This window comes from Gossypium raimondii, chromosome 11, assembly GCF_025698545.1.
Source record: "Gossypium raimondii isolate GPD5lz chromosome 11, ASM2569854v1, whole genome shotgun sequence".
Taxonomy (NCBI): Eukaryota; Viridiplantae; Streptophyta; class Magnoliopsida; order Malvales; family Malvaceae; genus Gossypium; species Gossypium raimondii.
Genome location: NC_068575.1, coordinates 48,887,213 through 48,943,130, shown reverse-complemented (window position 1 = coordinate 48,943,130; position 55,918 = coordinate 48,887,213). Strand labels below are relative to the sequence as shown.

Here is a 55,918-nt window from a genome sequence, read left to right as displayed (position 1 = left end):
TAAAATAAGTAATTGAATTGTCAAAATTCATTAAAAAGACTCTTTGACTATTAACTTAAACAGTTGACCGCTCCTAATTGTTTTAGTTAAAGTCACCACGTGTCACAACTATGACATGACATGTGGCAAAAAAAAGATAAAAAATAAAAATAAATAAAAATTATAAAAGTTATTAAATTTTAATAAAAATATAAATATTAAAAATTAGAAAAAAATTTATAAAATTTTATAAAGTCATAAAAAATTATAAAAAATATAAAGAAATATAAAATTCGTAAAAAAAATTATAAAAATATTGTACCAAAAGAAGTTTTTTATATTTTTTTATATTTTTATCATTTTTCATCACATGTCATGTTGTGTTACGATACGTGATGGCTTTAACTGAAAAAATACCAAGGAGTCATTAACTTTGACGGTCAACGGTTAAAGTTAATGGTTAAAGGATTTTTTTTCTGGATTTCATAATTTTTTTATGATTTTTATAAAATTTTATAAATTTTTAAAGATTTTTATATTTTTTCTAACTTTTAATAAAATTTAAATATTTTTATATTTTTATTAAAATTTAATAATTTTTATAAAAAATTATTTTTATAATTTTTTGTCACATGTTACGCCGTGGTTGTAACACGATGTGGCTTTAATTGGAAAAAAAAATTAGAGATAGATGATTTTAAAAGTCAACTGTTAAAGTTAACAGTCAAGTCTTTTTAATACATTTTGATAATTTAAATATCAAATTGAGTGTGAGAAAAAAAAACAAAGACTTAATTATTTTTTAAGTTTTCAGTATATAATAAATATGAAGTGCGCAGGCGATTTTCAACTGTTACACAGGTAGCGATCATATGACTCAAGCCCATGATGAAAATTACCAAAATAAGTTCATATTACAACAAATATAGAAAAGAAAAAGTTATTTAATTATGAAAAGAACATAAGCATCCTTATATATTATACATTTTCTTTTAAGAGTTATACACATTTATATGAAAAAGAATGTGTTAAACAATAATTGCTTTTATCGGAAATAAACATACCGTCCGTTTAAAGTCGCATTACAATCATGTAGTTGTAAATATTTTAATAAAATTTTTGTTTATTAAATTTGAAAGAAAAAGTTAAATTACAAATATAATTCTCTGTTTTTATAAAAATAGAGTTGGAAGAAAGAGTCAAATCAAAGAGAGTAAATAGGAGTTGGGTGGAAAGAAAATGAGGGAGATGCAAACAAGTGTATGGAGCGAGGGGGATGCATATCATGTTTAAAAGCTCAAGGCGAGGGTGAAACAATTCAATCATACTTGCACCGGCATTTGGTTTTTCTCCTTCTCAGCCTTCAAATAAAGGATGGAGAGGAACATATCCCTGGTTTCCCTGTTATGCTTCATTATTTTCAATGGGTGTTTGGTGTTTGAGGCGGATGCTGTGAAAAGCCAACGCAGCGAAAAGCTCAAGCTGATTCACAGGCATTCACCTGAGCTAGGACACAATCCTGGAACGACCCTTGGACCCCCAAAAAATTCAGAGGAACGATTAAAACAGCTGGTGCAGAGCGACAAGGCTAGACTTCATGCCATTAAACGGAGGCTAGGCGTAGTGGGGAAGGCGAACGATTGGGTGGAGTTCCCATTCCGATCGGCGGCAGATATGGGGATCGGGCAATACTTTGTTTCCTTGAGGATGGGGACCCCTGCCAAGACCTTTACTCTGCTGGTGGATACGGGTAGCTGTCTTACGTGGTTTAAATGCAAATATATGTGCGTTGATTGTTCCTCAGTCGAGGAAGGCCAAAGGTATTTTTACCCTAATCAATCAAGAAGCTTTAAGAGCATTCCATGTTCATCACAAGAGTGCAAGACCATCGACAAAGCAAGTACTCTCGTAACTTGCCCTCATCCAAACGCACCATGCTATTATGATTACAGGTAATTATATATTCATAATCACTTTTTTTTTTTTTTACGAGTCCAATATCATAACAATTGTATTATTTGTTGTTTATTTAAATAAATTAAAAAGCTTAATGATAAATTTAGTCAATTTTGCATGTTTTGTCAAAATGGTTTATTTTTGTTTATTAATCACATTTTATCCCTTTTTGGCTGGCTGGCTGTTTGATATACTAGAGTTAACCTAACCTTGTTACGCTTGTTGTTCATAGTTATTTGGATGGATTAAATGTGGGGGGATCCTACTTCAATGAAACAGTTAAATTCCGATTCAGCAACGGCCAAAAGAAGGGACTAGAAATGACGATGGGGTGCACCGATGGTTTAAACCAAAAGAATAGGTTTAAGACAGTCGATGGGATACTAGCATTAGGACTCAATCCGTTGTCTTTTGCTGTGAAAGCAGCACATGAGTTCGGGGGAAAGTTTTCCTTCTGCTTGGAGAATCATTGGATCATAAAATCGGAGAGCAGCTACCTCGTCTTTGGTGCAGAAGATCAAGTGCCAAACATGCAATTCACAGATCTGTTAACCGAAGAATCAAAAATGACCTCACTTTATCCTATAAAGGTCACCGGTATCTCAGTTAATGGCACGATGCTGGATATTCCATCATATGTATGGGATATGACTGACAGAGGAGCCGGTGGGATGATTGTGGACTCAGGTACTACCGTAACGCATCTGGTGGAACAGGCGTTCGAAAAAGTCATTGCTGCTTTCGAACCTTCTTTAAGCATGTATAACAAGACGAAAGGGAATTTGGATTATTGCTTCAATGCTCCACCAGATGGAGAGTTTGATGAGACGCGCGTTCCCCGAGTGGCCCTCCATTTCGAGGGGGGAGCTAAGCTCGAGCCGGCGGTCAACGGTTATATCTTCGACGATTCTAAAGGAGTGAAATGCCTAGGGTTTACTAGGTTAGCTTGGCCTCAAATGAACATAATGGGCAACCTCTTAATGCAAAATCATTTGTGGGAATTCGATCTCGCAAACAAAAAGGTGGGTTTCGCTCGTAGCAAGTGCATGTTGGATTAATCCACCATTAAATTAAACCTCTACTATAGGCATGGAGTACTGTAATTGAATTTCCAAGTTTTCATGTCAACAGCTTTTCAATAATATAACATATTACATAATGTGTGATGCATTATAGCTAGTTTTATATTTTCTAGCCAAATAACACAATAATACATTCATTATTTTCTTTACATTCCTTTTTCCTCATTATATACTATAGTTATTACTCTATATACTAATGCCTTTCATTCAACCCAGAAACATTTCATATTACCTACGCAACAGGAAATAACATTATTTACAATACTCACCATCAGGGACTTCATTCTTAGTTTTGGAGCCTCAAATTAGATTTTCAAATTTCTTAAAGGGATTACATAGAAATTCAGAATTTATACTTATGCATATTATTAAACTCATTGAAATAGATAACTTGCTTGCTCGGTAGATTATTTTAGTTTTTTATTTAAATACAATAATTTTAAATATTACAAATACTAATTTATTTTTAATATTATAATATTATATATAATATATAATAAGATACACAAGCAACATGTGATACATAAATCACAGGCAATGTAACAATTTTTGTTATACGTGCTATATGTATCAATTTTAAACAAAATCTAATATTATAAATTTAATATACACAACCAACTTGTGTGATATGTAGAGCACAGATAATTTAACAAAATATCATACTCGTGCTCTATGTATCATTTAAGTAATATTCTACAAAATGTAAGTGCTCATTTAGATATCTACAAAATATTTAAATTTACTTATAATATCAATTATAAAATTAAATTTATAAAATATTTTAATTGATAAATACAATAAAACCGAGTAAAAACTAATATATATATATATATATATATATAATATCCATACTTTTATCTTATTATTACATATTTATCTTATCTTTTATCTTTCTTTTGAGATCAACTGCTTTGACAAGAAATCACGACATATAAACAATATGTGTGAATTAGAATCCAACTTTAACCGTGTAAAATCACATTTTCATAATTAATATTTAACCAAACATTAACTATATCTATTATATCCTTGAAGAATATTGATTTTCAACTTAACCGTTTAGTAAACTCTTTTAACACAATGTCTAAAATTATCCATATAGTCTCTTCCCGACTTATAAATAGGAGGATGATGCAATTCAACACACTTAAGCCCATGTCCTCCTGCATTGACAGCAATACCCATACCAATTGAGCTAATACCCAATCAGTAGGGGCAGAGCCAAAGGGGACTGGTAGAGGGCCCGACCCCCTAAAATTGAAAATTTCACCTTTAGTCTTTTTATAATTTTAATATATGATAAATTTACACTTTAATTACAAAAATAAGAAAAATTAATTTAATTCTTTAAAAATTACAAATACATAAATTATTAAAGTCGTAAAATTTCACTTTTATTATCATAAAAATATAAACTTAAATTCGCTCCTAAAAGAATTTCTCCTATCAATCAGCGAGGCTTAGCAAAAGTCAATATATCACATTTTCATTTTCATAAATATTGTAAAACATCTTTCTTGATCTAAAAATGAGATGTTTTTCATTTAATGAGAACTACAATTTCTTCCTTTATCCAACCTATTTAAATGATAAAGTATTAGTTTTTTCCCCTACTATGTGCATATTGGTTTGTTAACCTTATAAGTAAATTTTAAAATATTTTTATAATTATTTAAAATTTAAAATGGTTTAAATGTATTTAAAAGAAATTTTCATATTTAAAATAGTTGTTTTAAATTCTTTTTACTTTCAGATTTTGAAAAAAGTTTAAGTTTGACTGAAAAATTAAAAGGAAAATAAGATAAGTTGTTTCATAAATAAGAATTTTAGTTAATAATACTTATTTTAGTGAGTAAGATTTTAAAAATTCAACAATGTATTAGTGTTAACTGTAATTATGATATTATAATTATGAAGAATAGATTACCAATGTAATTGTTAAGGATTTTTAAATTTGGGGTAATTATAAGTGTTGGAGTGTTTTTCTCATATGTCATTGAGGTATTTATATATGCTTATATTGTTACTATTACATCGGTCTATCATTTCCTTTTGGTCTTGGGGCTTCCGGTACTGACATTCTCTGCCTCTGGTGCTGATATTCTCTGCATGCTCTTTAGCTTGTTGGATGCATGTCTGCGTAGCACACGGTCCTTTCTGATCATGGGGTTGGCATCCTCAGCAAGTTCCGTACCCGTTGGTCACGAGTATGGATTACTTGTAAGGCTCGCAATCCTTTTTGCGAACACCGTTCGCGACCCCATCCTGCGAGATGTGTCTACAAACTCTTCTTGCGAGTTGTCTTGGCGAATACGCCTCTTCCGAGTCGAGTCCATCTAGAACAAGGGTCAGAGACCCGAATCCTTCTAGGACATTTGGGTTGGCGATTACAGGTATATAATAATAAGGATAAATTATTTAGTTATGATCTAATTTATAGGGTGCTTTTATTTTAATCTTTCAAAAAATATTTCAATTTAGCCATTGGTGTTAGAAAAATTTATTATTTTACTCATTCAAGTTTTAAATATTTAATTGCTTTAGAGAAAATAAAAAAGAAAAACCTCAATTTTAAATATATATTTTTTGGCTAAATTTTCTTTAAATCTGAATCTTCAACATCTTGCAACCTCCATTATCCTCTCCATGCCCAACACCTTTTTCCGCTCTCATTGCATTACCCACGTGACATTTCCTTACATTGCCTACCTGAAATACAAGAGAGCATACCATGGCACAACCAGAACTTTTCTTCATCATTTGAACAAAGATTTAAAGAGAAAAGACCAGTCAACATTTGTCTTTAATCTATGGCCACTCCTCTTTTTCTCATAAACTCTCTATTCTCCAAATCTTTCCCTTCATTTCCCTCCTCAACCATTAAAACCAGGCCTCTATGTTCTACCATGGTAATCCCCATAACAAGATTCCTCTTTTCCCTTTTGATTACCTTTTCTTTTATCCCTTATTGAATTTGCTTTTTTTAATGGTTTTGTTAGATGAGAGGAAGTTTCTGAAACTAAAGAGGCAGCAAATGTGGATACAAAGAAGAAAACTATATTTGTAGGTAGAGCAACGGGTAGTACTGGGAAAAGGGATTTCAGTCAAAGCTGGGGTTCATGATTAGGGGAAAGCTAAAACTTTGCTTTCTAACGATAACCTATCTCTTGTTTAAATTTATTAATGAATTGAACGTGTTCTAACTTGGATACATCGAAAGTTCAATGGCTTGCTATAAATGGTAATGTTTTGTTTTTTTTTTTCAATAAAGAAATGGAAATTTACTAAAGAATCAAAAGTTCTCTAGCTTGGATGATCTTTGTTGCTTGAGAGAAATTTGGGTTTTTATAGCTATGTTATTCGGCTTCCAAACTCATCTCTAACGTGTATTCGATAATATGATCTTTTGAGAATCTACGAAATACATGGAAATTTGGGATTTCCTTACATAAAATGTCACTTGGGTGGTGCAATGTGTTGGTCAGTGGTATGTGGAAAGGGGAAGGAGGTGCTAGGCATGGAGAGGACAATGGAGATTGGAAGATGTTGAATGTGGGTTTTAATTGGTGGATGCAAAAGTTTGACTCAAATTTAAAGAAATTTTGACCAAAAATCTATTTAAATGCCTCTTTTCTTTTTCTTAACTGTCGTTAATAGATTAAAGCTTGAATGACATGATAAATTTCTTTAACGATGGTGTCCAAATTGAAAGGAAATTTTTTGTGACCAAAATAAAAATGTTTTAAAAGTTAGATGATCAACTAGATAATTTATCTTAATTATAAATTTTATATAAAAATATAATAATTAAGGATTTTAGTGATGCCGTCGTAAACTAACTAAAAATTCAATTAAGCTAAGTGCACTTATCAATTAATAGTATAGTTACAGTGAGTAAAGATATCATTCCCACGAAGACTAAAAGTACTAGTAATTACCATCTTTCTATTATTTAATCGATAAATTCAAGTGATTGATTAAAAACTAAAATTAACTAAATTAATTAACTACAACGTGACAAAGAACAAATCAGGAAAATAATCGAATAATAACCAAGAAGCGAAACAATACCCAGGAAAGAAGTCACCTAGACTTCATCTGTCACTATCAATCTAAATTACGCAATTCCTTTACTTAGTGTCTTGATCTGTAGAAGTCCCTAAATTATGTTAATATTTCTCTTAAAGAATAAAAGCAACTGGCTCTAGGTTGATTAATTGAAATTTCTTTCTAATTAAAACCCCTATTATCGTTTTAACTCGATCTATGGAACCCCCTATTAGATTTGACTCTAATCCAGTAGATTTATGTCGTCTTATTTCTAGAATTGAATGCAACTCCATTCAATTACGCTAGATTTACTATTAAAAATGCTCTATTCCTCCTTTGATTTAAGCAAATCAAACATGAATCAATAGTTTAGAAATATTAAACCAATAATTAAGAACACATAATTGAAAAGAAGATCTAAGTCTTTCTTGCGTAAAATAAAAATCAAAATTGTAATTGAGGGTCATGATTGAACATGAAAAAGCATACAATTGAATTCATATGAAAATAAATGCTTAAATAATTATATGATAGGTTAATTATTATTTATGTTATGAATGAATTAAATTGATTGATATATGGCAATTAGTAAATTGAACTAAATTGCATTATTAGCTAAATCGATGTTATGTTTGTTAACCTTTATATAGGTTAGCTAATTACATCCAAATAAAACTTTAAAGTATAATGAAATTCTAGGTAATCCAAACAATAAGTAGTTTTAAACTAAATTTTCTTGTTTAACTAAGAAATATAAAACTCCTAAATAACTTAAAATACTTAAAAATATATCCAAAATTCATAATAAATAAATAATAAATAAAATAAAACCGAATAAATAAAATATTGAGCTCGTATATAATAATTAAGCCTAAAAATCGAACCCAATATGATTTAAAGTCGAATTAAAAGCTTAAAACTCGTGATTTCCGTAATAATCCCGTCTAGAAATTTTGCTCACACAATCTTCACTAAAATGTTTATAACTTAAGCTCCCAAACTCAAAATTGAGTGATTCAAAGTGTGTTTCAAATATAAGATGTAGATCTTCGTACTCAATGGGACATATCAACCTAGAAATGCCTAGATCCTGTCCGAAAAGCCATTGCAAGTTGACCGATTTTCCAAACTTGAAAATTGACAGTTCGGTGAATGGAATTTAATAAAAGCCTTTACTTTTTGAATTTAAAAATTTAGGTCCATTTTTTAACACTATTATAATTCTTCTATTAAATTTTTTGGTGTGGCATTTTGAAATTAAAAAGCAATACTAACTTGGTATTTATGTAATAAAAAAAATGACATTATAATGGATCTAAATTTAATAGAGAATTTTAATAGTGTTAACAATTCTTAAAAACTCACATCATAATTTTACTCAAAATATAGTATTTAGACTAACTAATGATATTATAAGAATTGAAGGGAAATTATGTCAAAAATTAAATTATAGAGATTAAATTTCAAATTTAAATGAAATATAAAGATCAAAATTGAAATTTAACCATTTTTATATAATCTCAAGAAAATAAGAGATTACAAGTGTCATCATCTTCTCCTATCAAAAATAGAAAAAAGGAAGAGAAAAAGGATAGTTGTTACGTAAGGAAGGCCATAAAGCCTTTCTTTTATGGTCCATTCGGGTTGATGTCTCTCTCTAGATCGATATTTCGATTGATTTTTTATTTAATTAGTCAGTTTGGTCTGATTTAAACAATTGTGATTGTAAGTCTTTAAACTTCATACATTTAGAATTTTAATCTTTCTATTTTTATTAATAAAATTGTAAAAATATTAAATTAATTAATAATATTATAAAAATATAAAGACCGAATTAAATTTAAAAAGTTTTGGGTGATTATATTCAAAATTAAAAATGAAAATGAACTAATTTTATAAAAGAAAAGAAAAGAAAAAGAAATATGAAGAGAGTGTAGCACATGTGGGTATGAAAACAGTTGTTTGAAGATTCTTTTATATATATATTTAAATGAATTCATATCATAAATTGAACTATTTCAGTAAACTAATTATTATCTATATTTATTGGAGTATTTTATGTCAAATTTAATTTTCAAAAACATGTGTAAGACACGTGGCAAACCATGGAGCAATGAGTTGTTTTCCATCAAACAAATGTAAAATGAATTTTTTTAGAATTAAGACAAAATGGGAAGATTAAATTTATTTGATTAAGGGTAATGAACGAAAGTATGATTTTAAAAAGTAAATTATACTCAAGGATACTGTTTTAGCCAAAAATAAATAAGGTATTGTATGTGGCTCTTGTCCCGAAAAAACTAAAAAAATTCAGTTGGGAGGTGGAGCTATAAAGTGGGCAACTAACTATGATGTGTGGAATAGAGTGGAGTTGGTGCTCCTCATGTTGCCCCCCCCCCCCCCCACTTCACTTTCATTTCCTCTCCAAAACCCACTTGCCACATGAATCAATCTTTTCTTCAAATATGGTTTAAGATTTTAAAACCAAACAAAACTGCATGAGAATGTTTGAGCTGAAACCCTATATGGTAACAAATGGAGCAAAGCTGGAAAAAGGCTTCCCTTTTACAACATCATCTATATTCAATACCTGACATAAACCCATAGTTACCAAGGGTTTTTTTTCTTTTTTTTTGACCCTCATGCAGCAATTGAAACAAGCACAAAATCAGCTTTTACATTCTATTTGAAATTCGGAGGATTGAGGCATGCATCTGATGATATCTAAAATTGGAGGCATCTAAAAATGGAATAGTGAAAAGAGGAGGTCTCCCCTCCCCTCCCCTATATTGTATTGAGATGAGGATGACCCAACCCACCCAGTCCCACAGGTGGCAAAACACATTTCCACCTTTTTTTCTAAAACAAACATGCCCATCCAAACTTTCCTTTTCCTTTAACATTGAGACACTGCTTCTCCAAACTCTCTGCTCTATCTAATATTCCCCGTCAATTCAACACATAAACTAATAACAAAAGAGACGGCAGAAAATGAATTAAAGTTTTCATCTGCAGTAGTTGCACACAAGGTTTTTTCCCCCCCATTAAATTAGAATACTACTAATTCTCTTTTATCATTGAAGGTTACAACTTTTTTTTTTACTATGCATCATCTTCTTCTTTCTTCTTGCCGACAATCACATATCCCACAAAATAGAGACCTAAGAAATCGAGTTAATGCTTAACAAGTAAAATTTAAATACCCCAATCAACAATTAATTAACATCAACAATTTTCTTCTTAAACCATGCTCCATACCCCCTACCAAACCATCTACCTTACTTTCTACCTTGACCTGACAGCAGCTCCACCTCTTGCTTCATCATTGGCGGCGGCAACGCCTGTGCCACCACGTTTCTCCATGCTAATCTGATGATGATACCCACCGGAGCCGTAAACGTGACCTTGATGATGACCCATCATCATCATCCCTCCGTACATCCCTCCTCCATTGAACCCACCACCACCACCACCACCCGGACCTACTCCACCTCCACCTCCACTCCCTCCGCCACCGCTGCCACTTGCCCCGCCGGAGGAACCACCACTGGCGCCATCTTTTTCTCCCCTTCCCATGGAGCTCTTCTCGCCTTCCATTTCCCTGTACTTCTGCAAATAAATCTTCAAGGGCTCCACGTACTCCTCGAAACCAAGCGTCGTCATGGCCCAAAGCAGATCATCCCCGTTAATGGTCTTCCGCTTTTCGCGCTGACACTTGTCGGAAGCTTCTCCCGTGATGAAACTGATGAACTCGGAGACGCATTCCTGGACCGTTTCTTTAGCGTCTTTGGAGATCTTAGCGTTTGCCGGCAACGCCTTTTTCATGATCCTGCTTACGTTTGCGATCGGCAAGAACCTGTCTTGCTCACGCGCTGACGTTTCGCTGTGAGCGTTTCCTCCGCTGTTGTTATGCCCCCCCGATTCATTGTCTGATTCAGCCATCCCCAAAGAAAAAAGAACAAAAAAGGAAAAAAAAATCCCGGACAAGTTTTCTATGAGCTAGCGGAGAATTTGGGGGGTTCGGTGAGGGTAGAACTGGGATATCACGATGATCGTTGTCGCTGGTCGGAAAGGAAGAACGGGTTCCGAAGAATGAGGAAAGGAGTGTCGGACGCAGAGAGAGAGAGAGAGAGAGAGAGGTTGTTTGGGTCCGTTGGATAGATGGGATAATAATGCATCGGGGATGACACGTGGTTGGTTTTGGACCGTTTGTTTATCGATAAGAGTGGACTCATGAAGTGGAATTTCGGTCGTTGGATTTCCTGTGGGCCCTGGAGATCTGAACGGCTTGAAAACGAACCACGTGGTGGAGGAAAATGGGAGAGTGCGTTTTTACTTTTTAGGAGCACGAGAGAATCTTTAGGCGGCTGCTGCGGCTCAGCGATTTTTGGCTTGGCTGAGGTGAGCTGAATCGAGCTGGCAATGCCAACTCATCATCCTTTGTCTTGGTACACGTGGCAAAACATGAGCCTTTGATGTTGCATGCGTCTGATTGCGGAGCTTTCCAAATTGTTAGTACCCGATTCTCCGATATGCCATTGCCCATTGCCCATTGCCCTGTGAAGTCTTCCATCTTTTTACCCTCTAAATATATACTCTTATCTGTGTACCTTTCGGATGCTTTTTTTTTTTTTACTTTCACATATATCCATTTAATTATTTTGACTTCATACTTTAATCTATTTGACTTCAACTTACTTTTTAAAAATTAAATCAACTTAAGTTTGGGTATTTGAAATTAATTTTCTGGGAATGCAATACGCTTTTTCTTTGATTAATTTTCGGATTTAAAATAATTATTAGCTAAAATAAATTTTTAAAATAATTCAAATGTGAATTTGTCATGTTTTTCAAAAATAATGTAAATTTTGCTTAACTATAATTCTAATAATATTATATTAACCTTAACTTATATGGAGTAGTGATTTAAAGTTATTATCAAACACTCGTTTAGCATGAGTTCAAATCGCATAACCCTCATCTCCGTCTCTAATATTATATTTTATTTATATAAAATAAACATATTGTGTTGGATTTAAAATGAATAATATATACATAAAATTTAATTAAAATGATTAATTTTTTATATTTTTCATGATTTATTTTCTAGGTTTGATTAATTCTTATTTTGAAAGTATTAAAGTTTTAATTATATATTACAAATAATATTCGAGCAAGCCAGAATTATTTTAGTAGATTTGTATATTCATGTGATTTTCAATTCATTCTATTTTATATAGGTTGGGAGTGATAAAATGTAACCAAAATTATTTACATTTCATGCTATATGTCATATTTATTTTAGTGATTTAATTGTTATATTTATATTATTATTACGTTATTTTTGTGACCTGCTTTTTAAAACTCCTATTGTGTGAATACCATGTATTAATTCATCCCTTTTTTTGGCTTATGGATTAATATCAAATGCAGTGATAAAACTTTCACAAAGGATGACAAAATTTTATCTTTTTACTTTCAATATCCTTTCCCAAGGAATTTTTTGGTTTATGACCTCAAAATTTGGTAATGGAATTAAATCTCCATGTTAATGTATTTTAAAAAGTATATTATATCTACAGGGTTTGGGCTTTGGATTCCTTACCCCGCATTAAATGTGAATGTGCTAAGTGGATATTAATCGATTTAAATTTTAAAATTCAAAATTTATCAAGATTTTAGACAACATGAACTAAACCCATAATTTATGCATAGTACAAGCCCTACTTGCATAACTTGACACTTTACTATTTAGGTCAATATTGATATTTCAAAATTTTAAAAATACAGGGATTAAATTTGACTTGCTAGAGTAAAATGAATAAATTTGTAATTTACACGTAGTACAAAATTAATAGCAACATTTGACTTTTATAATTATTATTTGTATTTTCACACTACTAAATCCACATAGGAGGACTAAAAGTTTCTTCCACAACTTATGAAATGTTGAAACTTTCTCGTGCTCCATCTTGTGTTACGGGGCTAAAACTTAAGTCTAGTAAATCTTGCGGTCTTAGGTGATTTTTTTTGTTTCAAATTTGCCTGAATCAACCTAATTCTCAAAAAGTAAGAATTCTCCCGAAAATTCTCTAAGGCACTGAAAGTAAAGTGGAAGCAACTAAAAAACGAAGGAGCAACGAAAAAACTTAAAAAGTCACAAAAAAGCAATGCACACCAAGTGTTTGCGTAAATAAACTCAAATATATTCTAACTCATAATGGAACAATGATAGGATTACAAATGAGGAGGAAGACTTCTATTTATAGTTGAGCTCCTCCATATCCAATGGTCATGGGCGAAGCCAGAAAAAAAATTTAGGGGGGACAAATGAAATTTTAATTTTTTTATAGTCTATATCTTTATAATTTTTAAAGGATTAAATCAAATTTTAATAATTTTAAGGGGGGCCAAAGTACAATTTTACCTTTACTAATTTAAAATTTTTTAAAAAATTTAAGGGCTTAAATAAAAATTTTACATTTTAGGAGGGACGGAGCCCTGCTAGGCCCCCTTAAATCCACTTCTGCCATCGGTACAAATTAAATTAAATTAACGACTGAGATAATACCAATATACAATACGAGAGTTCTAAGATATTTAAACTTTCGATCAAACTTTACTGGTTACAACAGGATCCTTAACTGGACCATTCCTCACCTTAGAAATGACAGGCCTCTTCGATAAGTCCCTAATCATAATACCCTTTGCCCCAGGCTTTCTAGATGAACAACTATTTTGACCTGATCCCTTACCAATACTAAACTTGAGCCCTACCACCTCTTTCCCTTTTGATTGAGCCTACTTTAACTGTGCCCGTTTCGACTGGCTACACTTTTTATCCATTTCAAACACGCTTACAACAACTATTAAGTCGCTACTATCCTTTGGCATAAGACCATCATCCTAATCATTTTGTTCAGCTATAAGATTGAAACGTGATCCCGTATTCCGTGGATGTTGAGGTAGACCCTCATCCAAAGGCTTCTTCGACTTTCTCTTAAATTTTTTAGCAACTACCATCCATGATCCAAAACCCTCCCCTTTTGCCCTTTTATCAAGGTCTGTCGTCACTGGTTGTTGTTCATGACTTGTACCACCATGACCTCGATCATCGACATCATCTCCTATGTCCCTCGTACTTTTACCAGTCTTTGGACAAAAATCTTGCAAGCGCCCAAACAAGTCACATTCAAAACAAACATTTGGTAGACTCTCATATTCAACTCGTTGTAGTCTCCCCTCAATCCAAATCTTGGAAACTAGAGGCTGTTTGAGATCAATACTGATTGCCATATTTGCAAAACGACCCCTCGACCCATTTTCTGTGTTATCATCAACCTTAATAACTTGTCCAATAATGTTTCCTTTAGTTTTCAACAAATTCTTTTTGTACATGGCATCCGAGAACCCTGGAAGTTGAATTTATACAACCATTTGATACAAAAAATCTACTGTGATGTTGTGAAAAAGGTGGACCAAGGCTGCACAGTTAAGTATTGTCTATATATCATCCATGGACCTTGCAAGAGCGCCATACTGTAGTCTGTCTGAGTCTGAAATTTGACTATGTAATAGTGGCTCTCTAAATCCATTAGTTGGAATGCTCGTTTAGACCTCCAGAGGCTATAAAGTTTGGTACAAAGTGCATTAAAATCAATTCTATGGCCTAGCAACTTAATGACAACCAATTTCGAAATGCTCTTGTGGATCAACGTATGCACCCTTTCCGAAAACCGAATATCAGGAACACCATCAACGAGTTGTGTAATCACATTACCATCTTTAAGATCAAAACCATCATCTTCATAGGTCTCAGATCCCTCCTTACCTGATTTCCCATCAAGGAGCATTGCCTTAAAAGTCATCTGGCCTATCCTATCTTCCTCCATCGCCATCGTATTCCCATACCAGTCTCTCCCAAGTCATCGCGTTGGGAGGAGACGCCACGACTTGTAGAGAATTCCATAACCCTGCTTATTGTTGAACAAAACACACAATAGGTATTTATATAAATTGAATAAGACATGAAAGGTGAACACACAATTTTTAATTGCCTAGCAACTTAAGACGTATTAAATTTACTTAAAAGCTAACACTGAAAATAAATCTGAGAATTAAGTAAACTTAAAGCTAAACCAATTAGGGTTGGTGACGGACTGTATATTCTTTTGGAAAACTTGATTGCTAAGCATCAATCAAATGAAATCCAATGCAATTTGATTCTTAGACAGTGTATTAAGTTTATATTTAATATTTACAGTTTTTTCATCATCAGTGGTTATGATATTGATCATTAGTACTGATGGCTTGGATTTTGAAATTTTAATTCAACTGTGTATAAAAAATTAATTAGGGATTCTTTTGAATCACACTAGTAGTATATGAGATTGGATCACATAATATGGTCAGTTTTATGTAAATTAAAATATATAATTTGTTTTTACATATAATAAAGTTTTAATGAATTTTCCTCGCCAAATTTTAGAGAAGACAATGTCTACTTTAAGCTACCAATCAAACAAAAGAAAACGAGAACAATTGTGGAATCCGATGGAAACAACAATAACATTTCAATCTTGATTTAATTTCACCAAAAGTCCTCAAACTGTAGTATAAATTATAAATTAATTCTCAAACTTTTCCTCAGAGTATTACCAAAATCCTTCCATCATCCTACTCATTAACTTGTTAAATGCAGTATATTTATAACACAAGGATCACATTGTAAATACATATGCGCCTAGTGCATAGAATCAATTTTAAAAAAAGAAGAAGAAGAAATAATATGAACAAATTTTCTTGATGTTTTTTAACACATCATATCCAAACCAAAGTGTGTATATGTTAAGGTGTTCAAGTATTTACATTTGGATTCGTGTATTTTAAACACATTTTATATTACGTTCATATTGGCATTTAACACCTAGATTGATGACTAAGCAAAGTAGTGAATTTAAATTATAAAATTGTTTGGTGTATTACTTAAAATTAAGTAAATAATATAATTAGATCATTTGATAAATGTAAAATTTAAATTATGAACTCTTTCTATTTTATATGTTTATCCTTATTTTTAAAAATATTTTACATTATTTTATAAAGATAAAGTATTTAAAAGATAATATAGTGTTAAAATAAAATAAAAATATTTTTAAAAACAATATAATGTCAAAATAAAATAACTGAAAAAATTCTATATTAAATGATAATACAGTGTTACCTACTTATTATGAAAATATTAATTGTCAGCTACCTTATCAAATTAAACCTTAATTAAAACATTCTGAAAATTAAACATCAACTTAACATTTCAACAATAATTTAGATACGTTTATTGAAATTTACCCTTTGGTAAAAAAGTTTTGAGAAAAGTAAGAAATATTTATTGATAAAATTGTGGAGAGCTATGGAATAGAGTGTTGGTAATTTTGACGAGTTCTAAGTAAGATACTCCTCACTTGGTTCACTTACTTATATTCAAAATTTGTCTAAAAATGAAACAATTTAGACAAAAATTTAAGATTCATCTTCTATATAGGTTTAGTCTTGGACAAAATCTTTTATTCTCAGTCCAGCAACATATTATATTATAAAATTAATTATATATGCTATATAATGATAATGATTATATATATTTGTATTAAAATCACTAATCCAATAACAATTAAATTCATTATCCAAAACCCAAAAACTTACCCAATTAAATAATCTAACCCAAAATATAAATTTTTAAAATTATATTTAATACAATAAAATATTTATTGTTATAAAATAAAGAGAAATGGGAGAATAAAGAACAAATAAAATATGAAAGTAATAGAGAACGTGCTTTATTGATCAAAAGGGTGATTACAATGCTCCATCGAGTCTCTATTTACAGTATTTATAGACATAAGAAGTATAAAAGAAGTAGAGATCTAATTCTAATAACTATTAGAATTTAAAGTATATTAAAACTTTATCTTAATCATGATGGACATCCACTTAATAAGATATTTATAACACTCACCCTTAGATGTCCATTGATAAATAATGTGCATCGTTTAAACCTTATTCGGAAAAACCCAGTCGAATAAAAACCTAATTAAGGAAAACAAGTATACGATCTATAATACGCATAATATGCTGCCTCATTAAAAATCTTACCAGGAAAACCCAATAGGACAAAACATTGGTTAAGGGAAAAAGAGTGCAACGCGTATTTACTCACCCTCATGAAAACATTACATATTTTCTCATATTCTACGTATTCAATCTTGAATACTGGTTTTTCAAATGATTATTTGAATGCATTTGCTAAGCATTTATATTACCATTCTTTTAAAAGTCATGTGAGGGAAATTTGGGGAAATATATTTTGATCTCTTCAGGAAATTCAATAATAATAATAACAAACTTTAATCATGATTCTTTTATAAAAACACAAATAGGTATTTTGGATCATTTTATAATCCTCCTTCAACTACTATTCACTAAGTCAAATTTACCACATATGTTCAAATTATTTCAATTCATATAAATGAACAATTTCTAGAATTTCAATATGCTTCTGGCATCCTAAATCTTTCAATGATTTTAATATAAACTGTACTATATAGTGATTCATAAAAGGTTGTCAAAATAACCACTAGACGCAAGTTAAATCTTTTATGAATTGTCAATTTAATAATACATCTAAAAATTATTGCATCCACCACAAAATAATATTATGCCTTTTCATAATCAATGCCAGGACTTAGCGAAAAATTTTATATTTTATTTCGCTTTTGCAAAATTACTTCAATTGCACCTTCACTGGCTTTATACATTTAGATATTTGGACTAGTAGTCGAAAAACTCTACTAATTTAATTGTACTTGAGTTGCATCTTTCTATATTGACCAATTTATTACACATATATATTTCTCAATAGATTTATTCAAGATCCTCCTTTTATTTTATTATTTCAAAAATAATATTGCATGCAAAATTATTGTCGACCACTTTTATTATTCGGTTCCACATTTTCTCGAATTGACATAACTTATCGAGATCTCTTATTTTCATTATTTTAAAATTTAGTTTCAAGTACTTGAATCTCTTCTAGAGTTTTACTTATTAGTTATGTCTTAGGTCTCTTCTGGAGCACCTGTCTCCACTATATGACCTTTTAGAAGAATTTTTATCTTTGGAACCGATCAATCTATTATTTATTCTAACTTATTGTCCTACTAGGACTTTGATATTCAAATTAAAATATTAGATGGTATATAACACTTGGTTATTCTCATTAAGTTTGTAAATACATCTAACAGTTAACTTGTAATGAGTTATTCTTATTGAACTTCTGGTTTAAATTACTCTCCCCTAACTCACTACAAGTAATTAATTCACTCTCCCCTAATGTTGGAAAAACTATCAAATCAAAATTGTAATCACAAATCATGTCATAATTGATACTCGAATACATTCAAAACATCTAATAATATAAAGAAACTTGTAATTAATATATATTCCCAACTTTCTTTGAGGATTCACTCATCTTTGTGCGTTGTGGTGGAGCAATTAGAACATATACGCACATACAAAAATTCAAATATGAGAAATATTTAGTTTTTGATCAAAAACCAATTGTAATGGGGAGTATTTATAACTTATTGGCTTGATGCGTATAACACGTAAATCAACATAATCTCATGTTGAAATAGAAAGTTTTGTTCTCATAAGTAATAATTTAGCTATTAGTTGGAGGCATTTGATAAACAATTCAGCTAAATCATTCTGTGTGTGAGCATGAGCTATAAGATGTTCAACTTTTAACCCAATTGACATGAAATAATTATTGAAAACTTAGGATGTAAACTCACAAACATTAGCAAGATGAATTGTTTTAATTGCATAATCTGAAATCATATGTTTATTACTTATGAGAACAAAACTTTCTATTTCAACATGAGATTATGTTGATTTACGTGTTATACGCAACCTATCCTTTGCAACATGAGAACACATATGTGATTATTTTGTAGATGCATCTACCAAAATCATATAATATCAAAACCATCCACATGGTGGATGAATGGACCCATATTCATTTAAAAAATGTAAGACATTAAATCTCAACTTTAGCTAGTGAGTTTCTAAGAATCAATTTTTATTGAGGACAAACAACAAATGATAAATTTTTTTAATTAAAGAATCTTGTAGTTCTTTAATAAATGTCCATATAAATTCTCAATTAATTTTCGTATTATATATGATCCAAGATGGTCTAACTGGTCATGCCAAGTAGTAAACACATTTGTATAAGTTAAAATCTAGTTTACTTTAACATGTATTTCAATTGTACTAAATTGCAACAAATTAGTAATTTTACTATCATTGCTTTTACTTTATATCCACATATAAGTGCTATTGTGACATTTACTACTAGAAATGTCTAAATCAATGTGGATATTATAATATCACTAAATCAACAAAATAAATATAATTTCCAAACAATTATATACAATATTCACTTGAGGAATATGCCAAAATCTTCAAATATCTAAAATAATATTTATCTTCATTTCCAATCTCAATATGTGATCCATTATAAATATATTTTAAAACCAATGGATTAACCATCACAAGATAATAATACATTAACTCTTACGAGCTTTCGACTAATTTTGTATTACCAAATCTTGAAACAATATTATTTATATTTTCTTTTGCATTCACTTGGGAATGCAATAGATTTACTAGGACGAACCTATAAACATACCAATAAATTTTTTATTTCATAATCACTATTGTAAAACATGCTTGTATTTCAAATCAAAATCTATCTATTCATGTTGTCATGATTAGTCTCCAATCACATCCTCAATTACAACAACAATCATGATCTCTATATTTTCATTTTTCATAATTATTATATCTGCTACATTCACTTCAGAAATGAAGCAAAACTAGTGGGAAGAATTTCATAGTTTTCATTAGTAATATATTATTTTGCTTAGCCACTAGAAAGTATAAGATTGTTCGAAAATACTATTAAAGTCATTTTCACAATATTGCTACTGCAAGAGCACATTAAATATTTCAATCATAGTGTAGTGTATTCATTCGAGGAATATATATATATAAAACAATTACATGAGTATCTCATGTTATTTATATATATAGTTTTAATGTAAAACACATGAATGTTATATTCAACATATATCTTCTTGATCTGAAAAATACTATTATATTTTATAAAATTTTGCATTACAAGGAGCTAAAATATAAGCTCTTAAAGAGTTTTTTTAATAGTTTGATGCAATATTAGCTCTTCAAGAGCATATAATCATTTTATTGTATAATCTTAATGAATGCTTAATTTATTTTAAATAAAATTTTATTTATTCATATAAAATAAATGAATAGGTATAAATAAAACATATATTAAACGTAACAAATAATAAATTCATGTCACTAATAAATCATTGTGGTTAGATAATATATATTTTATATATCATACCACAACATAATACAAAATAATTTTACAACTATAAAAGTTTAAACATAAATATTTTCCAACCTCCACCTCTTATGACGTAATTTCATCTTGAATTTTACAATGATATGAAATTATCACAAATAGGGTGAATATCCCAAAGTTCATCACAAGTAAGTATTTTTACTCATATTCGCAATAATCATATATCTTAATCAAAATCAAAATTAAACCAATCAATTCTATTAAAAATGAAAAAAATATTTATCTCCACATAAAATCCCAATAACTAAATATGTGAAGGGTTTTATAAATTCATAGAGATACAGATAGTGAATTATATAAATTGAACTTTTAATAGAAATCAAATCAAATTTCAAAAGAAATTGATTAGATTGACTTACATTACCATGGATGAGAAGTAGTGATTATGAACATCCTTTGTAATGAAGAAAATAGATCATCCCCAAGCAAATATCAAAAGCAAACTTTAAGAGTGAATCTTACTTCTCGATTTCATATAGATAACGGTATCAAATCTTTCACCATCCTTAAGAACAAAAAGTAAAATAATTAAGTTAATCAAAACAATGATAACGTATAATGAGAAAAGAATGAAAAATAATAATCAGATATGAAATATTAAATAAAAGAAACTTCTTGTAAAAACTTTGCATCTTGCTGCCAAAGATATTGAAAATCGTGAAAGATAAATTTGATCGTCGATAAAAAGAACTATCACTTTGAGCAAGATCGTGCTGATAACGTGTTATAAATTAAAGAGAAAGGGGGAGAATAAAGAACAAAAAAATATAAAAACAATAGAAAATGTACTTTATTAATAAAAAATAGTGATTACAATTCTTCATCGTAGTCTTTATTTATAGGTATAAGAAGTATAAAAAAGTAAATATCTAATTCTAATAACTATTATTAGAATTTAAAGTATATTAAAACTTTATCTTGATCATGGATTCATGGACATCCACTTAATAAGATATTTATAACATTTATTATATTTATGATCGTGTTTTTAATATAAATATTTTTAATTTATTTTAATATGTTAAAACTTTTATTTTAATATTTTTAGTGTATTATATTTTAAAAGATATTTTAAAATAAAAATTAATCTAAAAATATCAAATATAACTGAATCGGATCAGATCTGAATTTACTTTTTTTTAATTAGATTAAACTTGAAAAAAAAATAAGTTTATTTTTCGAGTGAAGCTCGATCTTAAACTACCTTACATAAGCTTGACCCGCACATTATTACCTCTAATTTTAAGATTAATTACTTCGAGGTTTTTTTTTTTTTTTCAAACTTGTGTTTATGAACTTTACCACCGTCTTAGTCTTTAACGAAAGTCAATTTCTCCTTGTTGAATTTACCTTCTTTTTTTCTTTTTCTTCTTTTCTTACTTTGAATCCGTCAACCAAGTAATTTACACCGTTGATCTTTCTGATTACGGGCAGCCATGGCTGCTATTTCATCCATCTCCTATTTTCATTTATTTACACTTTCTCGATCTCTCGACGTCCCTCGAAACCTAACATTGATCCCCATTTCCCATGAGTTTTGGGGGTTTCTCTTTAACCGCTAAAACCATTGATCTCTGTTGCCGCAAGGAAGAAGCTCAGTGTTAAAGAACTGTCCTTTGAGGGTTTTGGCACTTACCCTTTTACTTATTCAGTTTCTTGTAAACTGGGTTGCTTTTATTCTTTGCTGTTTGGTTGTCTATGATTTTTTTTTTGATTTTTGTGGTATTTGTGTGAAGAGAGAAATTTGAGTTGGTAGTTGGTTGATGTTGTGTATTGTTTGTTCTATGGCTAATTGCAAGAAACTGCGTTTGAAAGATGCAGCTCTTAAACGTTTGCTATCTGTAGTTGTAGTTACCTTATTAGGAGTTTTACTTTTGATAGTTTCTCTTAGGACCAATACAACACCAGGTTTAAGTGAATTAGATGAAGATTTAAGTGAATTCACTGATATTCAGAGCTTTAGTGAGAAACTCAACCTTCCTAAACAGAATGAGTTTTCGATTCGATTGGCAAAGATAAACCAGATGCCCCCTAGGAATAGAGATCTGTATCCTAAGTTAGCTAAAGATCATATAACCATTGTTTTATACGTGCATAATCGGCCGCAATATCTCCAAGTGGTTGTTAAGAGCTTGTCCAAGGTTGTGGGCATAAGTGAAACATTGTTGATAGTTAGCCACGATGGCTACTTTGAAGACATGAATAAGATTGTGGAAGGGATCAAATTTTGCCAAGTGAAGCAGATATTTGCCCCGTTTTCGCCTCATGTGTTTCCCGACAGTTTTCCAGGTGTTTCATCAAATGACTGTAAGGAAAAAGATGATGCTGGGAAGAAACATTGTGTTGGGAGTCCTGATCAGTATGGGAACCACCGGTCTCCGAGGATAGTTTCTTTGAAGCATCATTGGTGGTGGATGATGAACACTGTGTGGGATGGGTTGAAGGAGACCAGAGGGCACAATGGGCATATTCTTTTCATAGAGGAGGATCACTTCATTTACCCCAACGCATATCGCAACCTACAGCTTCTTGTTTCGCTGAAGCCTATCAAATGCCCGGATTGCTATGCTGCAAATCTGGCACCTTGTGATGTGAATTTAAGAGGGGAAGGATGGGATAGTTTGATTGCAGAGAGAATGGGAAATGTAGGTTATGCCTTCAATTGGACTGTTTGGAGAAAAATCCACAGGAAGGCTAAAGAGTTTTGCTTCTTTGATGATTACAATTGGGATATAACAATGTGGGCGACAGTCTATCCTTCGTTTGGCAGTCCAGTGTACACGTTACGAGGTCCAAGGACTAGTGCAGTTCACTTCGGGAAATGCGGTTTGCATCAGGGCCAAGGGCAGACTAATGCTTGCATTGATAATGGATCAGTGAACATGCAAGTAGATGACATTGATAGGGTTGCTAATATCAGATCAGAATGGGGTGTCCATGTGTATGACAATCAACCTGGGTATAAAGCTGGGTTTAAGGGCTGGGGTGGCTGGGGGGATGACAGAGATCGTCAATTATGCTTGAATTTCGCTCAAATGTACCATTCGTACAACACTTCTCTTTCAGCTGTGACGATGAGTTGAGATTTGAGCATCTCGGATTTCATACTGTTGTAACTGGTGAGATCTACATTATTTTCTTCAATAGTTTATAGAAACACGTATAAATTCAAAGTTGTTATAGTTTTGTATCATCGAGATCGTATCTCATTCTTTCTCCAAATTGGCTGCTTGTCTTTGGAGCAACATGGAGAGCAATAAGTTTGTGTTGGCAGTAGTGGATTCTTTTGAGCTCAGATTGCTTTGTAAGTTGGTTGACATACAAAATTTTCTTTACCATATTAGTAAATGGAAACACACACCAACAGCTATGTGATTCTATCAGTATCGTGTGTCTCATCTATTTTCATACATGCACAACCAATGATGGCTTGTTTATGTTTTTCCCATAGAATTGAAAATTGCTGCATTGCCTATGATAAGAATCTATTTTCTCCTTCCAGATGTTGATACTACTTTTAGGCTTTTAGTTGTATTCTGCTAGAAGCTCTGTTAAGTCAAGATCTTTGTTTATGGTGAATTATTCAGCGATAAATTGAAACTCAAAGAAGCTTGATCTACACCAAATTTAAAGTCAATACAATCAGTTAACAGTTTTTTTCTTGATTTGGAAAGGATGCATATCCAATCACAGTTTTTTCCCTGACTTGATGTAAACTATTTAAATTTAAAATTAATTAAAATGAAGAATTGAATTCGATTGGTATGAGTATTATTGCTAATGTGGGAGGACACGAGTTTGAATATGTTGAAACGCATTGTCCCCTTATTTTTAGAATACAAGTAATAAACATTCTAGCTTGAATAAGATTAATTTTAGATGGTAAAATGGACTAAAATGGTTTTGATTAGGATTCTACTTAAATATCATCTAAACTCGAATTTGAATATGATTAGACTTAAATTGTAAAATTGACTTAAAAATTTAAGATACAGAATATTTTTAGTGAATCAAGTAATTAATATTATTTAAGATTTTAGAAATTTTATTTTCTTTTAATTAATGTAACAGCTTCTAATTTACTAATAAAATATCAAATAGATGAAACATTGTAGTGCGAAAACACCGAGACAGTTGGGAGCTCGGTAACAGTACAGACAGCGACGTTAAAGAGATATGTCACGACGACGCACGTGATGATGGTTTTAGCCTGTTTGGTAGTTAGCTGTGAGTTGTGGCGGTGATGATGATGATAGCACCATGTAAAATCCGAAGTCATTGGGTTTTTCTTTTTTTCTTTTAAATAAGGAAATTTATTTTATTTTAAATTAGAGTATAAAAAAAATAAAGGAAATGAAGAGAGAAGTTGGATCTTATCCTACACACTTGTCAGTGTACTTTTGATATGATTTTTGTTCAAATTTCAACTAATTTATTAAATTATTTTGTGATACTAGATTAATAAAAAGTTTTTATAATAATAGTTAGTTTAAAGAGGTAGGTAGGCAAAAAGCCATTTCTAAGCCCCTCATAAAATTGCATAAACTCGGAGCCAGAAAAGACGGGACCGAACACAAGCCATCTCGGGTCTCAATTGTCAATTGTCAATTCTCAATCAGACAGCAGCAGGAGTTCCGCCCTGAAATTCATCTCTCTGCTCCTGGAGCCTCCTCCACTCTCTCTATATAATAGTTGCCGTAACTATTTTTTCCTTTCATTAAGTCCAGCACTCTTTCCCAGTAATACGCAATTTTTCTTTCCTATTAACTACCTCTTCAATTCACATACAGTGTCATCATTTTATTAGTTTCTTCAGCATCGGCTTTTTCTTCTGGGGCTTGGGCTTTGTCAATGGAAACAGTTTAGAGTAATGAGTTGATTACTTGGTTTCTTTTTGTTTAGGATTTTAGAGGGGCAAATTACGAGGAACCTGCCCAAGGTGGTGGAATCTATTTTTCTGCCGAGCCTTTTGATTTCATTGGTGCCTTTTTATTTTGGGGTTGAGAATGGAATCATCAGAATTATCTATCTGAGAGAAAAAGCTGGTAACTTTTTCTTCTTTTTTTAATGGTTGTTGAGGGATTTTTACTTTGGTCATGATTCCCGGGTCCAGTAGATTCGTGCTGGCAACAAATAGGATTCTTTTAGTATGGGAATTTCAATTTACTTATGGACTATGTTGGTGAAGTCTCAAGTTTTGTCCTGGCATTGGCTGTACAAACAGTAACAGATTCCATATAGAGCTTTAGGTTTTTCTTTTGGTCATGCTGATTTTGAGATATTACATTTATATGGGTTGAAGAAGAAGAAGAAGAAAGAGGAAAAAAAGGGTGTTTGAGAAAATGTCATCCATGTCAACAAACAAGAGTAACTGTTCTAGGAGCAGTTCGGCACGGTCAAAGCAAAATGCTCGTGTGATTGCGCAAACCACAATCGATGCCAAGCTACATGTGGATTTTGAAGAGTCCAAGAGGCTCTTTGATTACTCCACTTCTATTGACTTCAACATTTCAAGTTCAACCAGTAATGTTCCATCTTCTACTGTGTCAGCTTACCTTCAAAAGATGCAAAGAGGGAGTCTAATTCAGCCCTTTGGTTGCTTAATTGCTGTTGATGAGCAAAACTTCACTGTTCTTGCTTATAGTGAAAACGCTCCAGAAATGTTGGACTTGGCGCCTCATGCTGTTCCAAACATAGAGCAGCAAGAGGCTCTGACTTATGGAAGTGATGTGAGAACACTGTTTAGTTCTCCTGGTGCAACGGCCTTGCAGAAAGCTGCTAATTTTGGGGAAGTTAACCTTCTCAATCCGATCTTGGTTCATTGTAAAACATCAGGCAAGCCCTTTTATGCCATTTTGCATAGGATCGAAGCTGCGCTTGTTATAGATCTAGAACCAGTTAACCCAGCCGAGGTGCCAGTAACAGCTGCTGGCGCATTGAAGTCCTATAAGCTGGCAGCGAAAGCCATTTCAAGGTTGCAGTCCTTGCCAAGTGGGAACATATCTCTGTTATGTGATGTTTTAGTTAAGGAAGTTAGTGATTTGACAGGTTATGATAGGATAATGGTTTATAAATTTCATGAAGACGAACATGGAGAAGTAATTGCTGAAAGCCGTAGACCTGATTTGGAACCTTATCTAGGCTTGCACTACCCAGCTACTGACATACCACAAGCCTCAAGATTCCTTTTCATGAAAAACAAAATTAGAATGATATGTGATTGTTCTGCCCAACCAGTTAAGGTGATTCAAGACAAAGGATTAGCTCAACCATTAAGTCTCTGTGGATCCACGTTAAGATCTCCTCATGGGTGTCATGCACAGTATATGGCAAGTATGGGGTCAATTGCATCTCTTGTGATGTCAGTAACTATCAATGAGAATGATGATGAGATGGACAGTGAACAAGACAAGGGAAGAAAATTGTGGGGATTAGTGGTCTGCCACCACACTAGCCCCAGATTTGTTCCATTCCCACTGAGATATGCCTGTGAGTTTCTTATACAAGTATTTGGAGTGCAAATTAACAAGGAAGTGGATTTGGCGGCCCAAATGAGGGAGAAGCATATTCTGCAAACCCAGACTGTGCTTTGTGACATGCTGTTGAGAGATTCCCCTGTAGGAATTGTTACTAAATCTCCGAATGTTATGGATCTTGTTAAGTGTGATGGGGCCGCACTTTACTACAGACAGAAATTTTGGTTGCTTGGAGTTACCCCTACAAAGGCACAAATTAGGGATATAGCAGAATGGCTTCTTGAGTACCATAGTAGTAGTACGGGCTTAAGTACTGATAGCCTTATGGAAGCTGGCTATCCAGGTGCTTCAGTTCTTGGAGAGGCAGTTTGTGGGATGGCTGCTGTTAAGATCACTTCTAAAGACTTCCTGTTTTGGTTTCGGTCCCATACAGCTAAAGAGATCAAATGGGGTGGTGCAAAGCATGATCCTGGTGGCAAGGATGATGGAAGAAAGATGCATCCAAGATCATCATTCAAGGCTTTTCTGGAGGTTGTCAAGTGGCGTAGCCTGCCTTGGGAGGATATAGAAATGGATGCAATTCATTCCTTACAGCTGATATTGAAAGGATCCTTGCAAGACGAGGTTGCTGATGATTCCAAAATGATTGTGAATGTACCATCCATTGATGACAGGATTCAGAGGGTGGATGAACTGCGTATTGTCACTAATGAAATGGTCCGCCTGATTGAGACTGCTGCTGTCCCAATCTTCGCTGTTGATTCCTCTGGTAACATAAATGGATGGAACTCTAAAGCGGCAGAACTCACTGACCTGACTATTGAGCAAGCAATTGGCATGCCATTGTTTGATCTTGTTGAGGATGATTCAGTTGATGTTGTCAAGAACATGCTTTCATTAGCCCTAGAAGGTGATAGTGGGATTTATCTTTTGAACTCGCTGCTTATTAGATATTTCTTTTATTTTTTTTGGTCTAGAAATTATATCCTTATTTAATTGAACATTGCATTTCAGCATTGTGGATATTTTTTGTTTCTTTCATATATACCTTTGGTTAAGCTGTTTCACTTGCATTTGCATCCACTATTTTAGATAGCGCAATCATATTATGGAGTGCATTGCCGTGTTATTTACTAGTGACATGTTAGTAGGCATACTGATCAGAGTATTGGGATTGGGATTAAGGTTTTCTGTATCGTTCAGCATGGGTTGCTTACTTAGTGCTATCATGCTGACTAATTTTTAGGTCTCGTCGGTTTTCATTGAACCATGTAATTGGACATTTCCTTGTGCAGGAAATGTCACTTTAGCTTTGTCCATTGGGCTCCACTTATTCAATCAAATTTCCTTTACACTGTTTAGGTGTTTCCTGAATTTATGCTTACATTTAATGTTGATGAGAAATGGCAGGTATAGAAGAACGAAGCATTGAAATCAAGCTTAGGACTTTTGGTTGTCAGGAAAATAATGGACCTATCATCTTGGTTGTTAATGCATGTTGTAGTCGAGACTTAAAGGAAAATGTTGTTGGAATTTGCTTTGTTGGGCAAGATCTCACCAGCCAAAAGATGGCCATGAACAAATATACGCGTGTCCAAGGTGACTATGTTGGTATTATGAGGAACCCATCTGCTCTTATTCCCCCAATTTTTATGATTGATGAGGTTGGCAGATGCTTGGAGTGGAATGATGCAATGCAAAAGTTGACTGGTATGAAGAGGGAAGAAGCCATTGATAGGATGCTTCTAGGGGAGGTTTTTACAGTAGACAAGTTCGGCTGTAGGGTGAAGGATCATGACACCTTTACCAAACTCAGGATATTATTCAATGGGATAACTGCTGGTGAGGATGCAGATAAACTATTATTTGGGTTCTTTGATCAGGAGGGTAAATTTGTTGAAGTATTACTCTCAGCAAGCAGGAGGACTGATGCTAATGGAAGGATCACTGGGATTTTGTGTTTTTTGCATGTGGCTAGCCCGGAGCTTCAGTATGCTTTACAAGTGCAGAAGATATCTGAACAGGCAGCAGCTAGTAGCCTCAATAAGTTGGCTTACATCCGTCAAGAACTCAGGAAGCCTTTGAAGGGGATTGTATTAATGCAGGGTCTGATGGGGGATTCCGATTTGAGTAGCAATCAGAGGCAGCTTCTGAGGACAAGTGTAATGTGTCGGGAACAAATGGCCAAGATTGTTGATGACACAGACATTGAAAGCATTGAGGAGTGGTAAGAGTGCTTAATATGCTTCTTACCTTAGTTAGCGTCATATTTGTTCATTGTTACAATCAATCTTTCATGGATTGAACATTTCTCATTATTGTATGGTGTTGTTCATAAGCTGGCCTTATCTCTTCTCTCTCTCTCTCTTTAACGAAAGGTTGCTCTGTGTGCAGCTACATGGAAATGGACTCCGGGGAGTTTAACCTTGGAGAAGCCTTGGAAGCTGTCTTGAAACAAGTTATGTTAATGAGCCAAGAGCGGCAAGTTCAGGTGATCCAAGATTTACCTCCTGAAGTCTCATCCATGTACTTGTATGGAGACAATTTGAGGCTTCAGCAAGTCCTTTCAGATTTTTTGACAAATGCACTCCTCTTCACTCCTGTGTTTGAGGAATCATCGGTTTCATTCAGGGTAATTCCTCGGAAGGAACGTATTGGGACGAAGATACAAATTGTTTATCTTGAATTTCGGTAAAATCCATTTCCTGTATGCTTTATCATGTTCATAGCTGATGCAATCTGGCAAGTTCTTTAATAAGAAATGACTCAACCGCCACATTTACCACATGCCTTTTAATTTCCTTTTTCCCTTTTCTGCAGAAGTAAAATAGGCGGGTGGGGGGAGTGACTAGAGTAGTCATAAACTTTAGTATGGTTAGCGACATTAGTATTGTTTACATCCTCAAACTGATAAATTTGTTGTTTTTGTTCTCTGCTTGGGTTCTTTCCTTGCTTTCCTTTGTTTACCTAATTTGAATGGTCTTACTTTTCCACCCTTCTTTTAGCCATTTTAAGGATGCATTTATTGTACTTATGGCATGTAGAAATAAATTATTTTTAACTTCTATTTGGGTGAGTATTCATACTCTCCCAAGCAGTGTGGCAATCATGTGGTGTTTCTATATATCCTAATATAAAGAATCAATATGAAGCTGTTAACTTTGAGTGATTATGTTGCAGGATCACTCATCCAGCACCAGGTATCCCCGAAGATTTAATTCGGGAGATGTTTCACCAGAGGCAGGGTGTCTCAAGGGAAGGTCTTGGCCTATACATCAGTCAGAAGCTTGTAAAGATTATGAATGGTACTGTGCAATATCTAAGAGAGGCTGAAAGGTCATCCTTCATTATCTTTTTAGAATTTCCATTGGCTCGCCTGCTTGGCCACCATTGAAAACCCATAGCCAAGTGAAGCTGATAAGCATCGAAACAAGGCTACTGCAGCTTCTATATGAACCGTATCAGTAGCTTGTCATCTCAACCAAACAAGCACCTTAACACCTCGGGGTGATCATACCGAGTCTGGATGATACCGAGGGCTGCTCAGCCTGTTGAAGAGCATTCTCCATTACAAGTATGTAAAGCAGGCAAAAGTTTAATGCAGAGTCGAGGCTTTGGTAATGGGAACACCCGATAAAAGATTAGCTAATATCTTAGAAACCCCCTTTTATTAGGTATCTTTCTTGCATTACAATTCAGTCGACTGAGGTAATATCTAATTTCTTGGGCATATAGTACCAATGTTGCTGCTTTTGGTGTATAAGAGGCTACTGTACAGTGAAACCTCCAAATGATCTATTGACTTGATGAGTGTTGAAATGATCACTCTCATACATCCTTCAATACTAATAGTATGTTTACATTTATAGACTTTTGTTTAACAAACAAACTAACTTGCATATACCTAACTCTACTAACTACTAACTTTCTTAACTTCTCAACACTCCCCCTCAAGTTGAGGGTTGATATATATCTTTAACCCCTAACTTGGATACTAAGCACTCATGTTGCTTGATGCTTAAAGCTTTTGTCATCAAATCAGCAAGTTGCTCAGTTGTTCCAATATGCTGCATCTGAATCGTTCCATCCTTGATTTTATCTCTTACAAAATGACAATCAATTTCTATATGTTTCGTCCGTTCATGAAAAACAGGATTAGCAGCAATTTGCAACGCTGCCTTACTATTTGAAAAACCAAGGATTTATCAAACTGACTAGGACTAACTTCCCTCAATAAGCCATTCAACCATATAACCTCTGCTACAACCATTGCCATTCTTCTATATTCAGCTTCTGCTGATGATCGAGAGACTGTGGTTTGTTTTTTTGACTTCCATGAAATAAGGGATTCTCCAATTTTAACACAGAAACCGGTCACCGACCTCCTAGACATGGGACATGAAGCCCAATCAGAATCACAAAAAGCAATCAATTGTGATTTGCTTGCTGCAGATAGTAAAATGCCTTGGCCAGGGTTTTTCCTTATGTATCATACCACCCGAAAAGCAGCTTCCAAATGTGATTTTTTCAGTCTGTGCATGAACTGACTCAAATGTTGAACCGCAAACATTATGTCCGGTCGTGTATTCGTCAAATATAGCAATCTTCCCAACAGCCTTTGATACATTGTAACATCCGTGATTAAATCATCTCTATCAACCTTTGTTTGTACCGACTCATCATATTCAACTGATGTGAGCTTCTGATTCTGCTCAAGTGGTGTACATACTGACTTTGCTTCCCCTAATCCTAAATCAGCTATCAACTCCAAAGTATATTTTCACTGATTCAATATAATCCCTTTGTTCGATCTCATCACTTCTATTCCAAGAAAATACTTCAACACACCTAAATCTTTCATCTTAAAATTCTGATGCAAAAGCTGTTTCAACTCATTTATCATGCTAACACTACTGCCTGTAATTAACAGATCATCTACATAGATGAGTAAAACAACCATGTTACCTCCATCCCTTTTTGTGAACAAGGAATAATCATACTTGCTTTGTACATATCCTCCTCTTATTAAGGCCTCGGTAAGCTTCAAATTCCACTGTCGAGAAGCTTGCTTCAGACCATACAATGACTTGCGCAGGCGACATACACGAGACTCCCCCTGGTTGCGAAAACCAACCGGAAGTTCCATATAAACTTCTTCGTACAAGTCCCCTTGAAGAAAAGCATTGTAAATGTCCATCTAAAAAATAGGCCAATCATGAATGGCTGCCATGCTGATCACAGTCCGAACCGTGACATGCTTAACGACTGGAGAAAAAGTATCATGAAAGTCAATACCAGCCTTTTGACTATAACCTTTACCAAAAAGACGTGCTTTAAAACTTTCCACGGAACCATCAGAAGTGTATTTAATTTTGTAAACCCACTTGCATCCAATGGGAACAACACCAGCAGGTAAAGGAACAACCTCCCATGTACCGTTAGCCTCCAAAGCTTGAATCTCTTGTTGCATAGCATCAACTCACCGTGAATCCAAGATGGCCTCATCATAAGTTTGGGGTTCAGTTAAAGAAGAAACATGGGCAGCAAACAATTGAGAATGAACAGGCAAATGAGAAAAAGAATAAACACTAGCAATAGGAAACAAACCTGTGGCACAATAAGTGAACTATTGGTTAGAGCAAACTTAATCCTTCATCCAAGTAGGCGGCTTAACAGACCTTGTAGTACGGCGTAAAGGGATATCAGTAGGCGCAGAAGACGAAGAAGGAGTAGAAGAAGATACGGGCACACAAGGTGAAGAAGAGGGAATAGATATAAAAGAGGAAGGTTCAAGTTGAAGAAAAATGGAAGTATCAACATCAGGAAAAGACAAAAAAGGTTTGGTAGGAAACGTAAAAGGAAATACCGTTTCATGAAAGGCAACATCTCAGTTAACAAAAAAAGTTTTGGTTTCAAGACTGAACAATAAGTATCCTTTTTGCACAAGAGAATAACCCATGAACACAGACGGAATAGCCTTAGGAGAAAATTTATCATGGTAGCTAGGAGTAGTAGCAAAGGCAAGACAACCAAAGACCTTCAGTTGAGAAAAATCAGGAGACTTATGATACAAAAATCCAAAAGGACATTTCCAGTTCAAGATAGGAGTAGGGAGACGATTAATCAAAAAATAGGCAGTTAAAACACATTCGCTTCAAAATTTACTAGGCATGTGAGACTGAAACTTTAATGACCAAGCTACTTCAAGTAAATGTCTGTGTTTTCGTTAAGCAACTCTATTTTGCTGAGGAGTGTGAACACACGAAATCTGATGGACAATTCCAGACATATTAAAAATGTAATACCCCCTACCCATTTCCGTCGCCGGAATAGGATACGAGGCATTACCAGATTTTACTGAATTAATTTTTCTGTTATTACGAGTTTAATTACTATTCATTTATCGAATCATGTCATGACGTCCCTTGGATGGGCCTCCGAAGCCCAAAACATACATCGGGACTAAACTGATATTAAATCGAAGCCATAAGAAATTTTTCGCAAAATCTCAAAGTTATACTTACTCTAGCCATACCAACAGCTAAGTTACAAACATTCATTTCTATGTAATATTGATATTTAGTCTATACATGCCATTCTTTCAAAATAAGTCATTTTCAAATACCAAAAGATATGGGTTGATAGTGTGATAAAGCTCCAACTAATCTCCAACCTTTGAGCTCCCGAGCACTACAAAATAGGGAAAAAAGAGAACGGGGTAAGCACATTGTGCTTAGTAAGTTCATGCAATAAGAATTATACTTACCATATTATACACCTATCATTTAATAACACAAGCACACATCCAATTCACATAAACATATACCTATCACATACAAACTCAACTTTTGCATTAGTTAAGTAAACATCATATAAATTCATTACAAAGACAAATGATTGATCAATTCCATATTTTCCATTCCCTTGTTATTTTTTCATATTTATCCCGTTGAATTTTTCAAAATTTCGATGGATTTTCAGGGGTACACTTTAGTGTACAAATTCGGGTCCGTCAATTCATATTCATGTGCGCACATTTCAATTTTAGAGAGCACACTCCCGTGAACATCATCCTTACAGCGGGATTACCAGTCCAGGCTAAATCCCCTGTAATATAAACTCATAGAGTATTGTCGGGATTACCAATCCAGGCTAAATCCCCTGCAACGACAATTTCTCTAATGAGCTTGGATCTGAATTACCAGTCCAGGCTAAATTCAGACCCTAATTCGGATTACCCGTCCGGGCTAAATCCATTTTCCACATATTCTTTGGGAGAGCTATATCAGAATAGGATCACCCATCCGGGCTGGATCCTTTTTACCGTCAATTCCTTTTCAGAGATCCATCGAATTTTCCTTTCATTCAACCGAGATTTATTTTCTCTTTTCATCAAGAATATCAATAATTCATCAATTATCATACAATAAACATCTAAATCATATTCAAATCAAGAAAAATATATTTCAAGCATTTAAGAATATAATTCAAGTTACACGAACTTACCTCGACACTTGTTCGTAACCAAAAATCTACTAATCCCAAACTTTTTATTTTCCTCGATCTTGCTTCGTATTTGAATTTTTCGGATCTAAATAAATAAATTTAATCATTAATCTAATACTTTTCATGTTCATATGTAACATTCTCTATAATTCCATTATTATTTAATGTGCATTCAAAGTTGTCTCACTGAGTCATAGTCACTAAATTATTTGTATCTTGAGCTACGAAACTCCAAATTAAGATCCGCTAATTTTCCCCGAAACTAGACTCACATATATTCTTACCATAAAATTTTCATAATTTTTGGTTTAGCCAATAAGTACAATTTATTCTTTAAAGTTTTCTCTATTTCACTGTTCGACAGTTCCGACCTCTCTTCACTAAACATTAATTATCTCATTTTACAGAATTCTAATGATGTTTCCATTTGTTTATTATGAAAATAGACTCATTAAATATTCTAACCATATAAATTATAACTCATAATCATTTTTTACTATTTTAATGATTTTCCAAAGTTAGAACAGGGAACCTGAATTCATTCTGACCATGTCTCACAAAATCTATTATATCTCATTATTTACAATTCCATTGCTTACACCGTTTCTTTTATAAGAAACTAGACTCGATAAGATTTAATTTCATATTTTATTCATCCTCTAATTTTATCTCTAAAATTTTTGGTGATTTTTCAAAGTTAGACTACTGCTGCTGTCCAAAACTGTTTTAGTGTATAATGTTAATTACCATTCTTTCCCTAAGCTTTCAATAAATGATAATTCCATCCCTGCTCAATTAACCTCTCAATTGAGCTGATTTTTCTCAACCAACACTTTATTATATCACTTTAAACTACTTTATAACCTTTGGAAATCAGAATTTTAGCACTAGACTTTAATTCTAAACGTTTTCACAATTAAGTCCTACAAATCAATTTCTATTGAAATTACCTAATAAAATCATCTCATAAACAAATTAAAGCTTCAATTTCATCCTATTTCATCATAAACTTCCAGAACATATTCATAGCAACTTTCAAATTCATTCATAAAATCAAAAACTAATGAATTTAGTAATAGGACCTAGTTGTAAAAGTCTTAAAAACACAAAAATTACAAGAAAAAGGCAAGTATTAACTCACTTGGTGCAAAAATTATGAAAAACCAGCTTGAAGAAACCCTTAGGATGCTTTTTGGCTGATGAGAATGCAGAAAAATAAAGAGAATTCTAGATATTCCACTTTAGTCCTAACTTTTAAAGTAAATTTTGTAATATTCTAATTTTACCCTTAATTCTTCAATTCTCCTGATTTTTCTCAGCGTATGCCTCCCAAAATATCTTATTTGGGCTTATTTGCAATTTATGTCACTCCTCATTTAACAATTGAGCTATTTAATCCTTCTAGTAACTTTTACACCTTTTTCAATTTAGTCCTTTTCACTTAATTGACTACCCAAACATTAAAATTTTCTAACGAAATTTTAATACAATATTACTAACAATTCATAAATATTTATAAAAATATTTTTGACTCGATTTTACGAGATCGAGGTCTCAATACCTTGTTTTTACCCAATTTCTTCAATGATTTCTTTTTCTAACTAACCACTAAATCGGTAAAATTCTTCTATCTATATTTTCATACAATTTTCCTATCATATCAATATTCATGAAAAAATATTAAAATAAATTTCTCTTTAAATCAGATTTGTGGTTACGAAACCACTATTCCGATAACCTTGAATTTGGGCCATTACAAAAAAACTCAGTACATTCATTCTTAAAGAACTGTAACAACCCAGTTTTGATCCTAATCGGAATAGTAGTTTCGGGATCACAAATCCGAATCAAAAAAATATTTTAATATTATTTTTAGTGTCTATTATATGTTAAGTTATAGGTGTGAAAAATTCGTGTGGAAATTTAATCGTTTGAATGTTCAATTCGATAAAAAGGGTTTAATTGCGTAAAATGAAAATTTAGGGGTTAAATCTAAAAATACCTAATTGTTGTTGTCTTTTAAAAATGGGAGTCTTAAATGTCAATTAGACCATTTGAAATGATAGTGGGTGGCTATGGACAATTATATCCTTATGTTATATGAAATATAAATTATTTATTAAAGGTTAATAAGGTAAATAAATAAAAAAACTAATATATGTTAATTAAAAACAAAGAAAAATTCCAGGGTTATCATCTTCTTCACTAGCCGAAATTAAACAAAAGAAAAAGAAAGAAAACCTAGCTACATTCGGTCATATAAAAGCTTGATTGAGGTTAGTTCTTTGTTCGGTTTTTAATAATTTTTACGTTTTTGAGATCATTGCTTTGTGTTATTCAAAACCCATGTTTTAATTTTGTGAATTGTTGATGATTTTGAAATGTGCCATTGATGAATGCTTGAACTTTGTGATAGTTGATGATGAAAAATGAAAGATATGTGATAGATTAACATGTTTTGTCTTTGAATTTTTAATGAATTTGAGAAATTAGAGCTAAATTGTGAAAATAAATTTTTGAGGGATTAAAATGTGAAATAAATGAAATGTTTGGACTTGTATAAAGATAAGGAACATTCGGCCCTAACTTAGTGTGGGCAAATTTTGTGTAGTTTGTGTTTTGTGCAAAAAGGACTAAATTGCAAAAAGTGTAAAATGTCAGGGGCAAAATGGTAATTTTCCCATTTATGTATTTTTGGATTTAATTGAATGTTTTGATGAATAAAAAAAATTAAATTTGAATATGTTTAGATCAAGAAACGAAGAAAAAGGATTTGGATCGGGGGAAAACGAAAGTAGTTGAATAGTCGATCGTGTCCGCTGATATCCGAGGTAAGTCTATTAGCTATTTAATTTTATTAAATCAGTATATGAGTATGTATATCAATTGTATTTTTGTTAAGTTAAATTTAAAAGTATAAAATTTGAATTGAAAGTATGAAATTATGTATACATATATATGTTAGATTCGAATGACTATGAATATGCAAATATGCATATAAATGTCCTTGTAATAAATTTAGGTATGAACATATATGTATAAATTATATTCAAAATACATGTATATACATGTAAAATTTGTTGTATTGAATTTAGGTATGAAATTACAAAGGTATGAGATATATTCGAACATAAGCATGTATGTGTGAATAAGGTGTGAATTTTGTATAAAATAGTTGTATAAGTTGGAGCGAATAAGTATGTGTACTTATGAATAAATATTTATATTGAGTATAAGTATGAAATTATATTTATATATCTATATCTATATATATATATATGTTAAATTCGAATATATATGAGTATATAGGTATATGTTCTTGTTTGAATATAAGTATAGAGTAATATATGTTTGTTAGATTGAATATGTATATATGTACATGTATAAGATCTTGTATTGAAATGGTATATGAAATTATATATGTATATATGGAATTCAAATGTTAAAGGTACATAGTATATTATAAGTTAAATTTTATGATATTAGTAGTGGAATCTAAAGTATGAGGTTATATATATAAATGTGTTTCGGTTGAATTATTGAATTATTTAAGTTAGATTTGATGATTGAGATTTATATCTATCCATGTGTTTTAAGGATATAAGTTATGAATATTTAGCTGAATTTTATGTGGATTTTATATACAAATATGAGATACAACTTCGTGAATTGAGATTCTTTTGTTAAAGCTCAAGATCAATCGGATTTATTGCCGGAAATTATTCGGACTATCGTCTAGCGGGCTAAGTGCTTGGTGATCGAATCGAGTTATAAACCTAGCGGCTAAGTGCTTGGTGATCTGAATCGAGCTATAAGCCTAGCGAGCCAAGTCTTAGTGAATCTGTTAAATTAAGTGATTATATGCATTTGATACATACATATATATATATATATATGATTTTGTTTATCTGTATTTGATGAGCATATAAACGTTTGGATCTTTGTATTTAGTTAGTAGGCACATATATTGGTTGTTATGCAAATTATTGAATATATGTATGTATTTGGCATATGTGGATTATAGGTATAGATGTGCATTTGGCTCACGTAGTTGATAAGTAACAATATATGTTTTCGACATATGTAATTGAAAGATCATAGATATGCATTCGATGAAATGCAAATGATAAGTATACTAGCAATCAGTATATACAATTAAGGATTATATTTGTAACTTGATTATAAGCATATAATGTTTATGCATATGTTCGTTTATATGTATTTTAGATATGTTATAAACTTACTGAGCTATAAAAGCTTACTTTGATTGTTTTTGTCCAATTGTTTCATAGATAAAAATCAAGCTGCAGACTCGGGGATCATTAGCGAAGATCATCACTCTATCTACTGTCTCGGTATTGAAATGTTTAAAATTTAACTTATGGCATGTATAGGCTAGATAATATTTTGGGAGTCGTACTTTAATGTACTGTATATATATAATTAATAGCTATACGAAATTAGCTTATTTTTCTTATGCTTTAACTGAACTGAAATTTTATGTTTTGTTATAAAAAGTTAAAGTAGAATTTATAATTATACTTACCTAATATTTGACTAATTTAACATAGATGTAAAATTCTTGAATTCTACTGAATGTCTGTGTTAAGTTGTGTTTTGTCAGGTAACGCCTCGTAACCCTAATTTATCGACGTATACGGGTTAGGGGTGTTACAAGAACTCATACCCATTATCACTACGAACAGTTTTAATCGTAGTAGAAAACTGATTTTTAACCAAACCAAAAAATTGTTTGAGACATATAACAGCATCACTTTTATATCGCAACAAATATACCCAAGTCATTCGTATGTAATCATCAACAATTGCTAAAAAAAACCTATGACCACTATGAGTAGAAACTCGATAAGGTCCCTACAAATCTATGTGAATAAGGGAAAAATCAACATCAACACGAGATTTATGAATGGGAAATGGAAGCCTAGTTTGTTTAGCCACTGGACAAACAGAACATTTATGAATACTGTCAACATCGGACATTGTACAAGAAAAATTAGGAACCTTATTAAGTCTTGAAACCAACGCATGACCAAGTCTATTGTGCCAAAGAATAGATGAGTTTGTAGAAGCAACAACAACAACGGAAGAAGATGAAACCACAGAAGTCTGTTGAGACGGATCTAGGATGTAAAGACCACCTCGTGCTTTACCAATCCCCCTCATCTTTCCACTGCAGAGATCCTGTATGAGACAAAAATGAGGATAAAAGGAAACCATACAATGAAGATTAGTGGTAAGTTTGGAAACAGAAAGTAAATTATAACGAAAATTTGGAACATAAAGAACTTTCATCAATGAAAGGTTAGGAAAAACTGTGCAAGTTCCAATATGAGTGACTGAGACTGAGGAACCATTTGGAAGTCGAACACTTGGTGATCCTAATGCACAAGCAACAGGAGATTCCAAGAAATGAAGATCCGACAATATATGGTCAGTAGCCCCAGTATCTATGATCCATTTGTTACCAATATCCACCATACCTGCTATACTGACAGCAGTTTCAATTGCAGCAGGTTCTTTGTTCAACAAATGCATGATATGATTATACTGTTCCTGTGTAAATACTGGCGCTTGTGAACGAGACCCACGGGAATCCATTACTTCACTACTACAAGCAGAATCAGGAGTAGAAACATTATTTACTGCAGAAGCAGAATTATTGTTCACCTTCCTTTTTGTAAACTTAAAATCTGCAGGATAACCAATTTACTTGTAACAGGTCTCTCTTTAATGTCCTTTAACCTTGCAGTGATCACAAATGCCAGTAAATCTTTTTTTCTGTACCATCTGAACTGAAGAGAAAGGAACCAAATCATCCCCAATATTACTAGAACTATGCTTTCTCTGCGACTCCTCTTGCATAATCATCAAATACGCATGATTAATAGACGGTAACGGACTCATCAATAAAATCTGACTACGTACAGCACTATATGATTCATTTAATCCCATAAGAAACTGAAATAAATGTTGCTGTGCAACATGAGTATTGTTCTGCCTAGATTGAACACATCCACAAGAAGATGGAGGTACAAGGGCATCATACTCATCCCAAAGTAACCTCAACTTAGTAAAATAGGCAGATATGGAAACTGTACAATGAGAATATGTAGTAATCTCACGATGTAAGAAATAAATTCTTGAACCATCAATTTTGTGGAACCACTCACTAAGATCATTCCATACTGTCGCTGCACTGGACGCAAAAACAATCCCTGCAGAAAGCTCTTTACTAACGGTATTCAAAATCCAAGAAAGAATAATCGCATTACATCACTCCCACTGATGACCCATTTCCTCCGGTACCATATCTTTAGAGTAGGTGCCATCCACAAACCCCAATTTATTCTTCGCCAGCAACGCAATTCTCACCGTCCGACTCCAGACATTGTAATTCTCAACACCAAGCAACTGATGGGCTACTAACAAAGTGCTCGGAGTATCCGAAGGATAAAGATAACATGGATGATTGAAGTCAATAATAGAGTCGGAAAGATTCATCACCTCTGTTGCTGAAAGAACAAAAAACCAAGAGACCGACAAACAAAACCGTCGTAGACACAAAAAAATTGAAACAAAAGAACGCCCTAGATTGCCAGCCCAATTCTACTGAATCAACCGAATTTGGGCTACAAACACCAGCCCAATTAACTATTTTATGAAACTTAAAAAAGCTATTATGTAAAAGAAAGCCACTGTCTAATCATACCAGCAAAACGAATAAGAAAACCAACCAGAACAACAACTGACTAGCAAGAAATCATCGGATAAAACAATTGTCGTAGCTCTGATACCATGTTGAAATGATAACTCTCATGCATCTTTCAATACTAATAGTATGTTTACATTTATAGACTTTTGTTTAACAAACTAACTAACTTGCATATACCTAACTCTGCTAACTACTAACTGTCTTAGCTTCTCAACAATGAGAAACCCTTCTCTAGCTATGGGGGAGAAACAGATTCAAAGACATTGGTGGGTCGTGCTTGTGAATGCAGAAGAATTAGATGAGTTCTCGAACAACTGCGGACATCTCCTTCAAGCCATTGGTACTGCAGACGGTTCCATAGTTTTCAGTAGTCCAAAGTTGCAGTTCCAAAATACCCGTAGTAAGAGTTAATATTGGGAGGATTGGCGACCGACTTTCGTGTTTCTAAAATTGCTGTTCCCTCCATTGATAGTATTTATGTTGTCTTGTTTGTGTTCTTTGATGTTCCTGTTTGTAAATGGCGGAGGCCTGTCTGTTTGTTTGTAAGCAGCTGTATCATTGTGTTGGTAAAACGGCTGTGAACCTATCGTGTTCTTTTTTGTTCAATGAGCTTATATACTTAATTTACGTGAAAAGGGCGGATTCAGTTTATGTTTTTGTACCATAATAATAATAATAATAATAATAATAAACGAATCTTTATGCATGAATGTTAATATTAATGAATTGTCTGTTTCAATAATAAACGAATCTTTATGCATGAATGTTAATATTAATGAATTGTCTGTTTCAATGAGAGTTTGTTTTTCAGTGTAACATTTTTCGACCCTTCACTCTTAATATGCATAGCCATTTGTTCGTCAAAAGCTGATAATTTTGAGCAACACAAAGGAGGGCGAAAAAGCATGAACCAGAAAGGTCGACCTTCAACGTCGCCATGCTCCGGTTTCTCTTCCTATCTACTCAAATTCCCATGCGTGTTACCTGCAACTCAACACTTGCTTTTACTTCATTCGCCCCTTCACTTTTTACCACGAGCGCCACTAACCAACATCTTTGCAGACCCCATGTCCTCCATTCCTTAATCAACCCTTCTCTTCCTTCTTCAATCCCATTGGAAAACTTGCTTACTCACTATAAAACATCTCAATCTCAACTCTCCTCCCCGCCCTTTTCAGCTTCAAGTTTCGAGCTACGCGAGTCTTTGGTTACGCGGTACAGAGATTCTCGTAGCTTAACCGATGCTAAAGAGTTTCATTTGCAGGTTCTGAAACATGGGTTTAACGAGGATTTGTACTTGTCCAACTCCGTCATCAATGTTTATGTAAGAGCTGGTGATTTATTATCTGCGCGAAAAGTGTTCGACGAAATGCATGAGAGGAATCCGGTTACCTGGGCTTGCTTGATCTCAGGGTACAACCAAAATGGGATGCCTAATGAGGCGTGTGAGGTTTTTAAAGAGATGATTTCTATGGGTGTTTGGCCTACTCATTATGCCTTTGGCAGTGTTCTTCGAGCTTGTCAGGAGCTCGGACCATGTGGTCTTCAATTTGGTTTGCAAATTCACGGGATGATTTCGAAATCTCAATATTCGTTTGATGTAGTTGTTTGTAATGTGATGATATCAATGTATGGGAGTTGTTTGGGGTCCATTGCCGATGCACGTCGCATTTTTGATGACATACAGGCTAAGAATTCAATATCTTGGAACAGTGTTATATCAGTTTATTCGCAAACTGGAGATCCAGTGTCTGCATTCAAGTTGTTCACGAGGATGCAAACAGAGTGTATAGGGTCCAGTTTCAATCCTGATGAATATACATTTGGGAGTTTGATAACTGCCGCTTGTTCATCCATTAATTTTGGTTTATGTTTGCTCGAGCAAATGCTTAGTACGATTACAAAATCTGGGTTTCTTTCAGATCTCTATGTAGGTAGTGCTTTGGTGAATGGATTTGCAAGTTTTGGTTTAACTAACTATGCTACGAAGATTTTTGGGCAAATGAGTTCGAGAAATGTAGTCTCTATGAATGGTTTGATGGTTGGATTGGTTAGGCAGAAATGTGGTGAAGAAGCAGCTAAAGTTTTTATGGAGATGATGAACTTGGTTGATGTAAATTTTGACTCTTACTCTATATTGTTAAGTTCTTTTTCCGAATTTAGCGAGTTAGAACATGGGAGAAGAAAAGGTAGAGAAGTTCACAGTTATTTAATTCGTAGGGGCTTAGATGACACTGTGGTTCCACTTGGAAATGGACTAATTAAAATGTATACTAGATGTGGTGATATTACTGCTGCTACTTCTGTTTTTAGACTTATGGTTAATAAAGATTTGGTCTCTTGGAATACCATGATTTCTGGTCTTGACCAGAATCAGTGTTTTGAAGATGCTGTCTCAACCTTCTACGGAATGAGAAGAACTGGATTAATGCCTTCGAATTACACTGTAATAAGTGCCCTGAGTTCATGTGCAAGCTTGGGGTGGAGGATAAACGGACAACAGATACATGGTGAAGCTCTAAAATTGGGACTTGACGTGGATGTTTCGGTCTCAAATGCTCTTCTTGCATTATATGCCACTATTGGAGGTCCTCCTGAATGCAAGAACATTTTCTCCTTGATGCTGGACCATGATCTAGTTTCATGGAATTCTGTGATTGGAGCATTAGCTGATTCAGAGTCTTCAGTTCCAGAAGCAGTTAAATGCTTTTTGGACATGATGTATTACGGGTGGGTTCCCAACAAAATAACCTTTATAAACATTCTTGTGGCAGCATCATCTCTTTCACTCAGCAAATTGAACCATCAGATACATGCTCTAGTAATTAAACACTGTCTCGCAAATGACAGATCTATCGAGAATGCACTTTTGGCTTGTTATGGAAAGTGCGGGGAGATGGATGAATGCGAGAAGATCTTTTCCAGGATGTCTGAGAGAAGAGATGAAGCTAGTTGGAATTCCATGATATCTGGGTATATACATAATGAGCTATTGGACAAAGCTGTTCATTTAGCCTGGTTTATGATGCAGAAGGGTCAAAAACTGGATGGTTTCACTTTTGCCACTGTTCTAAGCGCCTGTGCTTCAGTCGCAACATTAGAGCACGGCATGGAAGTTCATGCTTGTTCTATAAGAGCTTGTTTAGAATCTGATGTTGTGGTTGGAAGTGCAATTATCGACATGTACTCAAAATGTGGAAGGATAGATTATGCTTCGAGATTTTTCAATATGATGCCAGTAAGGAATGTATATTCTTGGAATTCTATGATATCAGGCTATGCTCGTCATGGACATGGAGACAAAGCTCTTGAGCTCTTTATGCGTATGAAGCTAGATGGTCAATTGCCAGATCATGTAACCTTCGTCGGTGTTTTATCAGCTTGTAGCCATGTGGGATTGGTTGATGAAGGGTTTTCTCATTTCAGCTCTATGAAGGAAGTTTATGGGTTGGCTCCCAAGATGGAGCACTTTTCATGTATGGTGGATCTCCTTGGCCGAGCTGGTGAACTTGACAAAATAGAAGATTTTATAAATACCATGCCAATGAAGCCTAATGTTCTTATTTGGAGGACAGTTTTAGGGGCTTGCTGCCGAACCAATGGCCAAAAGACAGAGTTGGGTCGGAAGGCTGCTGAGATGCTCTTTGAATTGGAACCTCAAAATGCAGCAAACTATGTCCTCCTTGCCAACATGTATGCTTCTGGGGGAAACTGGGATGGTGTAGCAGAGGCCAGGGTGGCAATGAAAAAGGCAGCCGCAAAGAAAGAAGCCGGTTGTAGTTGGGTCAAGATGAAAGATGGCGTCCATGTATTTGTGGCTGGTGATAAATCACACCCGGATAATGATATGATCTATGCAAAACTCAAGGAACTTAACAGAAAAATGAGGGATGCCGGATACGTGCCGGAGACAAGATTTGCGTTGTATGACTTGGAAGCGGAGAGTAAAGAGGAAATCCTGAGCTACCATAGTGAGAAACTGGCAGTGGCATTTGTTCTCACACGCAATTCCAGATTACCGATTAGGATAATGAAAAACCTTCGTGTTTGTGGTGATTGTCACATGGCATTCAAGTATATATCAAAGATTGTTGGTAGGGTAATTATACTACGGGACTCAAACAGATTTCATCATTTTGATGAGGGTAAGTGTTCATGTGGAGATTACTGGTAACTGACTTGGAAATTGCATGCAACACTTGGGGTGAATCTGAGGAATATTATCAACTCCTGAGGTTGAATCTGACTATTGCTTGGCTCACAGCGGGGTTCAGTATGCTCTACTCCATTCCAATACATACCATGGTTTGGTGATTTGGCAGCTGCTGGGTAGTAAATGCTCATCCCCTTCCAATTATTTTTCTTCAATCGGAATAAATACTGGGATAAGAATTTAGAAAAAAAACTGAGTTTACCCACAGTCTCACACTAACATTTGGAATTTCATATTCAGCGTCGCAGAGAATTAAGTACTGATGTTAAGATTCTTGGAATTTTGAACAATGTCAATCAATATTACATGTGGGTAATATACAAGTTGTTTTGTATCATTCTTCAGCTATATCAGGTTTCTGGGTTGTTTTTTTCTTTAATTCAAATTTTAACGTTGATTTCATGCACCTTTTGATTTAGAATTATTCCATTTAGCCCATATGTATTAGATTTTATTTAGTCATTAAAGTAATAGATTATTAGTTGAATATTTGGTTGAATTGGTATCGGTTGAAAAAGTTTATGGTTTAAGCTTATTCTTAATTTATTAAAATATTAATTTTAAAATTATATATAAATTTTGATTTTGTTATGAATGTTATTTAATGGACCTTTCGTCTTTCATCTCTCTTGCCCTTCCACCTTTCATCTTCTTTAACCTTTAATTTTCATCTTCCTTAAATCTTTTATCTCCTTGTAATCTCTTTTTCTTATTTACGTATTAGAATATGAAAAGTCTAATCTCCATATATACATATATATCTATATATAGTGGAGTTTACTACTTGTAAGTATGATGAAAAAGTATAGAATGCAATAAAAATCCTTATATTTTATATCCATCTTTTATCTATTAGTTTTGTTTATAATACGTTATCAGCACGAGTGTTTACATCAATCCAAGAGTCGTGTTTTTCGTTAGTTTGGATCAAGGAATGTAATACATTTTATAAAAATGTCTATCATGATAAAATTACTTATGTTTATAATTTGTTTCATTTGTTTAAGAGTTTCACTAATCTCGTAATTTGTTAAAAACTTCTAACATAGTCAAATTACTTGTAATTTATTTTATGACTAAATTTTGTTTGTGAGAATGAAAAGATGATTATGACATCGTTGGTACAACTCATTTGAAAGTTGCTAATTTCTTCACCACCCACGAATGGAATAATTAATCTTTTAATTTTATTATTATAGTTTTAAAGAATAAATTTTATGCAAGTTTGTTATGTTTTTAACAACATGGTTATTATATTATGTTTTAAATTATTTATGAAAATTTTATATATTTTAAAATTTTATGTGACATTTATTTGTTTTCTTTGAAGAATATGAATATATCTCAAATTCAATTAGCGACAAATGGGAAGACTTACGCTTAGGAGATCTGCAACTACTCATACTATACTTAAGAATAAAAAATATTTTTTTCATTTAACAATGTAAAAAGCTAGTGTGAGTACTATATCGAGTAGTACCAAAATCATAAAATGCTCAAGAAGAGCAAATATATTGTTGCCTAGAGGAACTAAGTTTCAAATTAATGATGTGTTATACTCTCTTAAATCTCAAAGAAATTTGCCGAGTTTTAAAGATATTCACCGTAATGGATATCATATTGTGACAATAAGTGAAGGGAATAATGAATATCTTCAAATTACGAGTATAATTCAAGGAAATAAATTTTTTTTGAGAAATTGTTCGCACTCTCCTGTGGTTTGTACTACACGAGAATTAATACAATTCAAGCACATGCTATAATAAATCAGAAATTTACTGATGACTTTATTATTTGACATGACCGGTTAGGTCATCCCAGTTCAATCATGATGCGAAAAATTATCGACAATTCTTGTGGGCATTCATTGAAGAGTTAGTAGATTCTTCAAGCTGATAATTTTTCATGTGATGCTTGCTCTCAAGGAAAATTAATCATTCAGCCATCACCAGCTAAGATAAATTATGAATCTATTACTTTTCTAGATCGAATATAAGGAGATATATGTGGAATAATACACCCTTCATGTGGACCATTTAGATATTTTACGGTTTTACTTGATACTTCAACTAGATGGTCGCATGTATCCTTGTTATCAACTCAAAACATGGCATTTGCGAGATTACTTGCTTAGTTAATCAAATTACGAGCACATTTTCCAGATTTCCCTATCAAGACAATTCGTCTTGACAATGCTGGTGAATTTACTTCCCAAGCTTTCAATGTTTTGCATTTCTATTGGAATAAGTGTTGAACATCCTGTAGCACATGTTCATACACAAAACGGTCTTGCTGAATCATTAATCAAATATCTTCAAATGATTGCAAAACCATTACTTATGAAGTCAAAACTTCCAATTTCTGCATGGGGGCATGTCATACTACATGCAACATCACTAATTCGAGTCAGGCCAACAAATTATCATAAGTTCTCCTTATTACAAATGGTTTTTGGTCAAGATCCAAATATTTTCCATTTGAGAACTTTTGGCTGTGCTGTATATGTTCTGATTGCTCCACCACAACACTCTAAGATGAGTCCTCAAATGAGGTTAGGAATATATGTTGGATATAAATCTCCATCAATGTAACACCCCTTACCCGTATTCGACACCGGAATAGGGTATGAGGCATTACCAGAACACATACGCTTGTAAACATATTTAACCGTGCTATAAAATTTCATCTAAATTAAAACTTTCAAATTTTTAACATGCTTTTATAATTCTTCACAATTTCTCATGCTCACAATTCAAATCATATCACTAGCAATTTCCATTTAATTCATGTACAATTCAATATTAGTAAGTTCAATACTAATACGTATTTACCATTTAACTCAACGTTTATCGATTATACCATTCATTAACACATTTATGAAATTCTCAAATTTTCAATGAAAATATCACTTTAGTTTAAATAACAACATCAATTCAACTCATCATCCCCTTTTTCGTCATTTTTCACTTCAAATATGAACTCACTATTTCATTACCTTTCCACACCCGTTTCCTATGCATATCACACAAGACATAAACATATCATTCAACCATAGTCACAAGCTAGTGCATTTAAACATAATTCTTTTTGGAACTAACCACATGATAAACCATTTCACTAGAGATTACATAATTTAAATCTTACTACCCCTGTCATGATCACAAGCATATTTCCATTTAGGCACTTACCATTTCAATGCATAACTTATAAGTTTAACGTGGCATAATCTAGCCACAACTTGGCCAAAGCCTACGCATGTACATCAAATATGTTAACCAAATAAACATATAGCATAAGCATTATAAGCATGGATGAGCACAACATTTATTCATGTATCAAACTTACCAACATGTGTTAATTCATAAACCATTCATGACATTACTTCAAGCCAAGTCATATTCCAAATATACCATACACACATACTATGAAACTTTATTTTCCCACACGAGCTTAAATCATGACCAATAATGCGCAAATATAAGCATCATTTCTATTTTATCGTTTATCAATTATAATCGAGCATATTACCAATTATACACAAACCATTCATATATTTTGCAATTTTCCTCCTCCTCCTCCTCTCCATTCCACATCCTTAATGTGTATAATATACTTAAACAATATTATCCATACTTTCACTATTTTCCTGTATGTAAATTCAAACTGTATGTCTGAGTCAGAGTCACTAATTTATTTATATCTCGATCTACCAAGATCCAAATTAAGATCTGTTAATTTTCTTCGAAACTAGACTCACATATATTCTTACCATAAAATTTTCAGAATTTTTGGATTATGCAATAAATATAGTTTATTCTTTAAATTTTCCCCTGTTTCACTGCTCGATAGTTCTAACCCTTCTTCACTAAAAATTAATTATTTCATAGTACAGAATTCAGATAATGTTATCGTTTGTTTATTTTGAAAATGGACTCATTCAGAATTCTAAAAATATAAAATTTATCCCATAATTATTTTTTACTATTTTTAATGATTTTCCAAATTCGAATAGGGGATTCTGAAATCATTCTAGCCCTGTCTCACTAAAATTCAAATATCTCATAATATAAAACTCATTTGTTTGCTCTGTCTCTTTTATGTGAAAATAGACTCATTCAGATAATTTCATATCTTATTCACTCTCTAATTCGATTTCCACCATTTTTGGTGATTTTTCAAAGTCACAAAACTGCTACTATCCAAAACTGTTTTGTTGCTAAATTTACTCTTTCATAATTTCACTTACTCCATTTCATCTTATTGATGGTTTGATCAAATATCGAGCACATTGTTCATAAATTTTCACACTTATACCTGTACTCATTCATCATATAGTCATATTCAATTACAGTTAGTCGTTACATGATCTCATGTATTTTCACTTAGTCAATTTCCCGATGAACACTTCAGAATAATAACAGATACACGTGGATCAGCACACAACACCACCCTTATTGTAACACCCCTTACCCGTATCCAACACCGGAATAGGGTACGAGGTATCACCAAAACACATACACTTGTAAGCGTATTTAACCGAGTTATAAAATTTCATCTAAATTAAAACTTTCAAAATAATTAACATGCTTCTATAACTTTTCACAATATATCCTCAAAATATTATAATCATAATAATTAGGGCCTATGAGACCCGATACATACTCATGCAATTCAATGCTTCATTTCCATTTCATTCAATTCGCAATTTCTCATGCTCACAATTTAAATCATATCACTAGCAATTTCCATTTAATTCACGTACAATTCAATGACATCAAGTTCAACACTAATACGTATTTACCATTTAACTCAATGTTTATTGATTATATCATTCAATAACACATTTATGAAATTCTCAATTTTGCAATGAAAATATCACTTTAGCTTGAATAACAACATCGTCCTGATATAAATACACTACCACTTATCTATTTACTTTAATTCTTTTGGGCCTATTTGTCACTTACCATCCTTAATCAAATTAGGGAACGGTTACGGAAAATTGAGTACTTCACTTTCACTTTGCCATAGTATAACTATGGTCTTACGTATGATCACTTATCACTTGTCCCTCATCAGATAAGTGTAGCCACTTATCACTTTGTTTCTTGATCAGATAAGTGTAGCCACTTATCACTTTGTCTCTTGATCAGATAAGTGTAGCTAAAGCTATCACTTATCACTTTTCATTTGTCACTTGATCAGATAAGTGTAGCCGAAACTATCACTTATCACTTTGTCTCTTGATCAGATAAGTATAGCCAAAGCTATCACTTATCACTTTCCACTTGTCACTTGATCAGATAAGTGTAGCCGAAGCTATCACTTATCACTTTCCACTTGTCACTTGATCAGATAAGTGTAGCCGAAGCTATCACTTATCACTTTCCACTTATCACTTGATCAGATAAGTGTAGCCGAAGCTATCACTTATCACTTTGTCACTTGATCAGAAGTACTCAAATCCGGCATTCCGCTCAATTTGATCATTTATTCAGTTTTCGCAATTTTATTTTATTCTCATTTCATCAATAAATATATCTCATCATACATTACATAACTCATGAAATTAACATTTAATCATTAAATTTCGGCCATATGAACTTACTATTTCATTATCTTACCACCCTTGTTTCCTATGCACATCACACAAGATATAAACATATCATTCAACCATAGTCACAAGCTAGTATATTTAAACATAACTCTTTTTGGAACTAACCACATGATAAACCATTCATGAAATTATTTCATGCCAAATCATATACCGAATATACGATACACACATACTATGAAACTTTATTTTCACACATGAGCTTAAACCATAACCAATAATGCACAAATATAAGCATTATTTCTATTTCATCGTTTATCAATTATAATCAAACATATGATCAATTGTACACAAATCATTCATATACTTCCCAATTTTCCTCCTCCTCCTCTCCATTCCACATCCTTAATGTGTATAACACACTTAAACAACATTAGCTATAATTTCACTATTCACTCACATGTATATTCAAAACTGTTTATCCGAGTCAGAGTCACTAAATTATTTTTATCTGGAGCTACAGAGCTCCAAATTAAGATCTGTTAATTTTCCCCGAAACTAGACTCACATACCTTCTTACCATAAAATTTTCAGAATTTTTGATTCAGCCAAATAGTACAGTTTATTCTTTAAAGTTTCCCCTGTTTTGCTGTCTGACAGTTCCGACCACTCTTCACTAAAAATTAATTATCTCATTGTACAGAATTTGGATGATATTTCTATTTGTTTCTTCTAAAAATAGACTCATTAAGGATTCTAACCATATAAATTATAACTCATAATCATTTTTCTACAATTTTTAATGATTTTCCAAAGTCAGAACAGGGGAACCCGAATTCATTCTGACCTTGTCTCACAAAATCTATTATATCTTATGATTTACAATTGCTCACACATTTCTTTTATAAGAAACTAGACTCAATAAGCTTTAATTTCATATTTTATTCATCCTCTAATTCAATCTCTACAATTTTTTGTGATTTTTCAAAGTTACACTACTGCTACTGTCCAAAACTGCTTTAATGCAAAATGTTGATTTCCATTTTGCCCCAAATTTCACAGTTTATACAATTCGGTCCTTTCTCAATTAACCCCTCAATTAATCTAATTTTCTCAATTAATACTTTACTAGACATTATAAGTTGTTACACAACTATTGAAATTTAGAATTTCCACATATAACTCTATCTTCAAACTCTTTTACTATTAGGTCCCAAACATTCACTTTCTATTCAATTCTTTCAATAAAATCAGCATATGAACAATTTAAAGCTCTAATTTCATGCTAAATCATCATATACTTCCAGTACATATTCATATCAACTTTCAACTTCTTTCATAAAATCAAAAACTAATGAATTTAACAAGTGGGCCTAGTTGTAAAAGTCATAAAAATACAAAATTTCAAGAAATAATCAAGAATTGAACTTACTTGTAATAAAAATATGAAGAACCAGCTTGAAGAAGCCCTTCCATGGTGTTTTAGCTGATGACAATTCAGAAAAATGAAGAGAAATCTAGATAATTCCACTTGGGTCCTAACTTTATTAAGCAAATTTTGCAATATTCCAATTTTGCCCTTAATTCTCCTTACTTTCTTGCTGATTTCATGCCTTTGCCGTCCAGCCCAAATAGACCTTGGGTCTATTTTCCTTTAAGCCCTCTTCCTTTTATCATTTAAGCTATTTAATCATTTCCCAATTTTGCATTTGTTACAATTTAGTCCTTTTGTTCAATTAATTATCGAACTTTAAAATTTCTTAACGAATCTTTAATACTAACTTTTAACACTCCATAAATATTTATAAAATGTTTATGGCTCGGTTTAAAATCCCGAGGTATTGATACCTCATTTCGATTCTAATTATTTTAATATTTATTTCTAGTGCACTATTCACTATTTCAAAAATTTTCCTAACTTCACATTTAACTTATACTTACTAAATTAATAATATTTTCTACCCATTTTTTGAATTTAGTGATCTCAAATCACCGTTCCGACACCTCTGAAAATTCAGGCCATTATATTTTTTTTCTCGTCAGATTTGTGGTCTCGAAACCACTGTTCCGACTAGGCCTAAAATCAGGCTATTACACTTATAGTCAATGATACTAGGTGGAATTAGCACATAGCAACCACCTTCATAATCAATGGTACCCGATGGAATCAGCACACAACAACCGCCTTTATAATCAATGATACCCAGTGGAATCAGCACACAACAACCACCTTTATAATCAATGGTACCCGGTACACGTAGTAGCCTGCACATAGTACTACACACGTGACCATTACTATCTCTTTCACATAATGGCTTGCATACAGTCCGTGCCACACATGTGATCATTATTGTCACTTCATTTGTATCTTTTCTATTCCGGAGGTTCAACCGAGAAATTTTTCACTTTTCTTTTTCACTGATCAAAGTCAATTTCTCTTCTTTCTTGATTTATAATAACACATTTAACTTATTTAACATTAAAATTATTAAATTTATTCCAAAAATCACACTTTGGAAAAAATTATATTTTTGCCCCTAAAGTTTCACAAAATTACGATTTTACCCCTAGGCTCGTAAAATAATTTTTATTCAATTTCCTTGAATTTTAAGCCTAGCCAAACCATTTTCATAACTATAGCATTCCACAATTCTCACTTATTCACACACTTGTGACATATTTTATAACTTTTACAAATTAATTCTTTTAGGCATTTTCATCGAAAATCACTTAGTAAAAGACGTTCATCACACTCCAAACATTCATATTCTTCCATAAAACATCAAGATATATGCATATCATTCATGGGTAAATTTTTAAACACAAACCCTAGTTCAAAATAATGGTAAAAATAGGTAAATCTTGTTACGAGGATTTCAAAAACATAAAAATCATTAAAAACGGGGCTAAAACGGACTTACAATCGATCTTGGAAGCTTGAAAAACCCTAGCCATGGTTTCTCCATGCAATTTTCAGCCAAGGGGTTGAAGATTGACAAAAATTGGCTTTTAATTTTGTTTTTAATTCATTTTAATAACTAAATGACCAAAATGCCCTTAATGAAAAACTTTGGAAACATGCCTAACCATGTCCATTTTTGTCCACCAACTTAACCAATGGTCTAATTTTCATATAAGGACCTCAAATTTTTAATTTCATAAAAATTGGACATCTTTAACATGTAGAACTCAACTTTTGCACTTTTTACAATTTAGTCCTTTTGACTAAATTGAGTGGCCAAATGTTTAAATTTTCGAACGAAAATTTCACGAAATCATTTAGTGAAATCGTAGAACATAAAAATATAATAAAAATAAATTTTTCCTCGTCGAATTTGCGGTCCCGAAACCACTATTTTGACTAGGCCCAAAATCGAGCTGTTACTATCAATAATTAAATATCTCAAGCCATCAATGGGAAATTTATTTACGACTCGATTTGCTGACTATCATTTTAATGAGTCAATTTTCCCAATGTTAGGGGAAGAAAATAATCAGCTGGAAAAAGAAATAGATTGGAATGAATTGTCATTGTTACATATTGATCATCGTACGCAACAATGTGAATTGGAGGTTCAGAGGATAATTCATTTACAAAGTTTAGCAAATCAATTGCACATATTTACTAATCCAAAAAGAGTGACAAAATCACATATACCAGTTGTAAATGCTCCAATCAAAATTGATGTCTTTGAAGGACAAACTCTAGTTGCTAATGAGTCTAAAGCACATTTGAAGCGTGGTAGACCAGTATTACCGGAGTTTACAGATTAAACAGACAGAAATTTTAAATATTTCATATCATCAAAACAAGTCATCAAAGCATTATTTTAATCCAAATTATAAACATACCAAATCCAAATCAATTTGCCTAGTTCATGAGCACTTAAACATAGAATTAAATTCACTTGCACCTATCAAGATTTAATTCAATTTATCATGCCATAATATGGCTTCAAAAACAAACACATATTCATATGTATAAAACCAACCAAAATCAAACTTATACCCTCATTTACAATCAAACCACAAAATAACTATTATTTAGACACCCTAAGTACATGTCGAGACAAAGGATAAACATCACCACATTTGAGTTTGAGAATCGAGATCGTTATTGGATGCTGAATCGGTGATCAAAAGTTAAGTACCTAACCTGCGCACGGGAAACAAAACCATACGCTGAGTAAAACCCAGTGGTATTTCTATAATCTGAATATTTAAAGATAAAAAATTACAAATATACAATTGAAATATAAACACCTATTAATATTTAATTATTACAACAACCATATTATATTTCATTTGTTTCACAAATATCTCAATTCTCATACTTTCTATATAAATAGTTTTTCACAATTTATTTCACATTTCATCATACAATTGCAATTTCCATTCCATAATCATTTCATGAGTATATAACTCATATATTCCATACATTTTCAACATATTTTACATTCTATTTTCAATTCACTATTTCACTTCCATTTCTCATACCATACCATTTCAATATCAATTATAACACTTTATTATTCATTTACCCCTATTAATACGACTCAAACTCAAATGGATACACGGATCCAACCAAAACACACCAGTTTGGTACCTAGTACCTCATCGGATAATTCAAAGTAATAAGTTGATACCTAGTGTCTCATCGAATAAACCGAAGTAAATTGGCACCCAGTGCCTCATCGAATTAATCCGAAGTAATAGATTGACACTCAGTGTCTCATCGGCTCAAAGTCGAAAAAAATCCCTGAACTCTTCCAATCTTATGGCATGCCATTTATATCCGACTCAGCCCGATACAATTAATAGGGTTTCAATTCACTTTTCAAATACAACCAATATTCATG

At 32.8% G+C, this 55,918-nt stretch overlaps 5 protein-coding genes across 5 annotated transcripts; 4 read left to right on the top strand and 1 right to left on the bottom strand.

Annotated features, from left to right (window-relative positions):
* The first annotated feature begins 1,272 nt into the window (after positions 1–1,272).
* Positions 1,273–3,166, top strand: LOC105803410 (aspartic proteinase NANA, chloroplast). Its single transcript, XM_012635574.2, has 2 exons — positions 1,273–1,931; positions 2,168–3,166. The coding sequence occupies exons 1-2, from the start codon at positions 1,354–1,356 to the stop codon at positions 2,991–2,993; spliced, it is 1,404 nt and encodes a 467-aa protein (XP_012491028.1). The 5' UTR covers positions 1,273–1,353; the 3' UTR covers positions 2,994–3,166.
* Positions 3,167–10,034: 6,868 nt separating this feature from the next.
* Positions 10,035–11,523, bottom strand: LOC105803413 (nuclear transcription factor Y subunit B-3). Its single transcript, XM_012635580.2, has one exon. It carries the CDS (start codon positions 11,007–11,009, stop codon positions 10,353–10,355), a length of 657 nt encoding a protein of 218 aa, XP_012491034.1. The 5' UTR covers positions 11,010–11,523; the 3' UTR covers positions 10,035–10,352.
* Positions 11,524–21,907: 10,384 nt separating this feature from the next.
* LOC105803412 (alpha-1,6-mannosyl-glycoprotein 2-beta-N-acetylglucosaminyltransferase) lies at positions 21,908–23,960 on the top strand. The gene has a single exon (XM_012635579.2). It carries the CDS (start codon positions 22,341–22,343, stop codon positions 23,658–23,660), a length of 1,320 nt encoding a protein of 439 aa, XP_012491033.1. The 5' UTR covers positions 21,908–22,340; the 3' UTR covers positions 23,661–23,960.
* Positions 23,961–25,075: 1,115 nt separating this feature from the next.
* Positions 25,076–30,919, top strand: LOC105803411 (phytochrome C). Its single transcript, XM_012635575.2, has 4 exons — positions 25,076–27,963; positions 28,464–29,280; positions 29,448–29,744; positions 30,234–30,919. Exons 1-4 carry the CDS (start codon positions 25,920–25,922, stop codon positions 30,445–30,447), a joined length of 3,372 nt encoding a protein of 1,123 aa, XP_012491029.1. The 5' UTR covers positions 25,076–25,919; the 3' UTR covers positions 30,448–30,919.
* Positions 30,920–42,008: 11,089 nt separating this feature from the next.
* On the top strand, positions 42,009–45,884 carry LOC105803416 (putative pentatricopeptide repeat-containing protein At5g09950). The gene has a single exon (XM_012635583.2). It carries the CDS (start codon positions 42,230–42,232, stop codon positions 45,464–45,466), a length of 3,237 nt encoding a protein of 1,078 aa, XP_012491037.1. The 5' UTR covers positions 42,009–42,229; the 3' UTR covers positions 45,467–45,884.
* Positions 45,885–55,918: the final 10,034 nt, after the last annotated feature.

Coding starts and splice junctions, on each gene's coding strand:
- LOC105803416 (XM_012635583.2), top strand. CDS start 42,230: ATGCTCCGGTTTCTCTTCCTATCTACTCAAATTCCCATGCGTGTTACC.
- LOC105803412 (XM_012635579.2), top strand. CDS start 22,341: ATGTTGTGTATTGTTTGTTCTATGGCTAATTGCAAGAAACTGCGTTTG.
- LOC105803413 (XM_012635580.2), bottom strand. CDS start 11,009: ATGGCTGAATCAGACAATGAATCGGGGGGGCATAACAACAGCGGAGGA.
- LOC105803411 (XM_012635575.2), top strand. CDS start 25,920: ATGTCATCCATGTCAACAAACAAGAGTAACTGTTCTAGGAGCAGTTCG. Junction 29,281..29,447: donor ATTGAAAGCATTGAGGAGTG/GTAAGAGTGCTT, acceptor CTCTGTGTGCAG/CTACATGGAAATGGACTCCG. Junction 29,745..30,233: donor ATTGTTTATCTTGAATTTCG/GTAAAATCCATT, acceptor ATTATGTTGCAG/GATCACTCATCCAGCACCAG.
- LOC105803410 (XM_012635574.2), top strand. CDS start 1,354: ATGGAGAGGAACATATCCCTGGTTTCCCTGTTATGCTTCATTATTTTC. Junction 1,932..2,167: donor CCATGCTATTATGATTACAG/GTAATTATATAT, acceptor TGTTGTTCATAG/TTATTTGGATGGATTAAATG.